Genomic DNA, 72089 nt, shown 5'->3' with positions numbered 1-72089 from the left:
AATACACACCACATAATTACCCACCAAACAACATATTTTAACTCCACAATTCACAACATAGCTCCAATCCACACCATATAGTTGCACCACCTGAGCACCAAACATCACTCACCACCACCATTTTGCACCAGCGCACCACCTAAGCTTCACCTAAGCATCACTTGAGTCTGCCCTCAGAATCTGGCATCTGTTGATTCTCCCCTAGTATCCGTCCGCTGTGCCTCTTCCAATTAAATTACTGTTTTCTAACCTTCACTCCCCCATTTTTTATGTCCCACTCCCCCATAACAAAAATGTATAACAAACAAGCATGAGAACAGGCAGGAAGAAGTTGCCAGCAGTGCAAGTACAAAAATTCTAGAAGACATTTTTTATGTTAAAATCTTTTTTTAATCAGGTTGTTCACTTGTATATAATGTTGTCTTGGTTTGAATAAAGGTAACAAAAATGCTCAATACTTTTTATTATAACTTTTCAACATGATGCACAGCAGCCACAATGTTCTGCAACAGGGGTACTCATAGTACGGCTCGCGGGCGGCTGGCGGCCCGACTGGCCTTAATTGGCAGCCCGCGGACCTTGTTGCCATACGAGTCCTTCATGTGCAAAGTTCACACAGAGAAGATGGCCGCAGGCGCATATGTTGTGAATACGTGTTGAATACGTATTCACAACGTTTGCTCCTGCGACCATCTTCTCTGCTTATGCTTGCCTCTGATTGGCCAGAGCCTCTGGGACGTCACACCCGGCACCCTGCGCAAAGCACTTGCTCTTTAAAAGTCCGCTGTAACTAGCGCTTTTACACCTAACTTTTAAAGGACCTGTTAAAAAGCTTACTGTGTCCGTGGTGATGACGTCGACGTCCTCGCAGCCAGCAGTCCCGGAGAATCTTCACCGACGTCCTTGCAGCCAGCAGTCCCGGAGAATCTTCACTGCAGCAGGAAAATCTTCAGCGTCACTAGTTTAGCTGCAGGTAAGTGTAACTGCGGGCAGTACTATGGGTCACAGACATTGTTGCCTATTAGGTTGAATTCATCACCACTATTATTTATATTATCATATTTGTCACTTTTTCCTTATAAGAAAATAGTTGGCTACCTTTTGTATTTTGTTGTTATCTACGTGCCCTGGTCCTGGCTGGGGTGCTGCGCTGTCCTCCTCTGAAGCAGCCCCCCCTTGTGTGATCTCTCCGGGGCTGCAGCTGGTTTGCGAATTTCTGAAGACGAGCCCCAAGCTCTAGTTATGCTTAAAGTCCCCCCTTAATAGACTCGGTGAGAGGCCGTCAGTCCTCTTAGAGACAACCCCCCCAAAGGTTTCTGCCTCGGAAACTTGGCCAGAGTCTGCCTGTTCACAGTAAGACAGCGGCTTCCACGGCACGGTCCGCTTCAATGTATACCTCATTACAGGCATTGGAGGACTGGCAGGCCCCTCTTCATTGAAGTCACAGCTTTCCCAGAAGCAATTTCAATCTAAGACTGTTGGATATAGATTGCAGACCCCGTGGCACAGTGGCTCGCGTGCTGTTGTCATAAGGTCGGGTCTATGGTGGAAGAGGCAAGGGTACCCCCACCCACCCCCCTTAATGCGTTCCCTTTGCAGGTGAAGCTTGTTAGGATGCCTGTCTGGGGGTGTCACAGTGACCCTGCTTAGAGGATGTCTTCGGGTGTCCAGCAGTGCTGTTTTGTTGTAGAGGCAGAGTGAGAGTTTATTATTGACCTGCAGGAGTCATAGGTTGCTGGAAGGGATGCGTCACATAGCCATCTTAGTGATCTCATGTGAACATTAGGGAGATTCTTGTCATCATTTACTTCAAATGATTAGTATTCAATAGAAACGAGAATGACATTTTAAAATTGGAAAGAGCAGTGTATGTGAGAAATTGGACGTGTCTTTGGTACCAGTGACATTTAGGGGTTCAAATGGGGATCCTGATTGTTGATGTTTAATATAGGCATGCATCATAGTCTTTTAAGTATCAAATCAGATCCTTAGCAGCTTGCATGAGTGCCACCCAGTGAGGGCCTTACCAGCGGCATATGCAAAATGATGACGCCCCCTTGCCCCGCCCAAGCAGAACGTCTGCAATGAAGGGACCGAGACACCACTATTTCACAGAATTCATAGGCCGGTGAATGAGGTGACTACTGGGGTTGCCCCAACCACATCACATCAGCTGAATTATCCTTCCCTCCTCTGGGAGAGTTCCTGGCAACTTGGCAAGAAAGGGTGCTAACATCTTAAAAGTCGATATTTGTTTAGCAAATTGGCTTCATCTTGTTTACAAGCTGCATTACAGTAGCTAAGATACAGAGGCTTACATATAATAAACAGAAAATACTGTGGGCTTGATGCTTAGGTCACGATTGTTGTTATGTAATAATAGGTGACGTCGTATGGGCATTGTAAGGGAAGTAAGGTTGGCCGTTGAAGGGAGCTTTATGATGATTGTGACGTGTCCTGCCCTGCTGCTGCATTACTACTATTCAGACCGTAGGATTGTGCAGACTATTTTCTATCTACAAGTCGTGTGTTATTCAATACAATAGAAAAGCATTTAGTCTGGGTGGTAGGAATGCCGGATGTGAGTATCATCTCTCTTTCTCCCCACCTGTCTCACATGCCATTGTATTAATGTTAGATCAAAACAGGAACTCACATATGAGAAATGGGAGTGGTGTCACAGACATTACTTGCAGTAATATTACTGAGCTACTGCTGTGTTACAATATTGAAAACACTGTTACTAGCCATGATTATAAAATGTATTGAGAATTTAGGCGCGTGCACCTGTGCACTTTCAGTGACTGGGCCAAAGACTTCCGCAAGCTCTCAATTCATTGCAATATTGCCAAGGCTAGACCTTTTGACTTTGCTAATGCTTGTTTCCTTGTTTGTACTTTCAGCTAGCTGGAGATATTTAAGAAACTGCATTGGTTGAATTATATAACGTAATAAGCTGTTACTGGGCAATGAAATGCCAAACAAATGCTAAAAACTGGGATGTTTTACTCTTTCTGGCCACACCTGACTCTGCCCACTGGCCCAATCTTCTGGTTATTCCCGCCCTCTGATTCTCCGCCTTCTCTACTAAACCCCACCTGACACCTGGCCCCTTCCCTCACCCATCCCCTCTCTATTGGCCTGACCATTGTATCTAAGCCTTTCAGATTCCATTAGTTTGACAGCTGCTCCACACCAAATAGCGCTGTCCAGATTAGCTCCTTACAAATGTGTTTCTACTCTGTATCCTTGTACTGTATGCATGCCGGGTCTGGTGGCGCAGTGGACTAATGCGTCCGCTGTAGGGGCCTGTGTTCTACCTCATTGTCACAGGTGCAAATCCTGGTGGGTCGTGCCTTTCATCCATCTAAGGTCGATAAAATGAGTTGGGTAGCAATAAACATCTGTTATTCAGCGCCAAGATACCTATGGGTGAACTTGTGCTTGTATATACGTGTGTGTGCATGCTATTTATTTCAAATCCTTATTGAGTGACACATTTCATGCATAAACCACTGGCTCTAGGAAAGCCTCCTGTTTTTCATGTACAGGTTTACCCATTACATTGTATGTTTAAACAAAACATTACTTTGGTGTTGCTCACAGATCTGTTGCGAGAAGTGGTGTTGGTCCATCGGTCGTTATGTGGTGTCTGTCCATCGGTCGTGGGACGTGTTGGTCCATCGGTCGTGTCGGTCCATCAGTCGTGGGGCGATGTCAGTCCACTGGTCATCCGGTGGAAAATCAGATACCTGGTCCTTGTTACTTGTTGCATAGTAACAAACTAGCTGGAGAACTCCGCAATGGCCTACAGTCCAGTTTCCAAGCCTTGCAAACGACCCAGATCAATACAGAGCGAACGCAGGATCTTCCAGGAAGAATTGCAAGAGGAGAACTTGTTTGTAGAATGTCCAAAAGAAAAAGCCGCCTGTTTGCTTTGCAAAGAGAAAGTAAATGTTCTTAAGAGGTATAACCTGGAACGGCACTACAAAACGCGGCACTCTGGATACACTGCGAACTTCCCACTGAACTCAAAACTGCGTTCTGTAAAAGTGGCATAGTTGAAGCAATCTCTTCTTTCCCAGCAGAAGATCTTCTATGGCCGGATGAAGGAATCTGAGGCTGTAATAGAAGCGTCTTTTAAAATATGCTACTTGCTTGCCAAACATAAAAAAACATTCTCAGATGCAGTGCTGCTGAAGTAATGTTTCCTTTCAGCAGCCACAATTTTATTTGACAACTACACTAATAAAGCCAGCATTTTAAAGGAAATCGGTGCATTGCAGCTATTGGATTCCACGTGTGCATGCAGAATAGAGGCAATGGGCCAAAACGTCCAGGAGCAGGTGATCAAAGCAGTGAGAGAGTCACCGTTCTTCAGCATTGCCATGGATGAGTCCACAGACATAGGCGATGTGGCCTAATTATTAGTTTGGGTGAGGTATCTGGACCAATCGCTTCATCCCAAAGAAGAACTCCTGTGCCTTCTACCACTGCAAGGGCACAGAAGAGGAGAAGATGTACTGGACAGCATTGGCAACTACTTTAAAACAAATGACATAACTCTAAACACTCTTGTCAGGATAACAACGGATGGGGCTCATGCCATGGGAGGCCATGACCGAGGCTTCGTATCTATGCTTAAAAAGAAGCTCATAGGACAGACTGTGATACTGGTGAACGGCAATGTTCACCAGGAAGTGTTGTGTGCAAAATTAAAGCATGAGGAGAACTGAATAATATCCTAAAAGGTGCAGTGAAAATTGCTAATTGTATCCGTGCCAAAGCTCTGAACCATAGACTTTTTAAAGCAATGCTGCAGGAATCTGAAGTGGAACAAACTGATGTCTTGATGCACACTGACATCCGTTGGCTAAGCAAAGGGAAGGTTCTGGAGCGGTTCTTAGCATTGCTTCCTAAAATTGAACTCTTTGTGAACAGTAGAGGGCAATCGTTCTCAGAACTAACAGATGTGAAATGGTTTGTTATGCTCCATTTTCTTTCAGATCTTTTCACACATTTTAATGCTCTCAATTTGATACTGCAAGGTAAACAACAGCTTGTGTGCTCCCTCATGAATGGTATTTATGCTTTTAAAAGTAAGGTTGTGCTATTCAAAGAACAAATGGATGATAGTGACTTCACCCACTTTCCAAAACTGTTGGTTGTGATGCAGAGGTTTCCAGATGCACAAGAAATTTTGGCAAACCTTGACCCTGGTACATGTCTTGAGGAAATATCTGGGAAGATCACCCTCAGTTCAGGCTGGGTGAAAACCCCTGGATGGTGAGTACACGGAATCTTGATGTTGTTGCCCTTATTGTCATGGAAAGTGCTCACTCAGAACTAGAGCTCATTGACATGTAGCACAATTCAGCCCTCGAAGCATCTTTTTTGGGGCAAGCACCAGAAGAATTCAGGAAAATTGTGCCCCCTGACAAGTTTCCTCATCTTTTCACAGTGGCCCAGAAGGTACTTTGGGTCAACATATGCTTGCGAATGTTCATTTTCCACAATGGGTCTGTTGATGAGCAAACTCAGAAATAAGCTTACAGATAAACATCTGGAGCAGTTCTTAAGGCTTGCCATTTCCAAGTTGGTACCAGATTACAGAAAACTAATTGGTGACATGAAATGTAAGATAAGTTCGTAGTGTTTGTCTTTAACATATCTATTTTTGGCACTATGAAGCCTGTGCTGCACTGGACATGTGCTGAATATCCGGTTGCTGCAAATTGCCATGCAATCCCACTTAAGATTTCTATTGTCTGCTAATAAAAAAATATGATAAACATGTGCTGCATGTAGTTACATCTGCTTTGGAAATACAGCATTGTCTAGTGATGTTTTGAAATGGCAGTGATTTTTTTTCCCTCTAGCCCCGCCCCAAATGACCCCGCCACCAATGACCCCGCCACCCCAAATGACCCCGCCCCCACAGATGCGGCCCTTAGCCACACTGTAAATACGACCCCCGAGAGAAAGTTTGTGAGTACCCATGTTCTACAATATAGCCAAAAGTTCTGGTTAAACACATAAGGTCCCAAAGGCAAGCCCTATTAGCTATGCCAATGCTTGTTATAAATCGGTGATTAGACCAACGTAAGTAAGTGATCTCTATTAATTTAACTAATAATCGATGTAATGTTAAGTTAGCAAATACATTCTGTAATGAGAGAGCTTTAAGATCTACATACCAGTCCATTGTAAATGTAATATGTACTTTTGATCCAAGGGTTAAACTTTTACCAGGCCTTGTTGACCTACATGGTGAGCTGTCATCCCAATTGTTGCAATACCGTACTAAAGAAAGACAGAGGGCCATAGCTATGGCTCAAGACCTGGTCGATGTATACAGAATTATAAAAAACTAAGGTAGAACTTCTTCAAGCAAGAAAATTTGGGAGGAAATGTGGTCGGCGGACTTAACTAATGCCCTCAACAATAATATGAGGGCATCTGGAAGATCATGGCGAATGGCAGCCACTCCTTAGAGATCTGTCGGGATGCAGTTTTTCATCATGGGCGTGCGACTTTTCAAAACTCTACAAGGAGCATGAAATAGCCAAACTATCTCTAGAGAGTGGAACACAGATTGCTCAAGATGCCATGAGGAAATGCCATTGATAGAAAGTACCCCTAGAGTTTGAGATACAATAAATGGAAGAGACTTTGAGCCAGCTGAAAAGAGAAAAAGCCCCAGGTCCTATGGTATTCCTGGGGATCTGTACTTTTCAGAACCAGCAGTCTGTGTCCCCTATTTAAATTCTCTCAGTAATGACAAATTAGCCTAATTGATGTTAGCCCAAAAATCATTTGTAGGCAAGTTCTGCATAGGGTGATGCAGTGTATCTGATCATTGCAGTCTTTCAGACCTTCAGGTCGGGTTCAGGGTGAGGACCCTAGATCAAGTGCTCTGCTTCAAGCTGGTTAGTTGGAAATATGTCAACTCTGAGGCGAGAACAGCTTTGCGTGGCTTTTATGGACCTAGGAGCAGCTTTTCATCTGGTTCCCAGGGGGAATCTGTGCAATGTTTTGCGGAACAAGGCGATTTTTCTAAGAATTTTGATTATTCTCTACTCTGATACCTATGCCTAAGTAAGATGGCACCACGGTCAGAACTTTGCATCAAGAATTTCAATCAAGCATGGCATCCGGCAAGGGTGCATTTTGGCCCCAACCCTCTTGACCCTATATATTGATGGCATAGTGGAATGGTTTGCAAAATGCAAACATCATGCCCCAAAATCTGTGGGTATCAGCACTCCAGTGCTGATGATTGCAGATGACACCCTATTAATATCTAGAAAAACTCATGGGGCTCCAGGTACTTTTGGACAAATGTACTTCTTTCCATGAGATCAGAGGGCTGTAGGTCAATACATCCAAATAAAAATTAGAAAATTAGAAATTAGGCCACATCGATCCTTCAGCCGTAGGATGCTTGTTGAGGGGGTCCCAATGGAAGACGTTCAAAGTTTCGATTACCTTGATGTGAGATTGGCAGAGAATGGTTCATGGGGGCCTCAGATTTCAAAAAGTTAAACCATCCTCCAACACAGAGCAGCTGAAACTTTGGGAACATTTAAAACCACAGCTAGTGGAGCCATTTCTCCAGGACTTGAGGTCTGCAGGGCCACGGCAGTGGCAGTGGCAGGGGCTTGCCAAGGCGCCGAGCTCTGGAGAAATGCTGACACCTCTTCTTTAGTGCTCACGGAGAACACATTTATTAGATCCATTTTTGACTTGCCTATATGCACTCCTTTGCTTCTAATCTTCTTTGATATGGATGTACAAACGGTTGGCGCAACAATAGCACTAAGGCTGCTGATGGACTGGATAAGACTTTGGTCAGCTCCAGAACTATCCAAATATTGCGATGCTCTGAGTGAACTCATTAACCTGAATAGCAGAGCCTGCACTCTTGGCTAAATAAGATTACAACTCTCTACCACTTTATCAAAATGAAGGTACGTTGGCACACCCCATAAGCAGTATGCAAAGACGTAGCCACTAGAGTGAAGGAGAGTTTGGCTGTGAAATACTTGCAACATAAATGTACCCCCAGGTTCGAGCCCTTCCTTGATAAGATATGTCTGAGTTATGCTAGAAACCGGTATATCAGGTTCAGATCTGGCAGTCTTCCTCTAAGAACGTATATATCCAATTGGATAGGTCGGCAAATACTACAGCTGCCTGTCCCTTTTTTATGAATAGGCTGGAGACAAAGTCTCATTTTTAGTTTTTTTACCCAGGTTACTTGTTACCAAGAAAGAGGTGGATTGCCTTTATCTGCAGGCTCCCTGGAATAATCCATTACTCAAAGGCGGCCAGGCTGCTGAGGTGTGATACCTCAGATCAGCTTATTTTTGCTACTTCCGGATTTTTTCCATTGGCTTGGCAAATTAGATCAGTGGAACAAAGAAGGCTTTGGGATAAAGTATTCCAAATCATGTGTTCAGTCCTGCATATACGATATGCATGGATCAAGGGAATATTTGCTGTAAGACTGCGATTTCATTAGCTAATATGGTCTGATACATTATTAGATGGCTTGTTACTGCTGGTCCGCGAATTTGTGATTTTCAAATATAATCATGACCCAATATGTAATTTCCTTTAATTGAATAGCCGAACAGTTTAAAAAAAATATTTTTACATTTGTAGCACATTGATTGTGTTTGCCCTAGGCTGCCGGGGATGGTAGGGCCGGTTGTGGTTCCCAGTCCGGCCCTGCGTATCGTATATATGCATAAAAAAATTGATGTCGTTTTTAGCATTCAGTTTATTTCTAGGCATGCCCTACCACATACGCTTACCTATGGTCTGAGTTAAATCTTTCTCTCTGTTCTTTCGACATTTCATGCATCTATAGAACCACCCATGTATATATACTTTCTCATGATTTTTGCACATGAAAATCCTTCAGATTAATGTATCGGGTGCTGTTTCTGGTAATGTATCTGTTTTATTCTTTTTACTGTGAGACTTTTATGGCCTCTCTCCGAAATCAAGCAACAGGTATAAATATATGACCTCAGAAACCAACTCTTCAGAACACTTTTGAACCTGTTGGGATACCCAGCCAGGAGTAAGGACTGCTTTGCTGCTGAAAGGACTGCTAGACTGCTACCCTTAAGAACTGCTACTTGCTTGGCTGACCTACTCCTTGTTGCCCTCTTACCTGGGTGAGAATTACTTGACCTGCAACCTGTACCCAGGACCACCGGAGTGACTCCAAAGGCTAGACCCTTGTAATCAGCTCCTGGACTCTGTTACTGTGAGTTCTAACCAGTAATGTGGTGCCACCCCTGTCCTTAAACCTTGGAACTGGGCCTGAATGTACTCTGTCAGCCTATCTGTGGATCCAGCAGAACCGACAAATCCCCTCTGCTGTACTCCTTAATCCTGAGCAGAGCCAATGGGTCACCTCTGCTTTGAGGATTCTATAAGCACGAGGATTCTGCATTGACTTCACAGTCCACAAACTCATTGGATCAACTGCTGTGCAAAGCATCTTCGATGCAGGCCGACGCATCCCAAACCTCTCATCAGCAGCACCCTCGAAGACAGGTCAGGACATTGCAGTACAAGCCCCACAGTCTTTTTGGAACCAGCCCGTGCACAACGCATTCTCGACACAGGACTTTGTATCGCAAGCTTCCCTCGTCAATGGCACCTTCGACAACATTGCAGGGTCCCGCATAACAGCCTCGCAGCTCCCCTGGAACCAATGCTGCACAGCGTATCTTCAATCCGGACCTTGTATCACTTCAGCTGCACCACACATCCTTGACGTGGGACCTCGCAATGCTTCACAACCAGGATTCAAAAGGCCGAACTGGGTCCCTGTAGTCGGCCCGCGCACATTCGCGATTGGCTTTAACTTGGGACTTTGTCCCGATCCGATGCAACAAGATATAAACAGTTGTTACTTTTGTGCTTTTTAATGCTACTTTCACTGAAATCTTTAAACTTGCATTTCTCTGGATCTACAGATTGGATTGTTGTCGTTTTGGTCTTGTTTTATTCATTAAAAGTTACCCCATTTGTCTAACCTGACATGAGGAATTAGGTCTTAAATCCATGTCTGACATTTTTAAAGTCAGGCCACTGCTTCGCTGGATCTCCATTTGACATAAAAGCGAGCTAACCCTGAAGAGATCACTTGTCACGGATTGTGTTTCCCTGGAAACCATGAAAGCAGTTGACTAGCTGAGCCATATTAAAGCTGAGTTTACAGTCCCAGGCCTGAAGCAATTGTCAAGGCCGACAGTTAGTGGATCACACAGAACCTTTTATTGGTGCCTCCCCACTGAGAGGGAAGGCTTTGAAATACAGAAACCTGCTGTCTGGGTCCATTGTATGACTAAAGCTGTACATTCCTTCATATCATTGTCAGCTGTTACCCAGGTTCAGACTCACAAAGTTTTTGCCTTTAAAAAACTTTCCTAAAGGCTGGGTGTGGTGCCCTTTGTCCATGTGAACGTAGCCATACTTTGTACCAGACAATTGTACAGGTGGTTCTTTTTTGTTCTCCTTATTACTTTCCTAGGAAACAATATCTGATACCCATTCGTAAAGGAGCTAAATTCACTCAAGTAAGACCTGTAATGCTGTTTCTTTTTATGCTTGGGAATGTTCGCACCTGTGAACACGTAGGGTATTTTTTTAGGCAGCAATATCAACTTACCAGAGGCCTGGCATTAATTTGCTTTCATAACGTGTGTCTATTTATGGCTGTTATATGTTCTTGCTTCTTCGGCTGAGTGGGAGTGTGCTGATGAAACTGCATTTTGATAACACCCTGTCTATTCTCCTATGGAGAGACACTTGGGTGCCCATTAGCATGTCGGGCGGATGAAATTTGTGCCCGCCCCCATGCCTATTACCCCGCCATATTACTATGGCGGGGGGAACCCCGTCGGAAGGAAAGACCGTCCGCACATTTTCCACCGGTAGGCAATCCGCCCGATTGCCAACCGGGCGGAAAAGCAGTTAATATGGTGGCGGTGTCTGACAGACACCGCCATCCATATTATGATGAATGGGGGGTCATGCCTTTCCGTGGCATCAACCCCACGGAAAGGCAGGTGGTCCTTGCCATTGGGGGCCCGTAGCAGGCCCCCAGGGATTCTGGGGGGTGGGGGGTGCACATGGGGGTACCTATGGTCCTTTGATGTATTCCTATAGGTTCTGTATCGATCCCCCTATTCCTGACCCTATTCTGGTTAACAAGTTAACTAGCAGCCAGCCCATGATGCAGAAAACCCCCATGATGCAGGAACCGTTATCTGATAAAGCCACACTACGGCACAGGAACGTGTTATCTGATTAGGTCATAATGCTTGCCATCTAATTAGACAAGCGATATTCCTCCAGCCCCTGATAAGGCATACGGAGTTCTCAAAACAAATCAAACCTATGATAACCTGGGAAAAACCCTGTGGCCATTGTTTTGATTTCACCGAGAACTTCAGCAAAAGAATGTGCTAACGACCAAGTCGTATGACATCCTTATTGACGTATCTATGTCCATCCTTACGTCAATCTCGGCACCTGAAAGGTATAAATATTACCGATATTGCCCTATGCAAACACACGCGGTGGTGACGAGGACGGAGCAGCCAGACTTGCCGAAGCCCAGAGCAGAGCAGACTCCGCTGGCGCAGCCCCACCTTCTTGACGCGCTAAGAACGACACGCTGCTTTCTCCTGCCGAGAGATCCAGCATCGGCGCTTCCGGGTAGCCCTCGCAGGCAGCCTGGAATATCGAGACCAGAGAGAGAGATACCATCCCTCATCCATCCTAAATTCCAGGTACAGAACTGAATAACCCCTCGCAGAGAATTCTTTAGTCAGTCACTTGGCAAAACAAACTTAACTTAAACTGTAACTTTCTATTCCCGCCCACGTATTAGGCTTAGGTCAGGTACACGGGGTAGGCGTAGCTAGAAACACCAGTTGAGTACGATTAGTCAAATGTATATATGTATGTAATATATATTTTATCCATTTTAAACCTTCATATGGCTTAGAAACCATATAAATGTTTTTACAGTATTATTTTATACTTCTGCTTTTAATGTATGCACTTTACTTAACCATAAGTATTGCAATAATATCGATCCATTTCTCTTGTATGAGAAAAGAGACTGATCAATAAATACCATCTTTTATTGAACACGCCCGTCTCTTCCTTTTCTCTACAATCTGATGAGACTAAGAATGCACGTACTGACTGAGTAAAATAAATTGCCCTTTGTTCACACGACTCTCGAGATACACTCTTGATTAGGGGAGAGCAAAGTTGTCATGTTCTATGGTTGTCAGAAACTAAATCCCTTCTTGTCTATCCAGGGAGGTTCAACTCCTCCTTGCCTATTCGAGAAAGTTTCCAGTGAACTCTGAGCTAAGCTGGCAAACCCAAAACTTTAAGTCTAATATCGACAGTAGTAGACCTAGTTAACGTCTGGTCTAGGCCTATACTATTGAAGGTATTATTCCAATGCGCAGAGCCTATTGGGATGATAGGAACTACACTACATGGCGCCCAACGCGTTTGGAAAGGGCGATAAAACTAACGTAAGACATTTAGAGTAACTCAGTCGTGCTTTCTCACTCAGACCCCTTTTTCCCCATAATACTCCAAAGACGTCTGGAGTGGGTGAAAGGTAATATCCTCCAAAACCTCGCAGGAGGGAACTCCTATGTATGGTTCTTGGTTTAGTCAACGTTGAAGGATACACTGTTCCAAAATATTGTGCATCTAATCTTTGTTTCCATAAGAAACCTGATCTGCAAACAAAAGAAATAACCTTCCTGTCGGTAAAATGGTAGACAGTGATGATGAAAGAGAGGCAGTTAGAATAGCAACTGAAATAGCAGCAGCTGATACTGCACTGCAAGAAGCAGACCAGGATATAATACTCATCCCGGTCATCAAAAGAAAATCTATAACCTTAAAACTTATAGAAAATGGACTGACACCTAGAGGTGGCACAGTCATATTCGTAATTGAGGCACACGAATATCGGCAGACAGAGGTATACTATTCATGGATACATTTTCCAGCAGCAAATGCTGTAACAAAGTACTTCCACTATTACAAAATAGAGGAACCTCCTGAAACGTACACTCCTTTCGAGGAGGTGGAAGTACCACTCAAATTTCAAGAGCACCTGCTCTTATTTGATGGCGCCCTAAAACATAATAATCACATCACCAGGCTCGGTCCCTTAGGTAGACCAGGAGCAACGTGGCCGGTCCTAGCCGGATACACACCACATCCAGACATCGACGGGATGTCTGCAGCAAACCTTTTAACACAGCTAAAACAACTAATAAAAATACATAGACAATTAGTCCAATATGTGATGCGGACTTCAACAATTCAACCAGCAATTAAAATTCCACAGCTGACCCCTCACCAGGGGAACACAAATAAAATTATACCACAGAACATACAGTCCTGCCTAGGTAAAGTACCGGCTAAACGGGAACAAATACCATTCTGGCTAGCACAAAAAATCACCCAAATAGAGGCGGTGTTTCCAGACACCACCCCGTTAGAAAAACACAGGATTCTGACTATCTGTCTTCCAATGGGAATCGCACCACACGTGGAGGACTGTGACACTTGGGGTACAGTCTTTGCTTCCATTTACACAAAAACGCACGTTGTTCCATCCATCTCGGTAATACCAGATGTGCTAAAACAAATTCAAGACGAATACGGTCCAGAACCCGCTTTAACTCTTGGTATGAAATTACTGAAAGACTTCAAGCAGGTCTCGGCTATATTATTAGCCAACATAAAGGGAGAAGCAGCAAACGTGGCGATCCGCCAGAGGTTAAAAGAGACAGATATAGCAGACCAACCAGCTGAAATTGCCAGAATCATAGAAAAATCCTATGAGGAACTAGGTAGGGATAGTTTAGGTGAAATACCAGTAAAACCACAACTGATTGAAAGTCCTGAAAAAATATTTTTTAATAATAATTCAACATCACAGAAAAAGAGCTGGGATGGAAACAAACAATCCAATCCTAAAGAAAAGAAATTCCAGTCCAGAGGAAGATCTCCTCGGCGGAGAGAAAAATCTCCGAACCAAAGACACAGGTCACCCCAAAGTGACCCCTCTGGGAAAAGATATAACCTTAGAAATAGGGATAATATAAAGAAGCCTGATAGATATCAAGACATTGATACACGTCCCTCTCAATCTTTTCAGACTTCCTCGCAGAAATCGGAAAGAAGAGGACGATCAGAACAAAGAGAAGAGCACGCCAAGTCCAAAGACAAGGAACCTGCTCATCTAAAAAAGAAATTACAATTTCCAAAAAAGAAGGTAGCCAGTATTAAAATAGTTAACAATGCCGAGAATACTGAGGACACAACTGAAAAATGGAGAATGGGCTCAGACAATGCTAGACAGCGCAGCAGAAGTGAGCATAGCTCGCAAAGTCCTTATGAATCATCTGGAGACAGTAAACACGAATGAATATCTTCAAGTGGAAACTGCAGACACCAGAGTTAGCAAACCTCACAAAATATATGAAATAACATTACGTATAGAGGGGGATAAGACTAGAAAAATAAGGGGACTATTTTGGGATAATCTCTCCAAGGGCTATGACATCCTTCTAGCTGAAAAAGACTGGCCCCCAGAGTTTGTCAGGGATTGCCCTCATGGCGAAGAAATAATTATGCCTGCCTTCTCAAATCATATCCCAATTCATAAAAAATACACACTTGCTAGAAAGTGGGCAGTAGCTCAAGCTCCTGCTTTATATAAAAATCACGTAGGATGGGATGAGGACTCTCCTCCTCACAAAATCCAGTTAAAATCACAACCTACTGCACAAAGGCAGTACCCAATTAAGCAAGAAGCTAAAAAACAGGTAAAAGAAATCCTAGATCAACTAGAATACCAGGGGGTGATTGAAACTCGCACCTCACAAATGAACAACCCTTTGTTTCCGGTCTCCAAACCAGACAACTCATATCGTCTAGTTTTGGATTACCGACACCTTAACTCATGTTGCAAAACTTTTGCAGTGCAAAACTCGCATAGTGCTGCACTAATGAATAACATAGTGCGCAAAAAATACAAAACAACATTAGACATCTCTAATGGATTCTTTTGTCAAAACATAGCACCAGAGGGCAGATATTTGTCTGCGTTCTCAATAAATGGCACTCAAAAACAATTCTGTCGGTTAGCCCAGGGGTACAAGAACAGCCCGGGAGTATTCTCAGCGAGAGTAACAGAATTACTACAAACATATGATGACGAAGCATTATCTTATGTCGACGACATATACTTAACAGATGATGACTTGGATACTCACTTGAAGAGAGTGAACACCATAATACTTGGGTTCGCAGCAGAGGGTTACAAATTCAACTTTAAAAAATCCAGAATTGCCCATCTAACAGTCCTGTTCTTAGGATACGAATTATCAAGTGAAGGCAAAAGCCTGGCTGACAATTTCCTAGAGAAATGTGCCGTACTCCAAGCACCTAGAACACTAAAAAACCTACAGTCAATTCTAGGCTTCCTAAATTTCGGAAGAACATACATTGCAAATTACGCAGAAAGGGTCAAACCCCTTTATGATCTAATAAAACCAGATTTTAAAAGAACCAATTAGACTCAAATACACACAGAAATTCTGAGATCCTTACAAACAGACATGCTAATTAAAACAAAATTAGAAACACGTGATAACACACGCAATCTTGTGATTCGAGTCATCCCAGGGAGATGCGGATTCACATACCTGACCTCTAATGAGGGAGAAAAGGTACCAATTGCATTCAAATCACACTTGCACAGAAACTGAAAAGAAGTTCAGTATTAAAGAAAACATTGTTCATGCAGTTCAAACCGCAATAGCTAAAGAAAAAGACAAAGCTGACGGTAGACATATCATAGTCAGAACAGCAGAATCAGCCTTTGAGACACTAACAACACCGTGTAATTTACCAACAACAACATTGAGTCCGGAATGGATACAATGGGTGAATTCAATTACAACGGACAAAGTATACTACTACTTTGATCCAGAACTAGAAGAGTTAAAAAACCTAGAATGTGTAAGAACATTCCCTCTGCCAATCGACATTCTGCCTTTACGACAGTACGCCTGTGTAATCTATACAGACGGACATGCTCAACCCCCCCGTTTGGGGAGAACAAGCATACAACCCCACATGTGGGATTACAAAAGAAGTGTGGCGCGGAGGTAAACTAAGACCTCTATTAACAAAAACACACTCAGTAGAAACTAATTCAGAACAACAGACTGAAATAATGGCATTGAAAATGGCGCTAGATAATGCAGATCGCGAATTCCCGACACTTATAGTGTCCGAATTCATATTACTGCGTCAAATCATATAACAACGATTTGCAGACATGGATTCAAAACGGTTACAAAGATGACACAGATGCAACAATAAAGCAGAAACTGCTTTGGGAACAAATAGCTCTTTTACAAAAAGAACTACCAAAGACTCACGTGACACACTCACTGAGTCATCAGCGTGATGGCGTTCACGTTGCAGGGAATTCATTGGCTGAGACAGCCACAGCGGTAGCAACTAAATCGGCTTCCGTATTTCGAAAAAAGCGTACAGTGAAGCATATTGACGGTGAAACAGTGCTGGCGGTGAAAACGTCATCAAAAGGCGACTGCTCAGCGCTACCGATCAACTATCCACTCAATTATACATACATAATCGATGCAAACTCCGTCCCTTTTGCTCGAATCCCTGGAGTGGGGGATAGAGTAATTCCAAACATGGACAGGAGAACCTTGTTAATTGCAGACGCACATATGGGTGAGGGTCTCGGACACCTCAAACTAAAAGATTCTCTGGAAGAATTACAATCAAGGTACTGGTGGCCAGGCATGAGCCTGCAGCATACCATTTTTGTAAAGAACTGCCCAAACTGTAACAGAAATCGCAGTGGTGAGCGAAACTGTAAAAAGCCGTGGCGTTCAACTCTAGTAAAAATCAACAGAAAAAAGCAAAGCGTCCGATTAACATATACAGGCTAGTTTCCACTTATAATGTAGATCCTCAGCACTCGGCTGACGTCTGGACTGTTATACAAAGATTTGGGAGTCTAAATGGCATATACGCTAGGAACATGCTACGTTTGACCAATGTTTTCACATTAGCCCTCAAGCCTGTGGGGAAACATAGTCAAATGAGCATAGCACAGCGGGATTCTTCTCACTTCCTTCCTGAGGGATACGGGATGGTGTAAAGAAAAAACAGAGGCAGAAAGCAATCTATAACGGAAAGGATATTAGGTTCGGGAGCTGGGTGGGTCAAACATCTAATAAGTGTCCATCGTAGTCTAAATAACCTGCCAAGAAATTCTCTGAAGGGATTCAGTCCGTACGAATTATTATTTGGAACTAGGATGTTAATCTCTGACCTTGATAGTCAGACTTCAGTGGTGAAGGAAAAAAGCTTTGATATCAAAGACCGTTTGGCTATTTTACAGGACTTAAATGAAACAAGAAAAGACCTGAGCAACGTAAAGTTGAAACAGCAGCCAACAACCACTGAAGAACCACCACCTGTCCCAGCAAGACCTGTCTGGATTCCAAAAGTCGGGGATCTAGTCAGAGAAAAGATCGCGGTAAAGAAGGAATTTGGGCCTTCTTACAGAAAAGCAGTTCCTGTCTTGTCTGTCAACGGGACAAGATCAGTTGTACTACCGCCAATTGCTGGTAAAAAGGAGAACCGAGTTGTATCCATCGACCTGGTAAAACCACAATCATGTGGCCGATAACAAATAGTAGGCCAAGTGGACTCCCAATAAGTAGCAGACCAAGGTTTGCTACCAGTACAGAGGTCCTAACAAAAAGGCTAATCACATTCGAAACGCCTACAGAAGAACAACAAGGACTATGCAACAATGCAATGGAATTTAAACCTCTGAAAACCCAAATAAAAACATTTAGTAGAGACACACCAACCTACAATGAAGTAACAAACGACTATGCAGGAAACAGAAATCCAGAAGTAATTGGAACAATTGACAGAACTGCATCCGGCTACTTCATAAACTTCGATGATTCCTCTGAAGGCTTCAGTGAATCAAAGACACAGCCATCATCAAAAACCTTTAAAGATAAAGCTAAAGAACTTTTGAAACAACTGAAAGAAACATATCTAATTTCTCCATGGATCGAATTTTGGGTGGGTTTTGGTGCATTTATCCTCATACTTTGGCTCATCATGGTACTAACTTTGGGACGCTTCATTGAGGGAAAATATGCTAAAATGGACACAGCAAGTCAGAAAATCAACTTGATCCTCAAACCACACACATCTTCACACGTCGAGAAAAGAGAACTTTCTTCAGTCAACTTCACAGCCAATCCTATACCGGGTGGGGTAGCATGGGACAACACTGACTATGAAATTTATGGTCCGGTCGAAATCCTGAAATATCCACACCAAATTAAGATCTCATTGAGTGACTTTGTAAAACCAAGCTCATTTGCTGATGATTGGGACTTTGAAAGTATAAATAATATGATGTCTGACCTAGTGATGTCTGCTAAATTTACCAAACATGATTCTTTGCAGGGTTCTACAAATTATGATAGTATGTATTGCTACAACCACTATGGTAACCATTTTTTACATAGATCTGCACAACCTAGAAATGTTTTAAATTATAATCAATGGGAACATTGTGCAACCCCTCCAAAAGGAAGCTCAAGAACCGTTTATGACAAATATTCATACTTTTCAGGTTTTAACACAAGTAATGCTGAAACATTTTATTTCAAATTGTCAAATAAGACAGGGACAAAGACCATGATAACAAACACGAAATTGATATATTCAGACTCATTTTTTGAACAAATGAATACTTTTGGTTTTGATTATTGGGACAAAAATGTTGAATTGACAAGTGTTTGGGGTACAAAAGAATGGCAAGTACAAGGTATAGAATCTTTGTTTAGAGCCTGCATGATCCCAGAACAAATTATATTTTTAAATGACACTGTTCAACAAACCACCTGTCTTGGCTTAGCCAAAATCAAAGACTTAAATAAACCGTCTATTCCAAAACCAACAATGAACAGCAATAGCTCTACAGATGAAGAGATAGACGTAAACTATGTATTAAACCAAAACAGAACACATCCTGATTGGAAACAGTGGTTGATCTGGCCCACAGATACTAATAACTGTCAAGACAGATTCCTGAACAAAACATAGGGGTTCAAAATGACCAGGCCAGACCCTAGATATCCTCAAAGACAACACCCAGGGATAATAACCACCTACAGTGTGGGCAAATTATGCCTGCAATGGCTACAAACGTCCACACTGGCAGAAATTAAGCAACACCTAACTTTACTTACTGATGGTGCTGACTTGCGTGATTTCATTATGGGACCACGCAAACAGCATCAAAAGCGTTTCATAGCAGCCTCTGTATATGTAGCATACAACGAGGCCTGGAAGGTGACTCAAATTGAGACAACAGAGAGAATACGGGAAATTGACCGTATTAATTTGGAAAAATCACTTTCTGTAGTGGACAATGGGTTAATGACTCTGTCCTCCAGAATTTTTTCTCTGGACAGCATTGTGTCTTCAGCAATCGACATAATATCGCAAGACTTACTGTTGTTACAACATGGTCAGTCTCAATTGCGTTCTATTGTACAGCTTGGCTGGACGCTACAAAATCTGCGTTCAGGCTATGTGCCTTGGCGTTTAATCAACACAACGTCACTATTCAATATCTTTAACCTTACTGATAAACAAATCAGTATGGCACAAAAGGGTGCTGATTATACAATCCTGAGCATTGAGAAACTTGAGAGATTACCAGTGACAATGTCAGAACGACCTGTCAGTGAATGGATAATACATGGGATAATTAATATTCCAATATCAACCTTCAGGTTTCAATACTGCCAAAAATATATACAGGCTGGCATGTACGAAAAATTGGGGAAAGGGTACATTAAAACAACATGGAACTTGCCCTATTCACATGCATGTGTCAGTAATAAAGGACAGAAAGTGTTTCTTAGTGGCAATAATTGTGCAATGTCACTAAGCGGTACACTTCTGTGTAATGGAATTAGTTTGCATGGAGCCTGTGAAGGGAACTCAAATAACCTTTCATGCCACCAGCTAGGCGCACCTGCAACAGAGATAGAACCATTCTTTCAAAGACTCTATAATGGGAGTTACATTCTAATTGTAGATCGCAGATGTTGTAGTCTTATGCCCGGGACTCCTTATCTCGTAACTACGACTGCGAAGGTCAAGTGCTGTGGACGCTTATTGTTCCCCAGCTCCTTTCCAGACAGGGAGGCAAGGGCATGGCCCAACTTGAAAATTACTTCTATTCGAATAGATACTTTAAGCAGAAAGTGCTTCTTCAGACGCCGACCAGGCTCACGTCATCAAAAGAAACGTATGATCTCCAAGTCGCAAGGACGACTGCAGAGATACATTCCTTATTATCAACTAATTCCCCCATACATTTCGCAGAAATCCTGAATGAAATCTTAAATATTTCTGATACCAGTGGAGTCTCAAAGGTATTTAAGACAGTATTTTCAATGGCATTAACACCATTCAAAGCCATACTGGGTATTTTTCCAGATTTCGTCCATTCGATTTTTGGCGGACTTCCCCTCATTTTAGGACTGATTGCAGGAATCCTATTCCTAGTCCTTATATTTCGTTATGGCAAACCGTGTCACAGACAAAACACCTGCGACAAGGGAAGAAACAAACCTAGCCATTGGATACCGGGACCGGATAACAAAAATCCTGGGACTATCCCGGCTTAGAGACCTGAACATGACTTGGTTTCTATCATTTCGACCAATGTGGCAACGATGTGTTTTACCTGTATTAAGGTGCCTGCTATGCGGAGAAGAATGCGTGTTAGACACCTGTCTGACGCTACAATCGGATGCGCCAATGGATGCAGAAACATTGTTGAGTCCAACAAAGGCTCATGCTTTGTGCTGCCCTCAACGGCTACCAATCCTGATGACGGCATTCGTGGAAGCTTCACCACTACGATTAAGGGGCAGTGAAGTTCAAGATGAAAGCAGCATCGATCAGGTACGACCTTCTGTCAGCAATCCAAATCAGAACGTCAATGGAGACAATCATGCGCACGAATGCATGGTTACACCTTTTTCCGAGTTAGTGGGACTCTCCCAGGAAGCTGTTGACAGCTTTTTCGAAAGCCTGAATGATATGATGTTCTCACCAGAGCAGAAATAGAGACTTTTGAGCGAGCTCGCACACGGCGTTCCCAACACCCTGAATTTGGCCTTCAACTTTAATAATAAAGTCACATGAACAATTTTCCCTCCAGTTCACGGACAGCAATTTTTTCAGCAGCCCCAAAATATTTTTGCATATTTTTCGGGACACTTATCTTCTGCTTAAAGTAAGAAACTATTCTTAGAGAACTAAAATTTCTGTTTTTAGTTACTTTATAGACATTAGCTGCCCGCTGGTATGTTCATTATTATTATATTCTGTGATGAAATGGTCTCGAACCTTTTTTCTGTATTAAGAGCCATTTCATGTGTAAATTCTCATATACAAAGTAGTGATGATGTATAGATATGCGTGATTACTTTTGCATTATTCTACAGCTTGAGTGCATACAATACATATGACTGCATTTTTCCGTATATTTGAAAATTTCAAAATGCATTTATGTATTTTGGGGTGGTAAGGTATACACAATACTCTATAGTATGTTTTACTATGCATAGATTAGTAAATATGTCCATAGTTAGCGTGGAGTGGGTGTGATGTATTCCTATAGGTTCTGTATCGATCCCCCTATTCCTGACCCTATTCTGGTTAACAAGTTAACTAGCAGCCAGCCCATGATGCAGAAAACCCCCATGATGCAGGAACCGTTATCTGATAAAGCCACACTACGGCACAGGAACGTGTTATCTGATTAGGTCATAACACTTGCCATCTAATTAGACAAGCGATATTCCTCCAGCCCCTGATAAGGCATACGGAGTTCTCAAAACAAATCAAACCTATGATAACCTGGGAAAAACCCTGCGGCCATTGTTTTGATTTCACCGAGAACTTCAGCAAAAGAATGTGCTAACGACCAAGTCGTATGACATCCTTATTGACGTATCTATGTCCATCCTTACGTCAATCTCGGCACCTGAAAGGTATAAATATTACCAATATTGCCCTATGCAAACACACGCGGTGGTGACGAGGACGGAGCAGCCAGACTTGCCGAAGCCCAGAGCAGAGCAGACCCCGCTGGCGCAGCCCCGCCTTCTTGACGCGCTGAGAACGACACGCTGCTTTCTCCTGCCGAGAGATCCAGCACCGGCGCTTCCGGGTAGCCCTTGCAGGCAGCCTGGAATATCGAGACCAGAGAGAGAGATACCATCCCTCATCCATCCTAAATTCCAGGTACAGAACTGAATAACCCCTCGCAGAGAATTCTTTAGTCAGTCACTTGGCAAAACAAACTTAACTTAAACTGTAACTTTCTATTCCCGCCCACGTATTAGGCTTAGGTCAGGTACACGGGGTAGGCGTAGCTAGAAACACCAGTTGAGTACGATTAGTCAAATGTATATATGTATGTAATATATATTTTATCCATTTTAAACCTTCATATGGCTTAGAAACCATATAAATGTTTTTACAGTATTATTTTATACTTCTGCTTTTAATGTATGCACTTTACTTAACCATAAGTATTGCAATAATATCGATCCATTTCTCTTGTATGAGAAAAGAGACTGATCAATAAATACCATCTTTTATTGAACACGCCCGTCTCTTCCTTTTCTCTACAATCTGATGAGACTAAGAATGCACGTACTGACTGAGTAAAATAAATTGCCTTTTGTTCACACGACTCTCGAGATACACTCTTGATTAGGGGAGAGCAAAGTTGTCATGTTCTATGGTTGTCAGAAACTAAATCCCTTCTTGTCTATCCAGGGAGGTTCAACTCCTCCTTGCCTATTCGAGAAAGTTTCTAGTGAACTCTGAGCTAAGCTGGCAAACCCAAAACTTTAAGTCTAATATCGACAGTAGTAGACCTAGTTAACGTCTGGTCTAGGCCTATACTATTGAAGGTATTATTCCAATGCGCAGAGCCTATTGGGATGATAGGAACTACACTACAGTCCCCCCTGCATTTGCCAGTACAACGTAGCAGGCACTGCGTGGTGCCTGACACGTGGTGCTGGCAAATGCACAACTTGCATTTCTGGAATGTCAGGAATGCAGTATGCGCCTGCCAGTGTGGCGGGTGGATCAATATGGAATGTGCGGGCTCGCCGCACCCTTAGCAGGGAGTCCCATTTCCGCCCGCCATACTAATGAGCCCCTTAATTCTTTTTTGAGTTTATTATGGGCCAGTTGTATGGCCATAGCATTTTGCGACTTGCAATTTGCGACAAACTGCGAGTAGCTATGCACAACAGTGTCTGGTACACTGTTTGCCATTCCCAATGGAGTCACAAGTTGCATGCTTCATGAATAATAATGAGGCAGTCGCAATTTACAACCCCATTGGGAATGACTAGCCCTTCCAGAGATAGTGGCCTTCTGGGGTCTTCTGCAGACCACCATGTCTGTGACTGCTTTGTCAATAAAGCAGTTTAAAAAAAAATGCAGTCCGTTTTTCTCAAAGGAAAATGGGAAGCATTTAAAAAATAAAAATTTAACTTTTCAGGTGAATTTTTTAAGGGCAGGCAGTGGTTCTTGGGACCACTGCCTGCCCTTTAAAAATAATTGCGCATTCATTCCCAAGGGGACCCCTTCCCGTTTGCGAGTGCCTTGCCACCCTGTAAAATGCAAGTGTTTTGCGACTGCAATTGCGGTTGTAAAACATTCATACATAGGTTTTAAAGTCGCTATTAGGAAGGGACGCCCTTGGAACAATCCATCCTAATAGCGAGTCACTAACCCTATTTTCCGAGTCACTAAATGATTAGGGACTCACAATATAGAGTTGGTACATGGGCCACATGTTTTTTGCGGTCACAAACGGGCCTAACACCCCTTTGGGACCGCAAAACAGTCGTACATCTGGCCCAATGAGTCGTTGAAATATTTTTTGCGATGTGATATTTATCTTGGGCCCGATTCACAGAACTAACTTAAAGCAAAATCCTAAACTTACTACCATTTTGGTATTCACAGAAGGTACTTACTCATTTTGGTATTCACAGAAGGCACTTACTCATTTCGGTATTCACAGAAGTTAGGAGTCCTAACTTTAGGACTCCTAAATGCCTTCTGTGAATACCGAAAGTCCTAAAGTTAGGATTATTCTCAGTTTAGGAGTCCTAAAGTTATGAGTCCTAACCTCACTACTAAAGCTCACCTATAAATGGAGTCCATCTGCTTCACTGGCATGTGGATTCACAGATAGGGAACAGAAACTCTTCACCACACTGAAGCATTGAGAACAATCCGAGTCCCAATGAGAAGCCAAGTAGATCAATTGGGACACAGCAACAGGAACCTAACATTAAACCTAACAAGGTAATCCACTTCCCAAGAGCATGACACATATTGTGACTCTGAATTGGTGTCATGACATCATGGAACACAACACAGCCAAAACAAACATCCCTCACCCACGGTCAATAAGAAAAGCTGCACTGGCACATTTCATGTCAACGACCTTTGCAGGTGAACGTGATTAAAGTACTTTACAAAACTGCAGTGTGGTGGTAGTGTATGTCTGAAAGACTTGCTTAGGTTACCCCAATAGCCTCCGCATCACAGCTGAAAGACTATTGAAAAAAGGTCAGCTAATATGGATGTTAACTAGGGGTCGCCAGGGGCGCTGCTGCAACCTCTGGTTTACCCCTAGAAGCCCCTGGCGCTGTCTTCGCGACCCCTGGCATTGGAGGTGGCAAATCAGTGCCAGAAACACAAGGGCGGCTGGTCCTTGTGGATGATGGTTGGATTTCCACTTTCTTGTTTTCTGTCAATTTCTTATGACACTAATAGTGAATAATAATATATTGGAACAATAAAGAATAATCATAATATATCAGTTTAATAAAGAATAGGTTACATTTACCTGGAATATCACCTTCCCTGGCAACTGAGGTAAGTAAAGAAGGCTTTTAAAAGCATTCTTGTGAGTGAGAGTGTGTTCAAGTAAGAGGGAGTGTGTGTGTGTATATGTTAATGAATGTTTAAGTGTAAGCATGCATGTGTGAGTGATAGGGAAAGCTAAATGTTGTATGAAGGAATTTCTCCTACCCCTTGGAATTTTGATGAACCTACATTCATGGTCTCCAATATTGTTCATCAGTCCCAAATGAGTAGCTTATCTAAGTAAAATGTAAGCATTGTCTGCTACCATATAAAGTCCAGCACCGAACCCAAAATATTGCAATAGCTGTGGGAACCATTTACACCTGGGCACCAGGGATTTAGATTTGGGATGGGCTTTGTATGAAGTGTGAGAAATGCAGACGCGAATGAGCTTGGGGACAGTAGTATTGTGACCATCGGATTCACCTCCACTAGAGCTAGTAGAAAGGAGGCAACAGGCCTACAGAACCATAGAGCCTCTGCCTGAAGCAGGGCTTGGACAAGCTCTGGTGTAAATAGCCTGTAATTCACCATGAAGAGGACTCCTTGGCTGTCCAGGTTAAACATGGGGCGGGGCAGAGTCAGCAAAAGCATGCGGAAACCTTGATTGACAAATACAGAGCAACAGTATTCTAAATTTTCATGAACACAATGCATGCAGGTTCAATGTCACGGATCGTGTGGCAGGAACCCAATCCTACCCTGTAGGGAAAACACACAACCGCGGCCATCCTACGGCAGAGGTGGGTGTCATTGTCAGGTGCCAGAAGCTCAGGTAAGAGTCCCCTTTGAATTGTGCTACTTGTAGTTTTACCTTCCCCACTAGAAATACTGGTCTTTGTTGGAGTTATTGTTTCTTTTTCTCATATTGAATGCATTGTACCCTGAAGTTACGCTAACATGAACTGTTTTTACACTATCCTCCATCTCGCATGGATGCCATAATAGACAATATCATGACTACTACTGTTGTTTCTTGTTATAAAAAATGAATTGTTTGTTTTATTCTAATAAATGAAGGGCGTTTCTCAGAAATCTTTCCAGCACTGTAACTAACCAAAGACATTGCAACTTCCTCAGGCTATTGCTGTACAGTGTATCAACTAGCATGCTCGAATAAACTGTGAGAACAATTAAAATTAAACATAATGCGACTTTGAGAGAATCCCTGAATGTATCCTGTAGTAAAAATGTTTCTTCTTGCTTGTTTCTCATTGGTGCATATCCTGAGGACCATGTACCTACGTAGAAGGAATGAAAGCCTTTATCTAAAGCCCTATAAAAGGACATGGATTTTTCTGTACCCCGGACACCTTATTTCACACCTTTTGAAGGTAAATCTATGCCGGGTTCCATACAGAACTTTACTGAGCTCTTTGTACTTATGAATTTAATGCTTTGCTGCTAAGCAGCGATGGCACATTTAATCTATTCTGGCCATTTATTCCTATACAAAATTTCAAATTATATTTGGGATCTGTGATTCTTAACAAATTTCTCAGTATTGATTAGTGATCTTGATCGCAAATGTATTAGTGACCGGTCCAATCGGGGGAGCATTAAAGTCTGTATTAGATTACACAGTTTCTAGTCCTAGCCTTTGGCATGCCTTTGCTTTGATCATTAAGGCCAAGTTTGCACATCAACATTTTTAAGAGACATACAGTTGGAAGTGTTTTCAGAAAGCTCTTCTTGGAAAGACACAAGCCTTCATTTAGCTTCACTTTGCGAAAAAGTGACCAGTACCCTTGAGGTTACAGGTTATATGTCAAACGAACCCACTACAACTTTGACTGACTGAGATGTTCGGAACCGGGTGCATGGCAAGGCAAGGTCTCCACTGCAAGCTCTCCAATGAAACACAGTGACCAGAACCCCACTTTTATAGCGATACCAGAAAGGGACCAGAATATTTGGCCAGTAGAGGCAAAGGAGCAGTGGTCACCATCTTACAAGTGCTCTCCATGTAGAGCCACACCAAAAAGGACGGCTTGTTTGACATCTTTAAGCAGACATTTAAAATTGTAAATCCTGCTTCATAAAAATGCCAAATGCAAATAATTTGGAATTCATTCATATACCATCAAAGCTATTCAAGATTTAGTTGTTTCTATTATGGACCCATGCAATTTTATTGCTCGCTATGTCTTCTGAAGCTGTATGTAGGCAAGATTTATAAAGGAGTGCAGTTTAGAATGTTAGTGTGAAATTAAGAATTGCATTGGCATGATGTGAGCGCTATTTATTGAACTTCTCCGATTTAAGAAAGAAATCCTTGTGCATTCAGTGAAAGTACTTTCTAAGAAACATAAGGATACACAGAGCAGCCAATAGCATGAGGTGTGAGATTTCTCCTTTCGCCTTGGTTGGAGCTTCACAACGGTGGCGCTGTTGTCGTCAGTGCAAAGACCTGGTCGATGATTGACATTTTGCATTGATTGGAAATGCCTGGTGGTTGTTGTCAATGCAAAGAGTTCTGGGTGGCAAGGTATTGGGTCTGTATCCAGGGAGGTATCATTGGAAATTGGATGCAGAGCCCGCGTTGGTCTTGGTGAAGAGCGCTCACGTTCGTGAGGAGACCGGGCCAGTTCTTCTCAGTGAGAAGAGCCGATTGCTTGTGGTTTTTTATCTGGAGTCCAGATCTAGCAGTTTGCAGTTTGGAGTAGTACACTCTAACTCCAACCAAGGGTCCAGTACCATGGGCATTGGTCCTCACTCCAGCAGAGGCCAAGCAGGACTTAGGCTGGTCCAGGTGGTACTAGTCAGCTGGGAAATTAAAGAGAAGCTTGTTGTGTCCCTGTAGCTCAAACAAAAGCTCAGCCAACTAACCCTTGGAGACCCTTCCTGTGTCCTGGGTTCAAGCTGATCCAGTCTTCTTTCAGGGAGCATGGCAATTCTTCTGAGTCTCTACAGGTTAAGGAAGGTTCTGAGGATTCCACTTTTATACACAGTGCCAGCTGGTGTGTGAAGGTCATCCTGTTTATCTGGCCATATAACTTCACCAGTCAGTTCTCCTCTACTTTGGATCCAATCTAGCTAGGCAAACAAACGGCAGGCAGGCCCAGGCATTTACTGCATTTGCCAATCAAAAGGTAGGCATCTTCAGATGTCAGGAAGAGGCTAGGTACAGCCGTCAGGTTAACCTTTGAATTAAAGGAAGCAATGAGTACAATCCTTCAGGCAATCCTGATTAGGAGATGAACATCCCTTTTATTAGATCCCAGGCCTCATGTTTCTCTTATTCCGTTTCTCTAATTTAGCTCGAATTTTTCACTTTAAAGTCTTTTTTGCAGATTTGCAGATCAAAATCTTCTACCTCAGCCAGCATGTTCTAGCTTCCAATGAGCAACATTTCCTGGCCTAATGTTTGTAGGTGGAAGCATAGATACAGGAAGTCCTTTGTCATGGAGGTGTTGCAGGCTGGCTTCCAATCCCTGAATTTAAAAAATAGTAATTGATTCAGCACAAAATGATCGGGAAAGGTAATGCTGGGCCTAGATTCTATGCTTGTGCAGATCCTTGTGGTAAACAGTCAGCTGCTTCTTGACGTCCATGTTTTAAAATCTGATTTTTTTGGGGGGACGTACAAGAAACTCGTTCAGTGGTGCATTGATATGTCACATTTCAGTTTGGCCCAGAATATGAAAGTCAAAACATGAAGTTGGAGGGATTGTATGGTGTTGGTAGGAAAATGCAGAGTGATCGTTACATCGTTACCTTCAATGTCACCTCCTTTGTGTCAGTCACTGAGGGGCATATTTATAGCCCCTATCACCATCACAACATAATTTTTAGTGGCGATAGGAGCTACACTTTTTTTACGAGGCAGCATTAAGAGAATTAACGTGGCTTAACGCTGCCTTGTAAATAAGGCACCCTTTAATGCCATAAGTGTTGCGGTAGCCGTTCCACTGCAACACCCATTGATTTTGACGCTACCCCCTATTAACAAGAGCAGTGTAAATAAGAGGCAGCACCAAGACCAGAGTAAAACTTGGTCTTAAGCAGGCAAAATGAGGAGGAGAAATGCTTTATTTCTCCTCATTTTTACTATTTCCATGTGTATTGCGTTGTGCGGCACACTTAGAAAAAGCAAAACACCAATCATTGTTTATGTGCAGGAAGGTCTCTCTTCCGGCACATAAACAATCTTCCCCCTCAACACATGCTCCCTTGCACTATGGTACAAGGGGGCCTGTGTTGGCGCTAGGCTGCTACATTTAGCGTCAGTACAGGGGGAAATGCAAGGCTGCACCATATTCTAGTAAATATGGCTTCTTAGCTTCACAATACGCTTCACCACTTTCTTGCAAATATACCCGTGTATCTTCCCTTAGTCTCGAGTTAGGACACAGATTAAGAATACATGGCGTTTTCCTTAAATAAAGAAAATGTTGGAGTAGTCAGTTGGCAGTGCCGGCCTGTATAGTTAATTTTTTGCCATCCTACTTTCTTTTCTAGTTTTTAAAGCCTCACAAGATCACGTATTACACAGATTTCTTGAAAAATGACTAAATCGCACACATGTTGAGTGTTTATTAGGGTAAAAGTTCAAAAGCAAATGTCATGAACAGTAAAAGCTAGAAAGGTAGGAACCCCCTTTCCCGTCCCCTCAGCCATATTCCGAGGGTGAAGAGTGTATTTGTCTGTGGTCTCAGGTGTAATTGTTTGTGTGCTGAGAGTGGCCTCAAACATGTCTGGGAGTGAGCAATGGGTGAGGAAACACGAGCATCCTTCCCCATCAATGTTCCCTCAGCTTCAGTGCACATTTTCTCTGAACAGTGAAAAGTTGTTTTAGGGTTCTACGATGAGAAGGGTTAAAGTATGAGAACTCCAGCCTGAAAAAGTAACTCATTAGCCACCATGCAGTACATTTGAGATAGGGATGACGTGAGAGGTGATGTTTGAGATGGTTGCCATAGAAACATAGTTGACCAGCGGACAGGTGAAGTAAGGTAGGAAAGGCTGTTTGCCAAGAGGAAGTTTTTTTTAAAATACAGTTGACTCTTGGCACCCAGAGATGAGAAAACAGAAGCCTGGCGCTGTCCCAGTTAGGAAAGACGTATCCACCCAAGCATATTAGAGACTTCTGGAATCCCTGAATAAATAAAAGCTGAATGTGCTAATTCCTTTAATTGCAACACTCTTCTGACCTTTGGAAAGAGCTTTAGAACAGCGGACACACCTCCCACATGCTATAACGAAATGGATAAAGAGAGACTTAATAGTGAAATGCTGCACGGGTACCTGTGTTGGCGCTAGGCGGCCTATTGTGTGCCAGTGCAGATAAAAGCACATGGATGCCTCGTAGTGTGGTAAAGACAACGCATCCCTGAACTTTCCTAATGACACAGCTTGGCGCAGCAAAATTGCTTGTGCCACTGCACTGCAGGATATGTTTTGTCTCACCTGGGCCCATGCACAAGTATCTATCCTGCAAGTCCATAGCATCGAATGGGTTTGTCAATAGAAGAAACAACCCACCTGAGGGGTGGGGGGATTTATGGGCCACGTAAAGTATCTGCACATGGGTGAAGAGTGCATGTGTATGCTAAGAACACCAAGGGGTCTATTTGCAAGCCCCTTGCGCAGTCGAGGCCTCTCTTTTTTACATATGAAAAGTGGCACACAGGCGTCACTAGGGGCTTCTAAATAAGTACTGTAGATGGTAAGTTGGCCCCCTATAACTCAACAGACTGCCCCTTCATCAATGACTTCTGACCAAACCTGCATTTTTTTAGTCTTGCTAGCCTGCAAAGGGCAAATCCTAGTTGAGCTGCCAGCACTATTATCTGTGATTTGCACTCCCACAGAGTTTTGCAGACAACTTTATGTGTAGCATTTGTTCTGTAATGGGCCGTCACAACTGTACCTGACAAATGCTTGTGGTGAAAGAAGCACCTCTAGAGCTAATCTTTACTAACTGGTTTGTCATCATATGAGTTGTCTGGGTGGGTTACAGGGTTGTGTGTCAGCTCTATGCTTCCCTGGGACTTAGTTGTAACACCTAGAGGGACACCAATACTTGGGTGGCTGCTCAGTGTTACAGATAGCACTGGTCCATAGATCGTGCCCGTTCAATTACCACAGCATTTGCCTCATTTGTATGGAGGAATGGCTATTTTGAGTAAAATATTATGTGAGCGATACATACTGTTATCATTATTCATCACTGTGTAAATGAATAGGTAAACACACAAATCATGTGTACTTACCAACTTCTCTACCAACATGGATTCCAATGTAATCAGGAGGTCTCCCTCACAGTCAACCACATCTGCACTGCAATCTTTCAACTGAGGCACAATCCGGTAGATGCCAAACAGCCTCTCCATCTGTGCCTACACCCAGTAGCGGCCCGTGGAGGGAGTTCCGTGGTGCAGTGAGGCTGGGCGGGGGATGCTCAGAGCGGGGGTAGTAAACACCGGAATATGGATGAACGGAGGTAAGTAAACAATTAAATCAATAAAATGAATTTTGTTGCTCGCGCTGCATTGCAAAATGTGATGAGACTCATGTGGACCTGGCACAGTCCAAAACTTGACAGACATCCCTAGTAGAGTCAGATCAAGGATATATCAATTGATGTAACCTTGGCTCATCTGCTTTCATGAGTTCTGCATGCTGTTGCTCACATTGGCCATGTAAAATTATTCCATGACTGGTTTATGTGCGGGGAAGTGTTGAGAGAACCAACCACATCATGCTGTGGTACACAAACTTTGGCTGTATGGCTTTGTATCTGGAAGGATATGTGTGGCCATGCACATTTAAATTACACAAAGCCTTTACCACCAAGCGTAGCCTATGGTTTGTGGATCACAAGACCAGCTTGTCTAGTCATAACCAGTCAGATGTAGTACAATCATAAATATGTTTGCATCGGGACCCATCACAATATATTTCTAAATTGTGTGGTTTAAGTTTGGTGATGGCTATCCATTCAGACATGACATGAAGTTCCCCTATGATTTTTAGCCAAATTTGAACTTTATATATTGGGATGCATCGATGCATGGCACCTTGGCTGTATTGACCTTAATTTATGTGATTTTTGATGCTCAATTATTACAGATTATGAATCTGGGTGGTGTGTCTTCACATTTTCACTAAGACTATACTGATAGGAGTGAAGCCATTGTTTGTGTATGAGTTCAATACACCAACATGGTAGGCTACATACCAGCTTTTCCCATTGACATCTTAGCTTACTGGGGCAAGTGGGGCTACATTCTCACAAGGTAGACACTGCTGCACTGGCAACTTATAGTATGTAGCATTTCTATATGCGATATTACATCTCCGAATGCATTTCATATGTGGATACAGCTGTTTATGTAGAATATGTAGCCTGTACGTTTGGTACTGTTTTCCCATGCAAATACTATGTGGACTACTTCACAGTGGTCATACTATGAGTGGACTCTACTATCATCCACAAGTATGAGGCCGTACAGATGGCTAGCTGTAGGAGAGACACACACAGTCATAGCACACTATCGACTTTACCACACCATGTTAATGGTGGCTCCCAATGGAGGACTTTCTGCTACAGGTAGTTGGCATGCACACTATTTTGTACCAGATCTTGTTTAATGCTGTTTGTCACACATAAATACATACATTTTCTATATGGCAAGTAGATTAATTGGATGGGGGGAGTATCACGGTAGTATCAAGAGCCGGAGGATTGGTGAAACATTGAACGATTTTGAATAATGCTTTTGCTGAGTTGGCAGCTTATTTGACCCTGTCTCGCATAGTATTTCGCTTAAGTTTATGAAAGTTTTATATTGCCATTCTGTAGGAGAACTTGGCTGCGGGGTCGTATGAGTGTCTCCAGACGTGCTCAAGTTTTTTACATAAACATTTCTCTGCCCGTACTTATGAGGAAAACCAGGGGGCTGACGGTCTCTTCCTGGAGGATGTAACTGATCTAGGAGGGGCAACTATATCTAAGGCATTGACAACCCAGCTATTGAAGCTTGCTAAATCTTCATTAGGGTTCCCTGACAACTGAAGTGGGACTGTTTGAGTGTAGGTGTCATAGTTTTAATGGTAACCTTACTCCAATTTCTCCATCTCTCTGGAAAGTGCTTGGGTCCAGTGCTGCGGTGCGCAAGTTTAAAAATGAAGGTATTAGTAGATGGTCCGACCAAGTCAGAGATAGGGGAGCCTCTACCATAAGGTACGGGTCATTGGAAAAGATGAGGTCCAGTAAGTGGCCTGTAGCATTCGTAAGGGCAGTGACTCTTTGCGTCAAGTTAAGCCTGTCCAATATTTCAGCCAGCTGGATAGCTTACGTGCATTTTTCACTGTTTATATGTACGGTAAAGTCACCTAGAACAGTGAAGCTGGCTTGTTTTAATGAGAGGTCGGCTGCCATGCCACAGAATTCTGCTAAATGACATACTGGAGTGTTAGGGGAGTCTGTATGCTAGAATCCCGGTCACGGATAGGGCGGACGAGACCTTAACACAGAATGACCTATCCTCCATGATTCCTATTTGTTCTATCCTTCTGCAGGAGATTTTCCAACCCTCCCTCAGAATGATAGCCTCCCCACCTCCCATCTTGTTGCCACCCCTATTGAAGCACCCCATCTAGAAGCCAGCCGGTATGGCCAGCATCAGGTCTAGTAATAATTAACTAATTGTTAATTAATTAAAAAAGAAACCACTTCCCACCCTTTACTCCTATAAATCCCACAACCCACACCTAAAATTTATTACACAATTTCCAAATTGTATTTTCTATTAATTAATTAATATTAAGTAACAGCAAATAAATAATTAATTAACAATAAATGACTTCCCACTATTAACACTGTAAAATCTAAATTAAATAAATATTAATAAATATAATAATATCATTACTTGATTATAATTAAATAACTCCCCACCCTATTCCCCTATAAGCCCACAACCTGCTACGCAACAAAAAAATGCAAAATTAAAATTGAACGACAAAAAATGTAACACATATATTAAAAAACATAAATAATACTTATACCCCAAAAATGTATCACATACATTTAAAATATATACTAAACTACATAACCCTAATTAAAAAATCGATATTAAAAAACCAAAAAAATTGAAAATGATATTATTGACTTTTATAGTTTTAAAAACTATGGGGTCCATTATGATGGCGGGAGGACAAAGTACGCATGCCACCGTAACGGTGAACAGGACCGACCACCAGAGGTGCGGCAGTCCTGCAGTAATATTAGCATGCAACTGCCACCCTGGTGGTCATATCCCCCATATTTAACATTGTGGTGGGCGGTGCTTTGTGCAGCACCCACCACAATGTTAAATACGCATGCACAACATGACAGGCCCCTCGCGGTGTTTGCCACTTTGTGCATGCCAATGTAAAGGGGTACAATAGGTGCCCTCCAAGTGCAACCCCACCCCTTCAACACCACGGGGACCTGCAAAGGGTCCACAAAGCCAAAAACCACATGCCTTTCCGCCATGGAAAGGCCAAAATCTGCAGACATCATAATATGTCAGACGGTCTTTCAGTCTGCCACTGTCCCCCGCCATTGTAATAGGGCGGGGTAAATGGCGTGCGAGCGGGGAAAGTATTGGGCGGATCGAAACCGCCGGCCGGGCGGTGGGGATCTACCCGACATCATAATGGCCCCCTATATTTCTTACCTTAAAAAACCAACAGTGCAAGAGGCAGTTTTAACAAATGACTGCTAAAGTATCAAGGCCAACATGTTTCAGCCAACGGGGTAAAAGTACCAAAGGCTTTCTGCAGGACCTCTGTTCTTAAGATTTTCTACTGCATAAGTCTATATACAAAAAATGTCTCAAAAGAATTAAGTGGAAAATTAAAGCAGAATACCACATGTTTCAGGACTAAATTGGAGAGATGACTGGTCCAACCAGGGAAGACGGGATTCAGTGCCACAGGATTTCTGGGACAGAATATCAGGCTTGGTCTTCTCTCACAAACCCAGTATTATTTATCTCTTTCCAAAGATGCTTTAATTTCAGACCCCCCACAAAATCTTATAAGCGGAAGTCAGGTTCCTGTGATAATGCCTTTTCTAACTCCAAATGCACTATGAATCTACACCACTTTAACATCAAATTGGCCTCACATGAATCTAGGGTCTGATGGGGAGGAAAAGCTGATGCAGCGGCAAAGGAGTTCCATCCCCCACCAATACAGTTGTCCGCTAGACCGATTTGTATGTTGCTGGACTATGCGTTTGCCTATGGCGGTGACAACTCCCTCACTGTCATAACCAAAAGTGAGCCCATAGGAGAATTAGCTATATGTCCATCTGCCCAATTAGGATGGGCAGATATATAGCCATTTTCACTGCTTATCATCTCCAAGCAAACCCTGGCACTAAGGGAAAGTAAAACACAAAAAATGCCCCTTGCCATGGGAGATTACTCCCAAGACGAGGTAGCATTATCTTTTTATACTAAACTCCTGCTTTCAGATTTTTTGAGGGAAGAAATAAAAAGGAAACCAGTTTGGTGCAAGGCTTCATCAGCATGTGGGGTACCTCAGGGTTCCTCTTTGAACCCTACCCTTTTTAAAATATATGTTGCCCCACTGGCAACTATAATGAGGAAATGTGTGTTTCTACCAGTCTCCTACGTAGATGACACCCAAATAGTGATGTCGGCTTCAAACAACTTAGAAGAAAGAGCAGACAGATTTAGCAACTGCATGAGACAGATTAATGAATGGATGCAGCTTAACTGCCTAAAATTAAATGGTGATAAAACTGAAGTTATGCTGCTCGGGACAGATATGAATTTTTGGTCGCCAAAATGGTGGCCAGATAGTTTAGGCGACTGCCCCTCCCCAGTGGACAAAGTTAAAAATCTGGGAGTGGTATTTGATAATAAATTGTCTTTTAACACTCAGATAAATAAACTATCTTCCACTGTGTGGTATATTCTGAAAATTATAAAAAGACTACTACATTTCATTTCCCAAGAATCATGCAAAACACTAGTAACAGCACTGCCTTTATTTAGGTTGGATTACTAGAACGCCTTGTATGCTGGGATACAAATCCAACATCTGACAAAACTCCAGCATCTACAGAACGCACTAGGTTGGTGCTGGACATTGCCCACAGATTAAGAGCCCTCCACTGGCTACCAATGGAGAAAAGGATACGGTTTAAATCAGTCTGCCTAGCCTACAAGGCCCTCCACGGGGTAGGATATCACTTTTTAAAAACTCATCTGAAACAGTATGAGCCATCCAGGAGCCTGAGGTCTGGTCAGGCAAAGTTGATTTAGGTCCCTAAATTCAAGAAGGGCAGGTGGGGGGGGGGGGGGGGGGGAAGCTTCCTGCTGCTGCAGACAGCCAAGACCTGGAGCCTTCTCCCTATTTCAATAAAAAATAGCCCTTCGCTACTATCATTCAGGAAAGCTGTAAAAACCTGGCTTTTTACTTCCTAGTTAGAGCATTATATCACCGGCAGTTCAAGACTTTTACATTGAATTAGCTCCAAGATGCCTTTGGGCATTCGTGCGATCTACAAATTCTCAAATCAAATCAAATCAAATCTCTATTCCATGGTTGATTGCTGTGTGAGATGATTGTAAGTGTTTTTTTTTTTAGAGTTTTATATAGCGCATACTAGACCCAAGAAATCAGGTATCAGAGCGCTTTACATGAGCACCAGTTTTGTCACAGAAGGACACCTTCATTTTTGTTAGGCACAAGGAGATTAAGTGATTTGCCCAGAATCACAGGATGTTGAGCGTGGTTGCCGTGACTCGAACCCGGTTCCCCAGCTTCGAGGTCGACTAGAGCCGCAAAGCTACATCCTCTCCCCCAAGTATGTCTCGGTAATTGGCACACATTGACACACAGAGTGAAAGCACACAACTTATACAAGTGTTTATATGTTCTTTCTTACAGCAGACCACATTTGTAAGGCTTCCTGTCCCAGATAAAATAGGATGGTGTCATCCTTACTTCGGTGGATGACGCTATAGACCTCTGCACAACCATTTCTTTCTTTATAATGTTATCCCTTTTATTTCCTTGCCCTTAAGTGCTGTCTTTTGAACGAGCAGTTTATCATACACTCACAGGAGACACCATCAGGGGGAAAAGTTTAATTAGTACGTCGACCCTGCTGGTCGCTTGACCCAGGTTAGTGGTATATCAATCTGACTCCCTGACAAGAGGTCTGGGAGGGTGCTGAAGAACCCGTCCCTGTAGACTCCAATGAGGGACAAGGAGGAAGAATCAAGAAAGAGGTTGGTTTACGGGACCAGAGAGCCACAAAGAATAGATGCAGGTGAAGTGCCAAAGTTATTGGATACAATTAATATATGAGTCCCTATATTTCATCCATCCCAAAGATAATTGTCAGAGGCTGAAGTGTCTGTTTTAGGAAAAGGATTATCTTTTCATTCATACTGTCCACTCGATAAGTTAAGATATAGGATATATTTAGCCTTTTTTGGAAAATTAGATTAAATAAAACTCTTCCAACACAGTGCCCCTAATCTTTACAGGCACAGAAATAGATCAGGACTGAATTCTCAGTCTCAGTTCACCCCTAGTTTGAAAATGGTTGGCTCAGAAATAGAGATTTTCGAGTAGGTGGTTACGAACGTTCCCAAAAAAGCCTTGACATTTTTACCTAAAACAAATTTCAACCTGTCATATGGAGAATGCAGGGCCTTAGATGAATTAGCTACAGATGAGAAATAAAGCTCAAACCATGTGATAAAGGGGGTAGGATTGTTCTAGCTACATTGAGATGATGAAAAATATGTTCAGAGTTTCTGACTGTTATTGTCATCTGTCATAAATAAGTTAGTGAATTAAAAACTAATGAAAACTGGAGGGCCTATATTTCCAAGCAAGAGCTAGACTTTCTTATAAATCCTAAACTGAGAATGGCAGTGCTATATGCTCTACTGAAGATTCATGAAAATGCAGTTGATCCTCCTCTTAGACCAATTGTGTTGACCATTGTATCAATAACTGAACCACTCTCGCAGTATGTGGACTCCTGTTTGAGGCAATTGTTTTTTATTTGAAGTCTTACATATGTTACACTACTGATATGACCAGGAAAGTAGAGTACTTGACCTTTGAACCCAATTTTCACATAACTCTAGATGGTGAGTCACTTTATATGAATAATCCTCAGAAAGAACATATTGAGATAGTCGTTCTAGCATTGACTAGCTATGACAATTCACTACCCATTGAATATTTTGTAAAGTGCAGTGAAGTGGTTTTGTTGAATAACTATTTCCTGTTCAATGGATGTACCTATAAGCAAATACAAGTGAAGCAACTTGTGCTCCTAGTTTAGCTGATCTGTACATTGGATCATTTGATGAATAGCACATTTATAACACAGTGGCACCCTTTTAGGAGAATATTCCTCACTGGTGAAGATATATGGAAGAAGAGATCTTAGGAGAATTTCTACAATCAATTCATCTAGTGACAAGAATTTGAAATTTACAGCTCATAAAAGCAGGTCTAGGATAGAGTTTCTAGATATCTAGATTTGGACTGTTGATAATTGTTTGCATGTTGGAATCAACACAATCTACTGCTAGGAACACTTTGCTTCATGTTGGTAGTTTTCATCCTCAAAACCAATGTGAATCACCCTTCCACTGGTTAAATTGATGTAACAAACATCTCCAAATGTCAAAACTCGTCTTTCATGCAATCACAGATCTAATAGTTGTCAATCATGCGAAGCAGCGGTAGGAAGAAGGGGCTAGATGTAGGTAATTGTAAATTACCGATTCGAAAATACCAAATTTTACCGATTCGGTATTTTCAAATCGGTAATTGCTATGTAGATAAAAAAATCTGTAAAAATTACCGAATCGTTAAGATTCGGTAATTACCGAATCGGTATTTACCGATTCAGTAATTACCGTTCATTCCTATGGGCCTGGAGGCCCATAGGAATGAATGTCAATTACCGAATCAGTAAATACCGATTCGGTAAAATAGGGAAAGAGTCAAGGGTGGCAGAGTGTCACTTTGACACCCTGTTGCACCCCTGATTAGTGCTTGTGTGCACATGTGGCAGACATACATGCCCTAAGGGCATGTATGTCTGCCACACGGCACAGTTGAAAATGCATTGATTTGCATTTTCTAAGGTATTCCTTATTTACCACCAACTAATAGTTGGTGGTAAATAACGAATCCTTAAAGCACATGAGCTTTAGCGAATCTGTAAATTGGCCCCCTACATAACTAAAGCCTATTACTGGTCGGTAACGGCCGATCTCGGCCGTTACCGACCGGTAATGGCCTTCCTACATCTGGCCCAAGATGCTTTATTTATCAGAACAGGAAGCTGTATTGAAACAATTTTGCCAGCTGCTGTCTTCTAACATTATTTACCTTATCTTTTGCCCTTGTGGTAAATAATATATTGGTGAAACGAGTGGAAATTTTCACGTGTGTTTCATTGAACACAAATCAGCTATAAGAAGTAAAAAAAGACAGAGCTCCCTTAGTGAGTCAGTGCATCGAGTTGGCACATAAGGAGATTGACTTTAAACGAGGGATTGTCAAAAAATATAAGAGTGATGCAAGAGGTGGTGTTTTGAGGAAAAAGAGACTGACCCATGAGATTTTTTGGCTCTTTAATCTGAATACCCATTGTCTAGGTCTGAATGAAAAATACGAAGGGGAAAATGTGTGATGGACCTCCTTTTGCATCTATAGGATGTTGCTTCTATAAGGTTTCCTGCTGCAGTTTTAAGAGACATTGAGCAGTCTGTAAGCTGTTATTTTCAGTATTTCTTGGGAGAGAGTGAGACATTTAGCTGATATTTTTTATTTGTAGCTAGTTCTTAGTAACTCTTGATTTATTTTAAAGTCGAGGTTTTTTTTTTTTTAGCAATTTTTAGGTCTCGCCTAGGCAGCGCATGCGCTGTCTCTCTGAGACATCAAGTAATCTGTATGTTGAGTGAAACTCAGCCTATCGCCGTCTAAAGTGTCCTGCTGCTCGCCATTTGTTTAACGTTGGCATACCTTTTGTTAGCTGGGTTTTTACTGCCTGTTGATCGGATACTGACTTCCATATAGCCCGGAAGCAGCTGCACCTAAGTACTGTTTTCAACCGCTTTTCTGTTTGATGTGTGTTTCAGGGGAACTTTGCTTTACGTTTTTGGCAGCCCAGCGTGCTGTGTTGCAGTTAATGGTTTTGCTTTCTGGCCGCTTCGTTTATGGTTTATTTAATTTGTGAAGTGGACTCAGTGTTAATAAAAGTTTTGTCAGTTTAGACGTGTGTTTTTGCCACCAGTTCTCTGTTTAGTTAAGCTATCCAGCGGGAGCCTTGTGTCAAAAAGTCAGGCACTCACCTGCTTCTTTACAGACTTCTTTTCGTGTTTAATTTCCCTGTGCCGTTTCCCACTCCACTTCACCTCTCCCACAACAGTGCAAGGACACCCCCACCAACACTCCGAGGTCACTGCTTCCTGATACTCCTGGCAGTGCTTTTCCAGCTGAGGTGCCCACCAGGTCGTCCCGTCCGTACCAATACAACACCAGGAGCTTTAACTCTAAAAACATGGGACACCATTTACATTGCAAATACTTTTCACTTATTTGTTTTCAATATATATAATAAACGTGTAGCACTAGGTTACGATGTGATTTCAACAACTTTACTTTCCTCCCCCGCCCTATTACCGGACCTCTGAGCCTCTCAGCTGGCCATTAAGTAGGGATTCTGGTTCCTGCATCGGTCAGCTCCGCCCTCTCTCCTCTGCTATTTACATACACTAGGAAAGGCCTGAAGTGACCCCTACCTCACAGTGACCCACCTCCAAACACAGACCACTGCTGGTGTACCTGGTACTAACCCTTCTATTACACTCCTCTCGCCGCTACGAAACATACCATGCCCTTTTGCAACGCCAATAGCTCAAGAAAATGAACATCGATTGCAAATGCCTGTTGCTCTATGTTGTCACCGGCAGAGCTGACTTTCTGGCTCATAGCTCCAGTGCTGACTTTTCTAGACACCAGTGCAGGCACTGGTGAGGAGTCCAGGGTAGCTTTGGGTACCAGTGGTTCCTCGTTCCTATGCAGAGAGCAGTTTCAAGAACTGTTTGAAAGTTGATAGTTGTGCTGTGCCGTGTTTTGGAAGAGAAGGTGCATTGGCTGCCTTCTGTCCTGGCCGGGGAGGGCAGGGTTGTGCCATATGCCGTGATTAGGACGTAGTGTGCAGTTCCTCTCTGTCCTGTCACGAGGGGACGGGTTGAGGGGTGCCACATCCCCTGAATATGTGCATTCTCGAGCCAATTGTGGGGTCCAGGGACTCCCTAGCAGTGCCTTGTGTTAAATTTCACCCAGAACGAGCAGCACTGGTTGAGTAATAAAACATCATTTTGAACCTTTAATAAATGCTTCTGGTCCATTCCTCTCACAGGACAGGGCAGGGGAAAAAAAGAGGAATTACATGCAAGTATCCTTTTATTTCAAGCCATTAATAAGGATTTTCGGGGGCACCTGGGCATCGCATGTGAGAATATTCCTGTCAGGGACTGATCTGATTGTACTGAGACATAGAGTTATCAAACGGATGACAACAAAGAAGCTTTGTGATGATATCTCGGCTCTGCACCTAGCTTACGGATGTCACTGGGAGGGTCGAAGACATTCTGAAAAGTAAACAATTCAAGCCCATCAAAATAATGTTCATGTTGTGTAAAGAAGCATTGGTAAAAGCAGTTTGTAAATAGATTGGTGAGTTGAGCATATCACAAAAACGGTGTCATCTTCATATTATTTACTAATTCCAATGAGATAACTTAGGAGGTTGAGTATCTGCTGCAGTCGTATTAATATGACCTGCAGTCCACCGGTTTCAGTGCTCATTAGAAAGCTTATTTCGTAATTGCATCCTCGCATGTGTTTGTGTAAGTGTATGTATGCTTGTGGTTACTTCTATTAAATGTTACATATATATTTTATATGACAGGAACACAACTTCAAGGACTAGAAGGGTGAGTGGCATTTCAAGCAAAACTCTCAGGTTTCCTAGTTCCATGCATCAGTACATAATCTAGTCTGAATTTCAGTTTGGATTCTGGTACTTTCAATCCAGAATTCACAATGGGTTGTACTGAACAGTAGATTACACAAAGTAAGTAGAACACCTGGACCATATGAGATCTACATGCTTGGAACTGCGAAACAAAAAGAGCTTTGTTTTATATCAGTTGGACATCTCAGACTTGACTTGATGAACATAGAAAAGTATTGTGTACTTTTTGGGTGGAATAAACAACCTTACAAAGAACAGAATATAATGAGGACATGAATCGCACACCAATGTAATTATGGCATTTTGTACTTCTAATGATGGAACTCCACCACATGCAGGGCAGGATCCCTTCGCCTGTACAATGTATAGCCTCTGCGATCACACCACCATTGTGCAAAAAAACCACCTCCCGCTTCTGTACCAACACATAGTGAGTGGTCTCCCTGACATTTTCTGTATAATGTGCTGCATGGATAAACACTTATAAGGTCCCAAAGGCAAGACCTCTTGGCTATGCCAATGCTTGTTTAAGGTTAGAAATGTACCAGTTCCTTTCATTGTAGTATGAAAGTTCCTTTCATTGCTTGGAACTAGCGAGTTTATTGAACACATCTGACTGCACAACGTCGTACCTCAGGCAATGCTCCACCCCTACTACCTCAGAATTCTGGGCATGTGTGATCTTTAGACCTGCAAACGTTTTCTTTTTAAAACTGAGGTTTTGGTTTGGATTTATCTTCTTTTTTGGAAGTATAGTCATGAGCATGTTGCTTGTCTCTGGACTTTGTATGCTCTTCTTATTTGTCTGACTGTCCTTCTCTCTCTGAGTTTATTGTTGAACACTGAAAGGAACAATATGAACGTGTATCAGTATCCTGATACCTGTCAGGTTTCCTAATATTGTCCCTATTCCTAAGGATATTCTCTTCTGCTGGAGGCCTCCTGTGGAGGAGATCTACCTCTAAATTGAGATCTGTTTGTCTGTTTGAAAGTGTCCTTTTCGGGACTACCCATCAGTTGGGGTTTTAATGCTTTTCCACCAAGCAGTCGCTGCCTAACTCTGCGTACGCAGTCTAAAATATTTTAGGTATTTTATGTTCTGTTGTTCTGTTGTATGGGACTGAACTCCCTAAGGCGTTGACGGATTGCCACTGTTGCTCCTTCCCCTTTAATATTTGCTAATAGTATAGCTGATACCAGGGCATAATTAGCTACTAATTTCATCCCTAAGTTCAGAGCAGGTTCTGCGCCGTACACATTTTGTATTTGTGCTAATACATCTGGTATTACTGCTAATGATGCCATAACATGAGTTCTGGTATATATGGCAGCGAAAACGGTACCCCAAGAGGTACAATCATCTATCTGTGTTGTTATCCCCATTTTCCAAGCAGATTGTCATCATTCTGTGTTTTTCAAATGGGCTAGAATTTGGGAATACTTATTCTAACTGTGTTATTTTTTTGAGCTACACAGAGTGGCATTTGTGGGCATTTAACCCATTACTGTGTGTAAAGCTTGTGCTGTTTTTGTTACTTGCTGTATTTTGACCTGTGTTTGTGTTTGTTGTAACCATTGCTGGCTGGATCGTAAGTGTCCTCATGACAAACTGTGTCATGTTTATGTACATTTTTTATAATTCTTTGTGAAGTATAAGTAAGTCTCCTCCTGACATCGTTTCAATGTCAGGATGTGGTGTGTAGGCCGCTAATATAGGCCACGCTGTCAGGGTAATCTTAAGGATTTTTGGGGCCCTGGGCCAAACATAGTTTTTATGGCCCCAGTTTGGAACATCCTTGAATTTATGATCCGATTTCAGCTCTTTTAAGCTCTCTGTGGCCAGATTACTGAGAGTGCACAGGCACCCTCGTCCGAATTCTAAATGTGCTTACATCTAATATTCAGGGATAGTGATATGTGTTTTCAATATTTTGTATCACAACAGCAACTCACTAACACATTACAAATAATCTCTGTGACCCGCTAACACTTCTTATATGTGAGGTCTTGTTTTGATCTAAAATGATTTTTTTCTTAATGGATGTTGTATAAAACATAAACACAACATTTCTCTGCAAAATGCCTGTCAATAGACTCTCGCACATCACCCACATCAAAAATAAATTAAAGGAAAACAGCAGTTAAAACAATCTGTTTAAGAAGTATTCAATGTCATCAGGGAAAGTTGCTCTGCATAACAGAACTGGCTTTTCAAGGGGTCCCTGAAAGGTCGGGGCCCTGGGCCAGAGCCCAATTTGCCCATGCCTTAAAACGTCTCTGCATGTTGCTCCTTCTCTTCCGAGCGGACCGTGACTTACTCTATTTCTTGTATGGGAGAGGGCACGTTTACACCAGTATAAATATTCCTGGTAAGTGAGTGGAACTTCAATGTCTTTGTAAGGACAATATTCGTTCAGTATTTCACTCTCTGTATCAAAATTATATGTTGTTGTTCTTGGACTTGCAACCTGGAATGTAACCCATGACTAGAATACCTCTGTCCTAAATGAATCATGTGCCTCAATCACGAAAGCTACTGGTCCACCCCTGGATTTTAGACTGTGTGCACCTAATTTTATGGTAATGGTAATCCTAACATTTTTTGCAATCTGAATTGTATCTGCATTGTCTTCATCTGCTGAGAAATATAGGTCTTGTACAACGTTATTTTCTGACTCAGTCATTGTTTTAGTAAAGAAGAGCTTTTTCAAGGGAACTAAGATAAGGTGTTTTGCACAATTTTAGGAATGAAGTGTCCTTTAAGCTTTATTAACCAACAGCCAATAAATAGTATTTTGCCTACTCAGCTGTGGCGGAGTTTGTGCCCTCCCACTCCAGACGTATCTGTTTATTTCTGAACAGGGGTCTTTGAGACTAGCATGATTGAGCCACTCAGATTCTACTGATAAATAAGTGCCTAACAAACGTTGGCTGCACCATGTTGTGTAGTTCCTATGAAACTATACAGGATCTGTGCGTTCGGACTCCAAACACTGTAGCACAGGTGTCAGACTGGTTCTGAACACCCCCACAGGGTATGTTAGCCTTTTGTATCAGTTAGCTCACAGTACCACTAGAATCTCCTCTTACCAAGGAGAGAATAGCTCTTGGCAACCATCGAATATGACAATCCTGATCCCTCAGGACCGTGGAAACAATATACTACTTTTCGCTCAGTCACTCATGCTTATTTAGTCTGTCTTAGAGAGATACACAGAATAAACGGTTGGGCGTTTTCAATAAGCATTTACTGAACAGTTGTTATTCTAGTGTAACATAGATGAGCTGCCACATTTGTTAGACAGTAAAAGATATAAATATTTAGCGGTATTCCGAAAGTAAAAGGAGAGTATAACTTTACCATCTTGCAGTAACCATGAATACATACAAGTTGATAAAATACATGATAATTAAAAGATGCATACTCCTATGATGCCTCCCTAACTAGATGTACCTACGTGTACCTAACATATGTGTAGGTGTTAAGCCAAGAATCCCTCTAGGATAAAGTCAACCCCATTACCTGAAGTGAGAGACTGCGAGATCCCGTCCTGGTCTCGAGTTGGACACCCCGCGAGGGATGTGTTCAGACCACTGCGTGCTGGAGTGTCTGCATGCAGGAACCTCATTGTCTGTGGTCAGTGTGTCGGCCAAGAAGTCCTGGTCTCCTCTGTCTTTCTTAGCAAGATGTGATGTATATACCCATAGGTCTCCCCAGGGGTCCTACCTCGCTGTATTACTGTTTCGGTCTAAGGATGACGTCAGCCATGAACTTTATACATACATATTATGCAGGAGATGGTAATCTAGCTGTGCTTCCAAGAATACTCATGCATAATGTTTGAGATTTTGCACTAGGGAAAATCTGTGTTCTGAATGCAGTGTTGTATCTAGGTAAAAGGTCAGTCCCTGTAAACCGTTATAAGTATAATGTAGGGAAGAATATAGGTGAAGGGTAACAAAGTCACCTGGGCCTATATTATGGTACCTGTATGAAATATAAGAATTCAAACTTCAAAAGCTCTGAAGGTAGCACTGCAAATGATGAAGTGGTCCTACAGAACAAGAATAATTGTCGTAACCCCAGTACCGGCCTTAGAGGCTGCTACGAAGGCTAGCATCCTAACTCTAAAGCATTGCATCTGAGTTGGATACATTGGGCTACTTCTCTTACTGCAACAGATGTAAAATACAGGTCTGACCCAAGTTTAAAAACACAAGCATTCCTGCAATAGGAAGAAGAATATCTTCTCCCTAATTAAATCATATGTCAGAGATTGGTTCCATATTGGAACCCCTCTCACAGTTGTGTGATTACTACCTAAAACCATTCGTACAGAAATTACTAGCTTACCTCAGGACACACGGGACGTCCTAAACTATATAAAATTGATTGAGTTTGACCCTTACGGTGAGTTCCCACTGGGCCTGGACATAGAGTCCCTGTATATGAATATACCTCAAAGAGAAACCCTGTGGGCCCTGGAAGACATACTGTTTGGAGCATAATGGCAATACCAGACCCCCAGAGCCTTCATCCTCAACCTGGAGGAGATTGTATTAATGAGGAACTTCTTCGAGTTTGAAGGGACGCGGTACCTGCAAACCCACAAGACTTCCATGGGGAGTACGTTTGCACCGCGTCTGGCAGGACTGTACTTTGGCTGTTTTGAGAAAACAATGATCTGCAGTGGAGGAAATCCATGGGCATACAACTTTAGACTATGGCAGAGGTTCATAGTTGATGCCCTGGTGATATGCAGGGGGGATGAACATTCACTCACCTCATTCCTGGAATGGTTTAACAACAGGAACCCCCTGTTACATTTCACCTCCACGATTACCACAACCGAGTTACCATTTTTGTATCTGGTCATAAAACCCGGAAACAGTAAGCTCTTAACCGGGGTCTTCCATAAACCAGCAGATAAAAACTCACTGCTGGCCTATGATAGCTTCCATCGAAAACCTCCTGGTAGGGGAGTTCTTCAGACTCAGATGCAACTGCACAGACAGGATGTCCTTCTACGAAGAAACTACACCAGCGAGGATGCCCAAAATGGGCAATCGGAAAAGCCTAAAAAGAGCAGCTAATACCAACAGGGATAATCTCCTTGAAAAGGTGGAAAAACCTACAACCAACAAGCCAGTATGTGTCACCACCTTTAATACTGCCTCGCACCACATCAAACAAATCATATGAAAAAATTGGTGCATACTTATTTCAAATGGACCCAATGTTGAGTAGCTCTTTTTCTACTTCAGAAGAAATGCAAACTTGAGACACATTCTGGTTCATACCAGCCCAAGGACCCTCGAGCCCGGGACTGTGGTTTTATCAAGAACCTTACCCCCGATCCAGGGACATTCGTGATGTGGTTTGTGCAATGTATGTCATCTGATAAATAACACAAAAACGATTGATGTGGGTCTTGCATACCCATGGGAGCAAAGAAGACACACTAATTGCAACTCTAATGTGTCATTTATCTTATCAAGTTCCCATGTAACAAACAATATATAGGCATGACTACCAAGTTAAGACACATATGATGGAACATAGGAGCACCATTAGGTACCAGAAATCGAACACAAGATTGACAGCACATTACTTGGAGCAACAGATGACATAGCTTGGACTGTGATTGCAAAAACCAAGATTTGATCCAAATACAGGCGACATACAATGAGGTCACTGTTGCTAAGGGAGCAGAAGTGGGTCCATAGACCCAAAAGCCACATGGTGGGGCTGAATGATGTTATACCCTGGAACACCCTAAACAGCTGATATCCTTACTATTATGATTCCAACCCAGGAGGGCATTTGTTGAGTACCTTACAGATGAAGCCAGGCTTTTTATGTGCACACCATTACCTACACTCCTGGGAGCTCTCTATCCATTTTACATACTTATTTGCTTAGTGGATTAAGGGTTACTATCCACATATATATTTATGCTAATAGACCTTCATGCATGTATCTGTCCACATTTGTGAGGGTATCGTAGCCCTTATAAACAATAACGGAATATGAACATCTAGTGGTCTACAACAGTACCCGCAATCAATACCCATAAAGTGTTTCTAGCATCACCCGCAATATAAATATACTAAGGGGAACTGGTTCTATTTGATCATGCAGGAATATCCGCTAAGCCGTAATGAAAAAAAAATGTGCAGAATCAAAGCGACAGCTTTTCAAATTGAGGAGCAATAGCCGCGACACAAACCCTAGTAACAATGGACACACATGGACGCTAACGCGCCCATGCCAGTTAGACCATGCAGCAAGCCATTCCCCCACATTTGACGGGAAGTGCAAGCGAGAAAAAGGAATCCTGACCGCGATCGCTGGTAATCTACATGGTGGAATCGGGGAATCCATGGGCAGAGCATCTACCTTGAAAAAGTAAGGCGCAGGGTGGAGGGGCCCAGGAACATCAAAGGATGCCTGGGTCCAGTAGGCTTTCACATGCAGCCAACCACTGTTAAAGCGCTGATGGTACCAAACAGCATTGTGTGTCAGCGTGCTCGACCGGGGGTGAAACAAGCAACTACAGGTACCTTAAAGGCATGATAGGCAACTAGATACTGCATACTTTTTTAAAGGTGCCATAATGTAATGTGACTATAGTCATCAAGTTCACTTTCCTTACATTTCCAATCACTGTATTTGCTCAATGGTGGGTCCCATTAGCGATCTGATCTACACCAAATGATCGGGTCCAAATAAATAGTGCAATTTGATTAACTACTATTTAAACATTGGATTTCTTGTTTTTTTACCTGTCTCCTCTAGTGTGACTACAAGGGGGCTCTCCTTCGTTCTTGCCAGTTTTGACTTATTTGTTTGTAAAACTCAGTGACGGGTTGAGGGGTGCCACATCCCCTGAATATGTGCATTCTCGAGCCAATTGTGGGGTCCAGGGACTCCCTAGCAGTGCCTTGTGTCAAATTTCACCCGGAACGAGCAGCAATGGTTGAGTAATAAAACATCATTTTGAACCTTTAATAAATGCTTCAGGTCCATTCTTCCCACAGGACAGGGCAGGGGAAAAAAAGAGGAATTACATGCAAGTATCCTTTTATTTCAAGCCATTAATAAGGACTTTCGGGGGCACCTGAGCATCGCATGTGAGAATATTCCTGTCAGGGACTGATCTGATTGTACTGAGACATAGAGTTATCAAACGGATGACCACAAAGAAGCTTTGTGATGATATCTCGGCTCTGCACCTAGCTTACGGATGTCACTGGGAGGGTTGAAGACATTCTGAAAAGTAAACAATTCAAGCCCATCAAAATAACGTTCATGTTGTGTAAAGAAGCATTGGTAAAAGCAGTTTGTAAATAGATTGGTGAGTTGAGCATATCACAAAAACGGTGTCATCTTCATATTATTTACTAATTTCAATAAGATAACTTAGGAGGTTGAGTATCTGCTGCAGTCGTATTAGTATGACCTGCAGTCCACCGGTTTCAGTGCTCATTAGAAAGCTTATTTCGTAATTGCATCCTCGCATGTGTTTGTGTAAGTGTATGTATGCTTGTGGTTACTTCAATTAAATGTTACATACATATTTTATATGACAGTAACACAACTTCAAGGTCTAGACGGGTGATTGGGCATTTCAAGCAAAACTCTCAGGTTTCCTATTTCAATGCATCAGTACATAATCTAGTCTGAATTTCAGGTTGGATTCTGGTACTTTCAATCCAGAATTCATAATGGGTTGTACTGAACAGTAGGTTACACAAAGCAAGTAGAACACCTGGACCATATGAGATCTACATGCTTGGAGCTGCGAAACAAAAAGAGCTTTGTTTCATATCAGTTGGACATCTCAGACTTGACTTAATGCACATAGAAAAGTATTGTGTACTTTTTGGGTGGAATAAACAACCTTACAAAGAACAGAATATGATGAGGGCATGAATCGCAAACCAATGTAATTATGGCATTTTGTACTTCTAATGATGGAACTCCACCATATGCAGGGCAGGATCCCTTCTCCTGTTCAATGTATAGCCTCTGCGATCACACTACCATTGTGCAAAAAAACCACCTCCCCCCTTCTGTACCAACACATAGTGAGTGGTCTCCCTGACATTTTCTGTATAATGTGCTGCATGGTTAAACACTTATAAGGTCCAAAAGGCAAGACCTCTTGGCTATGCCAATGCTTGTTTAAGGTTAGAAATGTACCAGTTCCTTTCATTGTAGTATGAAAGTTCCTTTCATTATTTGGAACTAGCGAGTTTATTGAACACATCTGAACACAGCTTTTTTGACTGCACATTGTCGTACGTCAGGCAATGCTCTGCCCCTACTACCTCAGAATTCTGGGCATGTCTCATCTTTAGACCTGCAAACGTCTTCTTTTTAAAACTGAGGTTTTGGTTTGCATTTATCTTCTTTTTTAGAAGTATAGTCGTGAGCATGTTGCTTGTCTCTGGACTTTGTATGCTCTTCTTATCTGTCTGACCGTCCTTCTCTCTCTGAGTTTATTGTTGAACACTGAAAGGAACAATATGAACGTGTATCAGTATCCTGATACCTGTCAGGTTTCCTAATATTGTCCCTATTCCTAAGGATATTCCCTCCTGCTGGAGGCCTCCTGTGGAGGAGATCTACCTCTGAATTGAGATCTGTTTGTCTGTTTGAAAGTGTCCTTTTCGGGACTACCCATTAGTTGGGGTTTTAATGCTTTTCCAGCCGAGCAGTCTCTGCCTAGCTCTGCATACGCAGTCTAAAATATTTTAAGTATTTTATGTTCCTGTTGTAAGGGACTGAACTCCCTAAGACGTTGACGGATTGCCACTGATGCTGCTTCCCCTTTAATATTTGCTAATAGTATAGCTGATACCAGGGCATAATTACCTACTAATTTCATTCCTAGGTTCAGAGCAGGTTCTGCGTCGTACACATTTTGTATTTGTGCTAATACATCTGGTATTACTGCTAATGATGCCATACCATGAGTTCTGGTATATATGGCATCAAAAACTGTACCCCAAGAGGTACAATCCTCTATCTGTGTTGTTATCCCCATTTCCAAGCAGATTGTCAGCATTCTGTGTTTTTCATATGGGCTAATATTTGGGAATACTTATTCTAACTGTGTTATTTTTTAAGCTATACAGAATGGCATTTGTTCACGTTTTGTGGGCATTTTACCCATTACTGTGTGTAAGGCTTGGGCTGTTTTTTTTACTTGCTGTATTTTGACCTGTATTTGTGTTTGTTGTAACCATTGCTGGCTGGACCATATGTGTCCTCATGACAAACTGTGTCATGTTTCTGTACATTTTTTATAATTCTTTGTGAAGTATAAGTAAGTCTCCTCCTGACATCGTTTCAATGTCAGGATGTGGTGTGTAGGCCGTAATATAGGCCACATTGTCAGGGTAATCTTAGGGATTTTGGGGGCCCTGGGCCAAACATAGTTTTGGGGGCCCCTGTTTGGAACATCCTTGAATTTATGATCCGATTTCAGCTCTTTCAAGCACTCTGTGGCCAGATTACTGAGAGTGCACAGGCACCCTCGTCTGAATTCTAAATGTGCTTACATCTAATATTCAGGGATAGTGATATGTGTTTTCAATATTTTGTATCACAACAGCAACTCACTAACACATTACAAATAATCTCTGTGACCCGCTAACACTTCTTATACGTGAGGTCTTGTTTTGATCTAAAATAAACTTTTCTTAATGGATGTTGTATGAAACATAAACACAACATTTCTCTGCAAAATTCCTGTCAATAGACTCTTGCACATCACCCACATCAAAAATAAATTAAAGGAAAACAGCAGTTAAAACAATCTGTTTAAGAAGTATTCAATGTCATCAGGGAAAGATGCTCTGCATAACAGAACTGGCTTTTTCAAGGGGCCCCTGAAAGGTTGGGGCCCTGTGCCAGTGCTCACGTTGCCCATGCCTTAAAACGTCTCTGCATGTCACTCCTTCACTTTATTTTTTATTTTATTTATTTATTTATTTATTTGTCCTCATTTCACCAAAGGCAGTGCAAAAAACTTTCAAAACCCCATTCTGTCCTGGGCGCCAGGGGGCTGATGTTCTTGCCTTAGCCTGAAGCCAGCCCGGCTAGCCACTTTTGTTCCGAGGCATGGTGTAATCATAGGACTACAGGACTTTACTGGGCTTTAGACCAGCCTAATTTCTCTTCACCATTCCAGCAAAGGATCCCATACAGTGCTATTTACATTTTGTGCTATACCATATTCTAATTGTGCAATACTCAATACCGCCCGGAGCCAATTTTCATATAGCGGAGGGCTAGCGTCCTTCCATAACTTACAAATCTCTCTACAAGCAATTAAAATGAGACTGAGAAATAAAGCTACTTGTGCCCCCCTTAACAGATAAGAAGATCCGTGTCCAAACCAAACATAACTCTAGCTAGATTCAAACTCAATTTAACTTTAAAAATACCCTCCAGAGCCTTCTCCACCGTAACCCAGAAAGGACCCAAAATAGGGCAGTCATAAAAGACATGGATGTCATCCGCTACGGCTAGTCCGCATCTAGGACACAAAGGGGGTGGACTCACAAACTTCGCAATCTTTTTTGGCGTATAGTATAGCCTATTGATGGTAAAAAAAATTATTTTTCTTCTGATCTAACATTCTTATACAAGATAAAGAGAGATGTTTCATAGAGGACAGCTGATGCATCTTCCAACCTAGAAGAGTCCCAAATTTGATACATTGGGGGGGCCTATATCTCTTCCTCCTTCAGCACTTTGCTATACCGAAATCCCACTTCCTTCTTCCTGGGGCTAGGGGATTGGAGAGCAGACTCAATATCCCAGTTCCTGCCGATGTTCTCTCTCTCAGAAAAGGGGGTGGTGATGAACAGAGTGTCTGAATTAACCAGACAACTCAAACCCAGTCCAAAGATCAGGGCTTGATCCATCACCGTTATTTAGCTCACTGCCCCATCCCAGCTCAGAACCTGGCTATATGCAAATGAGTCTGTCCCTGGCCCAGTGCATCATGGGAACAGGGCAGACCAAACTACCAAGCCTATTCTTCACCAGAAAGGAGACAAGCTTCCGGGGACCGGTTTCTGGCATTTCAGCCGTCGTCGGCCCGGCTTGCTTGAATCCTGATGGAGCAGTGAGCAAGGGACTCATGTCTGAGTATACCCTGCCACACCTATAGTGGCCAAAAACGATTCAGAAAAGGGGGTGGTGATGAACAGAGTGTCTGAATTAAGCAGACCACTCTTACCCAGTCCAAAGATCAGGGCTTGATCCATCACCGTTATTTAGCTCACTGCCCCATCCCAGCTCAGAACCTGGCTATATGCAAATTAGTCTGTCCCTGGCCCAGTGCATCATGGGAACAGGGCAGACCAAACTACCAAGCCAATTCTTCACCAGAAAGGAGACAAGCTTCCGGGGACCGGTTTCTGGCATTTCAGCCGTCGTCGGCCCGACTTGCTTGAATCCTGATGGAGCAGTGAGCAAGGGACTCATGTCTGAGTATACCCTGCCACACCTATAGTGGCCAAAAACGATTCAGAAAAGGGGGTGGTGATGAACAGAGTGTCTGAATTGAGCTAAAAAACGGTGTTGGAGCTAGCCCTGATCTCTTGACTGGGTGAGAGTACTCTGCTTAATTCAGAGACTCTGTCCATCACCACCCCTTGTTGTAAATAATTTTGTCCACCCTAAGCGTGGAAGGGTATACTCAGATGTGAGTCCCTTGCTCATTGCACCATCAGGATTCAAGCAAGCCGGGCCGAAGACGGCTGAAATGCCAGAAACCGGTCCCCGGAAGCTTGTTTCCTTCCCAGTGTAAGAATTGGCTTTTGTAGTCTGGTCTGCCCTGTTCCCATGATGCACTGGGCCAGGGACAGACTCATTTGCATACAGCCAGGTTCTGAAACTGGGATGGTGCAATGAGCTAAAAAACGGTGTTGGATCTAGCCCTGATCTCTTGACTGGGTGAGAGTACTCTGCTTAATTCAGAGACTCTGTCCATCACCACCCCTTGTTGTAAATAATTTTGTCCACCCTAAGCGTGGAAGGGTATACTCAGATGTGAGTCCCTTGCTCATTGCACCATCAGGATTCAAGCAAGCCGGGCCGAAGACGGCTGAAATGCCAGAAACCGGTCCCCGGAAGCTTGTTTCCTTCCCAGTGTAAGAATTGGCTTTTGTAGTCTGGTCTGCCCTGTTCCCATGATGCACTGGGCCAGGGACAGACTAATTTGCATACAGCCAGGTTCTGAAACTGGGATGGTGCAATGAGCTAAAAAACGGTGTTGCATCTAGCCCTGATCTCTTGACTGGGTGAGAGTACTCTGCTTAATTCAGAGACTCTGTCCATCACCACCCCTTGTTGTAAATAATTTTGTCCACCCTAAGCGTGGAAGGGTATACTCAGATGTGAGTCCCTTGCTCATTGCACCATCAGGATTCAAGCAAGCCGGGCCGAAGACGGCTGAAATGCCAGAAACCGGTCCCCGGAAACTTGTTTCCTTCCCAGTGTAAGAATTGGCTTTTGTAGTCTGGTCTGCCCTGTTCCCATGATGCACTGGGCCAGGGACAGACTAATTTGCATACAGCCAGGTTCTGAAACTGGGATGGTGCAATGAGCTAAAAAACGGTGTTGGATCTAGCCCTGATCTCTTGACTGGGTGAGAGTACTCTGCTTAATTCAGAGACTCTGTCCATCACCACCCCTTGTTGTAAATAATTTTGTCCACCCTAAGCGTGGAAGGGTATACTCAGATGTGAGTCCCTTGCTCATTGCACCATCAGGATTCAAGCAAGCCGGGCCGAAGACGGCTGAAATGCCAGAAACCGGTCCCCGGAAGCTTGTTTCCTTCCCAGTGTAAGAATTGGCTTTTGTAGTCTGGTCTGCCCTGTTCCCATGATGCACTGGGCCAGGGACAGACTAATTTGCATACAGCCAGGTTCTGAAACTGGGATGGTGCAATGAGCTAAAAAACGGTGTTGGATCTAGCCCTGATCTCTTGACTGGGTGAGAGTACTCTGCTTAATTCAGAGACTCTGTCCATCACCACCCCTTGTTGTAAATAATTTTGTCCACCCTAAGCGTGGAAAGGTATACTCAGATGTGAGTCCCTTGCTCATTGCACCATCAGGATTCAAGCAAGCCGGGCCGAAGACGGCTGAAATGCCAGAAACCGGTCCCCGGAAGCTTGTTTCCTTCCCAGTGTAAGAATTGGCTTTTGTAGTCTGGTCTGCCCTGTTCCCATGATGCACTGGGCCAGGGACAGACTAATTTGCATACAGCCAGGTTCTGAAACTGGGATGGTGCAATGAGCTAAAAAACGGTGTTGGATCTAGCCCTGATCTCTTCACTGGGTTAGAGTACTCTGCTTAATTCAGAGACTCTGTCCATCACCACCCCTTGTTGTAAATAATTTTGTCCACCCTAAGCGTGGAAGGGTATACTCAGATGTGAGTCCCTTGCTCATTGCACCATCAGGATTCAAGCATGCCGGGCCGAAGACGGCTGAAATGCCAGAAACCGGTCCCCGGAAGCTTGTTTCCTTCCCAGTGTAAGAATTGGCTTTTGTAGTCTGGTCTGCCCTGTTCCCATGATGCACTGGGCCAGGGACAGACTAATTTGCATACAGCCAGGTTCTGAAACTGGGATGGTGCAATGAGCTAAAAAACGGTGTTGGATCTAGCCCTGATCTCTTGACTGGGTGAGAGTACTCTGCTTAATTCAGAGACTCTGTCCATCAACACCCCTTGTTGTAAATAATTTTGTCCACCCTAAGCATGGAAGGGTATACTCAGATGTGAGTCCCTTGCTCATTGCACCATCAGGATTCAAGCAAGCCGGGCCGAAGACGGCTGAAAAGCCAGAAACCGGTCCCCGGAAGCTTGTTTCCTTCCCAGTGTAAGAATTGGCTTTTGTAGTCTGGTCTGCCCTGTTCCCATGATGCACTGGGCCAGGGACAGACTAATTTGCATACAGCCAGGTTCTGAAACTGGGATGGTGCAATGAGCTAAAAAACGGTGTTGGATCTAGCCCTGATCTCTTGACTGGGTGAGAGTACTCTGCTTAATTCAGAGACTCTGTCCATCACCACCCCTTGTTGTAAATAATTTTGTCCACCCTAAGCGTGGAAGGGTATACTCAGATGTGAGTCCCTTGCTCATTGCACCATCAGGATTCAAGCAAGCCGGGCCGAAGACGGCTGAAATGCCAGAAACCGGTCCCCGGAAACTTGTTTCCTTCCCAGTGTAAGAATTGGCTTTTGTAGTCTGGTCTGCCCTGTTCCCATGATGCATTGGGCCAGGGACAGACTAATTTGCATACAGCCAGGTTCTGAAACTGGGATAGTGCAATGAGCTAAAAAACGGTGTTGGATCTAGCCCTGATCTCTTGACTGGGTGAGAGTACTCTGCTTAATTCAGAGACTCTGTCCATCACCACCCCTTGTTGTAAATGATGTTCTCTCTCTCAGCGGAAAACCAGGAACAGAGTTGAATGTATTTAAATCTGGAAAACGAGTCCCCAATCCTCGATCTCAAAACCTCCCATGGGAGAACCCCCTCTGATGTTACTAGGTCGCACCATATTGTTAACCCTGCTCTCCTGATAGGAAGAGACAGGCTATCTCCAAGACATAGCGGTAAACCTGGAGAATCCCAGATCGGGGCGAAGTCTGAATAATACTTTATGCCCCATCTCCCTTTCACTCGAGTCCATAGTGTAAGTGCGTGTTTTAATACCTTTAGGCGTACCTTTTTATAAAACTTTAGCGCACCAAACTTATGCAAAAAACCAGGCCCGCCCCCATCATGATCCACCATTATGTTCAATAGCCGCCCCCAATTAGAATCATCAGGACTGGTGAGAATGCTTCGGATGTTATTCAGCTGAAAGGAGAAAGCATACCAAAGAACATCTGGAAGTGCTAGCCCTCCCTTTAACAATTTCCTCTTTAACTTTTTTCAGGATAACCTAGCGTTTTTCTTTGCCCAAATGAAACTGCCTATTTTACCCTGGATTTTACCCAGAATTTTATAAGGGAAGGTCAGGGGTATCATGTTAAACAAGTACGTTAGCTTAGGCAAAATTACCATTTTGACCAAATTGACGCGGCCATAAATAGTCAACTGGAGGTTCTGCCATCTCGCAAGAAGGTAATCAATATCCTTTGCCACCTTCTTTATGTTGGTCTGCGCGATACTGTTAAGGTCCGGTGTTACTATTATACTCAAATATCTAAACTGAGTGCTTCGAACTTCCTCCCAATTGTCAACACCCTAGCACATTATTTCGGTTTTAGAGTTGTTGATCATGTAGCCAGAGTATTGGCCAAAATCGGTCATTACCTCTTCCACTCTAGGGAAGACTTCCGCCGGATTACTGGTATACACCAGCAAATCGTCGACATATAGTGCTAGATTACAACTATAATCTCCAACTCTAAAGGGTGTGACCCTGTCATCCATCCTCAGCGCCTGTGCCAGAGGCTCAATATAGAGATGGAACAGGAGGGGCGAGATGGGGCACCCCTGCCTGGTTCCCCTCTTTATGCTAAAGCGAAGTGTCAAAAGACCGTTTAACAATATTGCCGCTGAGGCATCCTCATAACATCCCCTCAGTGTTTGAATAAAGGATGCACCAAAACCCATAGTACTCAATACATCCCACAGATAGCCCCAATTGACACGGTCGAAAGCCTTCTAAGCATCATACGCTGCTACTGCCAAGGGTTCCGACCGTGCCTCCGCTAGGTCTATACTACCGATCAGTTGGAGAGTCAAGTCATGAAAATATCTACCAGGCACAAAGCCTTTTGATCGGAATGAATGAGTTGTGGAGCCAGCTTAGCCAATCTCCCTGCCAAAACGCTTGTAAAGATCTTATAGTCTCCGTTTAGCAGGGAGATGGGCCGAAAAGAATCCGCCCTGAGGGGGTCCTTCCCTGGTTTTAATATAAGCACAATTGTGGACTCCTTCCACGAGGGGGGGACCCTACCCGCCGGGCTGTAGATGTAATTAAACAATTCGCAAAGCCTAGGAACCAACACATCCTGGAACACTTTATAGACCTCCCCAAGAAGAGCATCCGGCCCCGCCGCTTTATTGTCCTTTATTTTTTTGATGTAAGATCTACCTTCTTCCTCCGTAAAGGGACTATCAAGTATTTTTCGGCCATCGTCTGTTAACCTGGATAACGCCTTACTCTCCAGCCACCGTAAGGTATGGACAGAGCCAGGCGATGACTCCTCCTCGTCATAGAGTTTAGAGAACAGGGAGATGTTTTTCCATATCCTCCTGATGGCAGGATATGGTTCCCAGATCATCAATAATTAGGGTATTTATGTTATTCCTCATCCGATCTGCTCTAATCTTACTAGCCAGAATTGCCCCAGCTTTTTCTCTATATTCGTAATTTTGCATGGCATGTACCGCCCATTGTGCCTTAACTTTTAGGTCTAGGAACCCACGATATTCCAAGCGGAGGTGCTCCAATTCTGTCAAGACCTGTGATAAGCTATCCATATGTAAGTAAGTAATTTTATTTAGCATAGTTACTTAAAACCATTGCCATACAAAAAGTGAGTAAAAGAAGTTTTTTTTAAAACTACATGCTTAATAAAACCAATAAAACACAATCACAGTTCCTCGATTCATTTAGGCACAACATTTCATCCTGTTAGGTTAGTCTTTTAAAATTTGTATTCAGTTTTGTTTTATAAAATATTGTTGCTTTCCTGGTATCCTCATTTTTCTCTTTAAGTCAGCCATGACGATGGGTGCTGTTATGGTTTGTCAGACTATATCGAAACCTTTAAAGATTAGTTTTTGGCATCTTCTTTTCCACTACCTTCATAAATTTCACAAAACTACAGTTCAGTGGGGGTCCTGGGATGCAAAACAGGCAAGAACTGCATTCCTTCGTGTGCGTATCCCTCGTCGATTGAAGTGATGTTTCAGCAGATATTTTCGTTCATCCAGCAGTTTCTCGCAGGAACATAGCAAGTGCAGCATGTCCTCTTGCGCTAGGCCGCATAACCGACAGAGGGAGCCTGCTTTGATTTTTAGCCAGCGTGGAAAGTTTTGAATGCAGGGTAGCAAGCCCAACCTTTACTTTAAGAAATACATTTTAACGGGTTTGGTGTAACCCACACCAAAGTAGCTCTGTCGTGCTTTTGTTGAGTAAGAGTTCAGGGTCATCCAGCCGTGCGTTCTTTTTGAAAGGGCTGCCTTATCTTGAACCCACGATAATTGTTTGATGGATTTCTTGACCAGATTTTTAAATGTTGTATGATTTGCTGGGGTGTCCCAAAGCTGCTTTAATCCCGTATTTGCCAGGCTGCTCGTAAGGTACTTGGCTGCTGGTGAGGATGGATGTTGCTCTAGCTCCGTCCATAGGTGCTCGTTTATAGTTCCTTGTTTGGATTTTCTCATTTTGTCCCAGGCTGAAATATAGGCCCCCTGTCTTGCCAGGAGCTGTTGTTGGATTCCAAACTCTAGCCTGATTTGTGCTGGTGAGGTTCGCTTGGGCAGGCTAAAAATAATTCTGTAGGCAGCTATAATTGTATTGTCAAGGATCTTAGCGTCTCTGCCTCTAAGTACCTCGCTCCCGTAGGTAATTGTAGGCAGAAGTTTGGCACGGATTACTTGTGCCAGAGGTAAGAGAGAGGGCCCAGAGAGTTTGCTGTTTAGTGTTTTTAAAGAGATTGCCGAAGCGAGCCGTTTTCCTCTGATGATCGTTCTCTGGGCGGAAAACTGCCCGCTGTAATCAATCTTTACTCCTAAATATTTATACATTGGCGTGTCTTCAATTCGTGTGTTGTTCCAGAACCACAATATAGATTTTCTTTTGTTCTTACTGATGGTCATCGACTGAGTTTTCTCCAGATTTATTGTCGTTGGCTTTTGAGTAGCTGTGTGTTGCATTCACAAGATGTTGAAGCCCCACCTTTGTGTGGCTTACTTAGACTATATCGTCTGCATATAGAAGACAGGGTAGTTGGAGCCCTCCTAATTTAGGAGCGTGGGAATTGCAGCTGTTTAGTATCGGTACACGGTCACCTAAGAACAGGTTAAAGAGAGTGGGGGCCAGGACACAGCCTTGTTTGAGCCCCTTGTTGGTCTGTATACGCCTTGACAGAACTGATCCATCCCCCACCTTAATCTGTACCCAGGTCTCTGTATGAAGGTTGATCAGCAGATCCAACAGAGTCTCAAATATCCCCCAGCCATTACGTTTTGACCATAAAATATTCTGATTTATATCATCAAAGGCGGCCTTATAGTCTATAAAACAAAAATGGATGGGCATTTTATTTGATTCTGCCTTATCTATGAGCATACCCATAGTTAAAATATTGGACATTGTGCCTACTGATTTGGCAAAGCCTGTCTGGTTGACCGGAATTAGGGATTCTCTGCGGCCCATGCCAACAACTCCTCCAGGAGTATGCCTGCAACATACTTTGCCTCATTATCAATTAAGGCCACCAATCGATAATTTTGAGGGGAAGCCTTGTCTCCTGCCTTGAAAATTGGAGAGATGATAGAGCCCTTCCAGGAGCCTGGCAGGATGTTGTAATGTCTTATCTCCAAAAAAAGAGGTTCAAGAGCTGCTGCCCAGCCTTTCACGTCTTGTTTGTAGAGGATTGGTGGGATTCAATTTGGTCATGGAGCTCCCTCACTTTTCCTTTCTTAATTTGTCGCTGGATAGTGTTTTGTAAGTTCAGCAAATCATCATTTGAAATTGATTTCTGACCATCTTGGATGCTAATGTGCATTTGGGGTGATTGTACTTTGAATTTTTTGCAAGTATCCATCTCACAGTCCGGTATTAACGCCTGGTTATTTCCCGTGGCCTGATTAAAGTGGGTTCCAAGATAACTTACCCATGTTTCTTCTGTGATATTAGATGAAACCCCATGATGCATAGGTCTTATGAAGGAGTTTATGGTGTTCCAGAACCTTGCCCCATCGTTCCGTTTGGTATCAGAGTGAAGTCTTGCCCACAAATTATCCTCCAGCTTCCCACTTTAGCTTTTTCAATGTTACTTTTAATTTCCGTAACTGGTCATGCTTCACTACATCCATGGGTTTCTGTTGAAGTTCTTTCATCGTACGGTAAATTGATGTTTTTGTGCCTCTGATTTTTACTTCATACTCTCGAGTAAATTTTCTCGAGCTGCCGTAGCCTGATTTTGCCTGTGGCATGGGTCTTGTAGCGTAGATAGACATGGCTTTTGTAAATTGCTCCCATTTAACAATTTCGCTTGATCCAGTGCGAGCCCCAAAATGCTGTTTTGCCCTTTCTATTAGAGTTTCATCAGTTGCTGCCGACTATTTGATTTTTTTTAAATTAACGGTATGGACCGACTCTTTTGGTTCGTTGGATAGCTCAAATTTGGGCTTCACGGTTTCAAGAGTAATTTCTTGAGGACAATGGTCGCTATCTGTACTTTTACCTATCCGAAAAGAGGTTGTGTGTTGAAATAATGGTAGTGAAATGAAAGTGTAGTCTAATATGCTACTTGCTCTTGTTGAGTGAAATGTTGAGGCCGGAGGTTTGTCTCCTGCAAACCTTCCATTTAGAGCTCTGATGTTGAAATGTTCCAATTTTTCTAGAGTCTGATTGCCTAGTTTTGTTTGTTTAGATATTTGCAACCACCCTTGTGGTGGGATGTCCCAAATTGAGTTTTGAATTAGGATTTCGTCTTCTTGCGTGATGCCCATGATGTTAAGATTGAAGTCCCCAGTGAGCATGACATTTGTTGTAGGTCTTTCCCTTATGCACTCCTCAATGTAGTTGCATAGGTCTTTGACTGCCTTTGTTTTCTTTCTGGGGTGAACATAGGCTTTGATCAGAGTGAAATCGGTATCAGCATTACCTGTTTTTAGTTGCGCCAAAGGAAAGTTTACTGCCAGCGAGGCTGTAGAAGATGGTCCAACTTCTTTTACCGTGAGGGTGCTTGTGGCTGATACATATATTGCTAGGCCGCCTTGTAGATGCTATCTATATGGGCATTCTGTCTTTTAACCTCTAAAGAGGAGATTTTATCTTCCAGATTTTTGAATCTCACTGCCTCTTCCCTGTTACTTGAACTGGTCAGGGCATGAATCTGGCCGCGGACATGGGCTTTATAAGCATCCCAAACAAACTCAGGTGGAGCAGAACCGATATTATCTGAGAAGTAGTTACTAATAGATATATTGACTGCAGTGACTATATCCTGATTGTGCAGTACGGCCCTTTTTAGAGTCCATCTAGGTGTTGTGATAGATCTTACCCTCCCAATCAGAAGTGTGAACATAATAGGAGCATGGTCAGATAGAATGTTAGGGAGTATTTTGTATATCGGCCAAAGCCTCTAAATTTAACCTATCGACCAGGACATAGTCTAATCTTGACGCATGTCCGTGTTTTTTACTGAAATAGGTGAAGCCGGGTACCGCCCCCCTCTTGATCTTCCAGGCATCAATGAGGCCCAACTCGTGCATCATATTGACCATAGCTCGGTGGGAACGCGGGGCAACAACATGGCGACTGTAATTGGATCGGTCTTCTCTAGGATCGAGAAGGACGTTGCAATCTCCCCCAATAACCACAGGGGAGGTGGGCCACCCCACGTTAGACTGAACTCTGAGTAAACAGATAGGGTCATCTATATTTGGCCCATAATAAGAAACAATTGTTTGTTCGTTCCCACTAAAATCAACCTGCACCAAGACCCCTCTACCCGTTTGATCTGTTAACATTGACTTTATGTCCCAATCCCGGCCTTAATCAAAATTGCAACCCCCTTATTTGCCCCCGTCTGTCCTGAACAACAGAATGAACCTAACCATCTGAGTTTGTCAAAAATATCTTTACTCTCAGTATGACTTAGGTGAGTTTCTTGGAGAAGGATAACTCTGGCCAAGGATTGTTCCAAGAAACTCAGTATCAATCACCTGCTCTGGGGGCACCAAAGCCCATTCACGTTCCAGGATATAAGGGATATCTTATTACAAGCCATTCATGGTCTCCATCCCCTGCTCCTTAAACCGCCACCCATACACTCATCTGCTGAATGATAATCTCTTGTGCATTAAGATGAGTTGAGGACTCATTTTTTTTCTTTTTTCCTCTTGCTACCCAACCCGTGCACCCCATTTACCCCAACCTCCCCCTCGTGCCCCCCCCATCCTTCCTGGGGAACCCTCCCTTTCTTCTTGAGCATAAGCTCTTAGACAGGTAACCCCCCCATGTATGGTCTGGTGTAGTGGATATTTATGCATCGCTAGATTTCAACCATAGCAGTGATGACTGCCACCTCACAGGTAAACATATGATCTAGGCTGAGTGAGAAAAAATATTTCAAAATACTAATCCTGCTTTCCTATTTTAAACAGCTACAAAAACCTAACTCTACCGCCCAGCAAGTTGCACCTCCTCTCCGCCTCCTCCTTACTGCCTGCCCTACTACCTGCCCTAATCTTTTCAATGAGATTATCAGCCTCTTCACTCTGGCGTATGTTGTACATGTGGTTGTTCCACATTATGCGGAGTGATGCAGGAAATTTCATCTGAGCTCGGGCACCTCACGAGTTGAATATTGCAAGTCTCTTCCCCATCTCCCATTGTTTTGTGGCAGTATGTGGGAGATATCCGAACGGATTGTAAAGGAAAATCAACTAGAAAAGGAAGTTGACTTTAAAGAGCCTGCTTTTAGGGCCATGGACAAAATCCTTTCTTTAATAGAGTATGTCAGGAAGTTCACCAAAATCTTCCTGGGATGCTCCCTCCCAGGATTCCGCCTATATGGGTCACGGTGTACTGTTTGGATATCATCTAATAAATCTAAATCCACATCTGTGTAGTCCTTCAGGATTGTTGTCTTTAGAACTGCAACTACAAATGCCTTAATGTCACCCCCTTCAGCGTCCTCGGGGACATTCAAAAATTTTAAATTGTTCTTCCTAGAGTGGTTTTCAAGCCTCTCGATGTCATCTTTCATCTCCCGATTTTGTTGCACCAATTTATCCATAGTGACTGTAGAAGTACTCATAGCTTCCTTAATCTTGGGTAGCTCTGCCTCTAGGGCATCTGTCCTTAGCGAAACTTCCTCAACTTTCCTGGCCAGCGCCTCGCAAGATGCCTGAATGGCAATCTGGTTTGTGTCTGATATCGTGAATCTCTTCCACATATCCTCCTTCAATCCCAATAGGATATCCGCCAAGGTCCCCGGAGTAGGTACTATCGATGACATAGAGCCTATTTGCTTGCCCTCACTGGTTAGCGGGGGACCGTCTTCTTTCTTTGACCCGTTTGCATCGTCCCTTAAATCCCCCTTGCCCTCCTCCTCAATATCTTGTATATCCAAGGCGGAAAAACTGTTGGAAAGTTCTATCGTTGGGTGGACCATATTTAAAACTGGAGACGAAGAAGACTGGGAGGACGTGGGAATACCACCTGCATGGGCCATATCCACTGTAATGTCATCAGCACACACACCCATGCTGATTGCAGCTCTATTTGAGGCCATATTTTTTGCTCTGTCTGTAGTGGATAGGGAGAGAACTTTATAGAAGGACTTCAATGAAGGGGTAACTCTTGGTGCAACTGACACAGCAGCCTCTGCCTTTTCCTACCTCTCCCCTTCCTCGAAGGGGTGTCGGCACCGCTTTGATTTATTTTTCATTTTTGAGTGGTAGCTTTGACTTGAATTACAGGTGGGGAGACAGATGGTTTCAGAAGTGTAGGCGCTATACTAACCGCGCGGTTTCGTAACGTGTAGTGGCTAATTCCCACCCGGGAAGTTGGGACTGTCAGAGGACAATTTGGTTTACTTAAATGGACACTGTAGTGAGGGCGGGGGTGTGGGCTAACAGCATTACAGCCACTTTCCTTCATACAGGGGCCCGACTCCCCCTCCTCGCTACTAGAACCTAATGCAGCGTAAGTTATAGTCCTATCTCCCCCTACAGGGCTATCACCCCTCGAGTGTTTAGGGATATTATGCGCGCCAGCCAGGAACACTTCACTACCCCCCCTCCAGCAACAATAATTTGCACCTACTAGCGTCTTACCAGGGTTTTTCCCAGGGTTCCCCCTTACCACACTGATGTTGAGATATAACAGCTGTGTCGACCGTCCACCAAGCCCCTGAGGCAGTCTTCTTGGATCTCGCCGCCACTCCCTGGCTGCGCCCAGCTCCCGGCACCACACCGGTTTTAGCAGCTCGCCAACCATCCGCGATGCAATGTCGGATGCCAAATAGCAAATACCAAATACAAATTAAAATCCGGTTCAGATGCGGTCACACGTATGTCCGAATGTGGCAGGTTCCGATGTTCTCCTGTATCACCACCACTCTGACCCTCTGGGCTACCGGCTGCCGCTTTTCAGAAACTTGTGCCGTCGGTCGGGGGGCTGCATCTGCCCTCCGCTCTCCACTCCTCAATTAATTTAGCAATGTTTCCCCTTTTTTATTCTGCGGACGGACTTTTCCCCACATCAAGGATCAGCTCTAGGTGACCTCCGCTTTTGATGTGTGCTGCGGCAGGTACTGTGATGAGGCTATGCAGAGCCTGCTACTGCTGTTTGGCTTTTTTTTTTTTTTTTTTAAATGTTAGCAGCTCCGTACTGTGGGGCCTCAGTGCCTTCTCTCCTGCTACCAGCCGTCCTTCAGCCACGCCAACAGTGTGCTCCACAACGCCAGAGACCAAGACTCTGGGGCACGAAAAACAAACAATTACGATTCCCAGTTCAGGCCGAGCCGACCCCCCGGCCGCGCAAGAAGTGAGGAACTGGCCTCTCGAGAAAGGCACCCGAGCCGAGAAAACAAGCGAAAAAAATAACCCAGGAGGCGATTTCACCGCAGCTCCAGCCTCAGGACACCACTAGCAGAATTCGCGCCATACACGAGGGGGGAGGAGCACCGCCACGGCCGTTAGCTTCCGGCCGTCATGCTCCCCTCTCTCGCTCCTTCTCTTCCGAGCGGACCGTGACTTACTCTATTTCTTGTACGGGAGAGGGCACGTTTACACCAGTATAAATATTCCTGGTAAGTGAGTGGAACTTCAATGTCTTTGTAAGAACAATATTCGTTCAGTATTTCACTCTCTGTATCGAAATTATATATTGTTGTTCTTGCACTTTCAACCTGGAATGTAACCCATGACTAGAATACCTATGTCCTAAATAAATCATGTGCCTCAATCACGAAAGCTACTGGTCCACCCCTGGATTTTAGACTGTGTGCACCTATTTTTATGGTAACGGTAATCCTAACAGTTTTTGCAATTTGAATTGTATCTGCATTGTCTTCATCTGCTGAGAAATGTAGGTCTTGTACAACGTTATTTTCTGAATCAGTCATTGTTTTAGTAAAGAAGAGCTTTTTCAAGGGAACTAAGATAAGGTGTTTTGCACAATTTTAGGAACGAAGTGTCCTTCAACCTTTATTAACCAACAGCCAATAAATAGTATTTTGCCTACTCAGCTGTGGCGGAGTTTGTGCCCTCCCACTCCAGACGTCTCTGGTTATTTCTGAATAGGGGTCTTTGAGACTAGCACGATTGACCTACCCAGATTCCACTGATAAATAAGTACCTAACAAACGTTGGCTGCGCCATGTTGTGTAGTTCCTATAAAACTGTATGTATGTATGTATGTATACTTGTAAAGCGCACTGTTACCTTGTTACGTGGTGTCCTGGCGCTGTATACCGCTGGGGAACCCGTCCTGGCTTTCCCTGTGAGATGGCACCCCAAGGTGAAGCCAGGCATCCCCGACGTTGCTGGGGCCGTTGTGGAGATTAAGCAAGCTATTGCCCAGAGTTGCAGAGTGGGACCCATGGTTAGCGTAGGCACCTAAGCGAGAATTATCGAGTCCGCGGACATTGACCCAAGACCCTGCCGCGTCGGGAATTGAACCCTGGTCCCGGGCCGACCTCTGCTTCAGGGTCTGCCACTTCTAACCGGTGAGCCACACTACTCCACTACACAAGATCTGCACGTTCGGACAGCAAACACTGTAGGACAGGTGTCAGACTGGTTCTGAACACCCCCACCGGGTATGATAGCCTTTTGTATCAGTTAGCTCACACTACCACTAGAATCTCCTCTTACAAAGGAGAGAATAGTTCTTGGCAACCATCGAATATGTCAATCCTGATCCCTCAGGACCGTGGAAACAATATACTACTTTTCGCTCAGTCACTCATGCTTATTTAGTCTGTCTTAGAGAGATACACAGAATAAATGGTTGGGCGTTTTCAATAAGCATTTACTGAACAGTTGTTATTCTAGTGTAACATAGATGAGCTGCCACATTTGTTAGACAGTAAAAGATATAAATATTTAGCGGTATTCCGAAAGTAAAAGGAGAGTATAACTTTACCATCTTGCAGTAACCATGAATACATACAAGTTGATAAAATACATGATAATTAAAAGATGCATACTCCTATGATGCCTCCCTAACTAGATGTACCTACGTGTACCTAACATATGTGTAGGTGTTAAGCCAAGAATCCCTCTAGGATAAAGTCAACCCCATTACCTGAAGTAAGAGACTGTGGGACCCCGTCCTGGTCTCGAGTTGGACACCCCGCGAGGGATGTGTTCAGACCACTGCGAGCTGGAGTGTCTGCATGCAGGAACCTCATTGTCTGTGGTCAGTGTGTCGGCCAAGAAGTTCTCGTATCCTCTGTCTTTCTTAGCAAGATGTACTGTATTTACCCATAGGTCTCCCCAGGGGTCCTACCTCGCTGTATTACTGTTTCGGTCTAAGGATGACGTCATCCATGAACTTTATACATAGATATTATGCAGGAGATGGTAGTCTAGCTGTGCTTCCAAGAATACTCATGCATAATGTTTGAGATTTTGCACTAGGGAAAATCTGTGTTCTGAATGCAGTGTTGTATCTAGGTAAAAGGTCAGTCCCTGTAAACCATTATAAGTGTAATGTAGGGAAGAATATAGGTGACGGGTAACAAAGTCACCTGGGCCTATATTATAGTACCTGTATGAAATATAACAATTCAAACTTCAAAAGCTCTGAAGGTAGCACTGCAAATGATGAAGTGGTCCTACAGAACAAGAATAATTGTCGTAACCCCGGTACCGGCCTTAGAGGCTTGTACAAAGGCTAGCATCCTAACTCTAAAGCATTGCATCTGAGTTGGATACATTGGGCTACTTCTCTTACTGCAACAGATGTAAAATACAGGTCTGTCCCAAGTTTAAAAACACAAGCATTCTTGCAATAGGAAGAAGAATATCTTCTCCCTAATGAAATCATTTGTCAGGGATTGGTTCCATATTGGAACCCCTCTCACAGTTTTGTGATTACTACCTAAAACCACTCGTACAGAAATTACTAGCTTACCTCAGGACACACGGGACGTCCTAAACTATATAAAATTGATTGAGTTTGACCCTTACGGTGAGTTCCTACTGGGCCTGGACATAGAGTCCCTGTATATGAATGAATATACCTCAAAGAGAAGCCCTGTGGGTCCTGGAAGACATACTTTTTGGAGCAGAATGGCAATACCAGACCCCCAGAGCCTTCATCCTCAACCTGGAGGAGATTGTATTAATGAGGAACTTCTTTGAGTTTGAAGGGACGCTGTACCTGCAAACCCACACGACTTCCATGGGGAGTACGTTTGCACCGAGTCTGGTAACTTTAGACTATGGCAGAGGATCATAGTTGATGTCCTGGTGATATGCAGGGGGGAAGAACATTCATTCACCTCATTCCTGGAATGGCTTAACAACAGGAACGCCCTGTTACATTTCACCTCCACGATTACCACAACCGAGTTACCATTTTTGTATCTGGTCATAAAACCCAGAAACAGTAAGCTCTTAACCAGGGTCTTCCATAAACCAGCAGATAAAAACTCACTGCTGGCCTATGATAGCTTCCATCGAAAGCCCTCAGTGAAAATCTCCTGGTAGGGGAGCTCTTCAGACTCAGATGCAGCTGCACAGACAGGATGTCCTTCTACGAAGAAACTACACCAGCGAGGATACCCAAATGGGCAATCGGAAAAGCCTAAAAAGAGCATCTAATACCAACAGGGATAATCTCCTTGTAAATGTGGAAAAACCTACAACCAACAAGCCAGTATGGGTCACCACCTTTAATACTGCCTCGCACCACATCAAACAACTCATATTAAAAAATTGGTACATACTTAATTCAAATGGACCCAATGTTGAGTAGCCCTTTTACTACTTCAGAAGAAGTGCAAACGTGAGACACATTCTGGTTCATACCAGCCCAAGGACCCTCGAGCCCGGGACTGCGGTTTTATCAAGAACATTACCCCCGATCCAGGGACATTAGTGATGTGGTGCGTGCAATGTATGTCATCTGACAAATAACACCAAAACTATTGATGTGGGTCTTGCATACCCATGGGAGCAAAGACAACACACTAACTCTGAATGTGTCATTTATCTGATCAAGTTCCCATGCAACAAACAATATATAGGCATGACTACCAAGTTAAGACACATATAATGGAACATAGGAGCACCATTAGGTGCCAGAAATCGAACACAAGATTGACAGCACATTACTTGGAGCAACACCACATAACAGACGACATAGCTTGGACTGTGATTGAAAAACCAAGATTTGTTCCAAATACAGGCGATACAACGTGGTCACTGTTGCTAAGGGAGCAGAAGTGGGTCCATAGACCCAAAAGCTACATGGTGGGGCTGAATGATGTTTACCCTGGAACACCCTAAACAGCTGATATCCTTACTATTATGATTCCAACCCAGGAGGGCATATGTTGAGTACCTTACAGATGAAGCCAGGCTTTTTATGTGCACACCATTACCTACACTCCTGGGAGCTCTCCCTCCATTTTACATACTTATTAGCTTAGTGGATTAAGGGTTACTATCCACATATATATTTATGCTAATAGACCTTCATGCATGTATCTGTCCACATTTGTGAGGGTATCGTAGCCCTTATAAACAATAACGGAATATGAACATCTAGTGGTCTACAACAGTACCCGCAATCAATACCCATAAAGTGTTTCTAGCATCACCCGCAATATAAATATACTAAGAGGAACTGGTTCTATTTGATCATGCAGGAATATCCGCTAAGCCGTAATGCAGAAAAAATTTGCAGAATCAAAGCAGCAGCTTTTCCGATTGGGGAGCAATAGCTGTGACACAAACCCTAGTAACCATGGACACACATGGACGCTAACGCGCCCAATCCAGTTAGACCATGCAGCAAGCCATGCCCCCACATTTGACGGGAAGTGCACGCGAGAAAAAGGAATCCTGACCGCGATCGCTGGTAATCTACATGGCAGAATCGGGGAATCCATGGGCAGAGCATCTACCTTGAAGAAGTAAGGCGTAGGGTGGAGGGGGCCCAGGAACATCAAAGGATGCCTGGGTCCAGTAGGCTTTCACATGCAGCCAACCACTGTTAAAGCGCTGATGGTACCAAACAGCATTGTGTGTCAGCGTGCTCGACAGGGGGTGAAACATGCAACTACAGGTACCTTAAAGGCATGATAGGCAACTAGATACTGCATACTTTTTTAAAGGTGCCATAATGTAATGTGACTATAGTCATCAAGTTCACTTTCCTTACATTTCCAATCACTGTATTTGCTTAATGGTGGGTCCCATTAGCGATCTGATCTACACCAATTGATCGGGTCCAATTAAATAGTGCAATTTGATTAACTACTATTCAAACATTACATTTCTTGTATTTTTACCTGTCTCCTGTAGTGTGACTACAAGGGGGCTCTCCTTCGTTCTTGCCAGTTTTGACTTATTTGTTTGGAAAACTCAGTGAGTTGAACGTTCTACTTTAGAGTGTGGATGAGGGGAGCTGATGTAAGGACACAAGTCTAGCAAAGTATAACTACCTGCAGTTATATATTCATAAGGTAGACTTACCATATGTATGATTGACATGCCTGACTATAGACAAGCATGGAGTGTATAGGACAAACTATGGCCATACTTATTTCACTCGGTGGCACAAGCGAGCAAATACTATCATTGTGTGAATGAATGGTTGAATTTCAAGTGCGAGTTATTAGTCTCAATCGAGCGAATACTATCACTGTGTGAATGAATGGTTGCAGTCCAAGTGTGAGTTATTAGTCTCTTGCTTGTTCTCTTCCCTCATAGTACATCGAGAGCATGTTACGTATGGGTACCCTCACTTTGGGAACGACTGGTTCCTAGAAATACCATATCTTGGTATCAAGGCTTACATAAAACCAGTGGGATCAAGAAAGGTCCTGATAAATGCAGGTGTGAGCTATAACTGGTGGCACGAACACAGCAGGAACATGTTGATGAATTGGCAGTAAGGAGAGGTGTAGGAATTCCTTACTCTTTTTCTGTCACCACCATCCTTCATGTTTTTAACCCTAGCTGGAGGGTTCAGGAATACATTTTTGAGAAGTGACACCTCCGAGCTAGTTTTAACTTCCACTGCACATTACTTTTGGTGATCCCATTATAATTTAGCATTGAGTGGTGTGGCTCACTGGTTAGAGGCGGCAGACCCGGAAGCAGAGAACGGCCCGGGACCAGGGTTCAATTCCCGACGCGGCAGGGTCGTGGACCAGGGTCAGTGGACTCGATAATTCTCGCCTCGGTGCCTACTCTAACCACTCGCTACTCCTCTTTGTGTGTATAAGCCCAAAAAACGAATCAGCAGCAAATTAAAGATTTTCTGAACCTTCTCAAAATGACCTATCTGGTACACCCTTGGGTCGAACTCTAGGTAATTTCCAGGATCCTTTTTTTAAAATCTGGATAGGCTTAGTATCTGTCTTTAGTATGCTTATAAATGGAACTTATCTACGAGGAAGCTATGCAGCACAAGAAG

This window comes from Lissotriton helveticus, chromosome 7 (genome assembly GCF_964261635.1).
Source record: "Lissotriton helveticus chromosome 7, aLisHel1.1, whole genome shotgun sequence".
NCBI classification, from domain to species: domain Eukaryota; kingdom Metazoa; phylum Chordata; class Amphibia; order Caudata; family Salamandridae; genus Lissotriton; species Lissotriton helveticus.
This window is presented reverse-complemented; position numbering follows the sequence as displayed.